Genomic DNA, 71,673 nt, shown 5'->3' on the forward strand with positions numbered 1-71,673 from the left:
TAATTAAAAGGTTACATACGAAATAAATTAAAACAATTTATGATAAAATTATTAAAATTATTTATATTTAATTTTATAATTATGATAATAACAATAATAATAATTTTATTTGTTTTTATCATCACCAAAAGAAATAAATATATGTGCATGTGTTTTCATCAATAATAATAATAACTATGATAATTAAAATAATTATAATTATAATATTAATATTAATAATTTTGAATAAATATGATTTCTTCAATCATTTTAGTACATTTCAATTTTAATTTTTGTATTTTATTGGGTTAATTTTATTTTACTAATTAGTGATGTGTGAAATAATATAGATTCAAATAAAGAAAAGGAGAAAATCTTCACAATTTTTTATTAAAAGAAAGTGGTTGTTAACTTATATATTATAATTTACCGTATATTAATAAATTAAATTGATATTTTAACTTTTTACTTACTCAAAAGTATTTTCAAATTTTTAACTGTACATTTATATTCATTCAAATAATATTTTTACAGTAAAGTTTATCGTCATACTTTTGAAAATTAAAAATGCATAACAAATTTTACATTTGACATGCTTTCTATTTAACTAAATTAAATTTATATAACTTTTTTCTAAATTAATAATTTTGTAGGTGATACACGTAATATACATAATGTAGAAATACTTGTTTTACATTTTTCTATTACATCTATATTTATTAATTCATAAATATACATATTTATAAGCAAGCTTTCCTTTTTCAGAATTATTAATGAAGGGATTGGACCTTCCAAAATGGAGATGATGAGAAACGACAGCGTTTGAACGGGAAGGGTGCCACACGTCACTGGCCTAGATGGGGCCACGTCCAGTCTAATTCTCACCCAGAAAACGACAAAACAGAGGAAGAAGAAGAAGCTTTGAAGATATTATTTATAGGGAACGATGATAGAACTGAACAGAAGAAAATATAGATATTTTGGGTTCTGCTGTTGTGTACGTTATTAAAACAAATCCATTTCTTTCTCTCTCTTTTCTATTCGCTCAAATGGCTGTCAACCTTGGAAACCTGGCGCTGTTACTGGACCTGGCTTCGCCGCGGGGCACGATTCTAGAGAGGAAGACTCGTCCCGTTGGATCCGACATCGTTTTGAGCTCGGCACCCTCCAAGAGGGACTCCCCCCCCTCCTGCTGCTATGCGCCCGAGGGAGACGCGCGGAACCGCCTGGTGATGGTGCGTGGAAAGTCCAACTCGGAGAAGAACGGCGTGGAGTTTGACAGCGACGAGGAGGAGGAGGAGGAAGGTGGGATGGAGGACTGGGAGACGGAAATGCGGCGGAGAGTGAGGGAGTTCGAGGCGAGGAGGGAGCTGGAGACGAAGGCGGAGGAGTTACAGAGCAGCGTTGATGAAGGCAGGGAAGAAACTGAGGAGGAGAAAAGGATGAGAGTCAGAAAAGAACTCGAAAAGGTTTTTTTTTTTTAATAATTCATACAACAACTTAGATTTGATTCTCGGTACTGAATTTTTTACATATGAGACCTAAATACCTAATTTATGCTGACCAAATTAAAACAGTATATTGGTTAATTTAATTAATGTTATAAATCTAAGAAGCTGTATGTTTATCGTGTTTAAGAAAATAATGCCCTTATTTGTTTTTTATTATGCATGACATGAATTATTTTCAAAGTCAATAAATTTAGTTCGCATGCAACGTCTAATTGGTTGTATTAAGTTTGGTAACTTGTGTTAATTTTTAGTACAATCTTTCATTGTGCATATTACTAATTGAAGCTCAAGTCTAGAAGACTAACATAAAAAATGGGTAATGAATTAGGTCCATGTTTTGTTCTTTTAGCTCTGGGTAACAATTTTTGTATGTAGTCTATATGTTGAATTAAGACCTTTTTCATAATTTGTTGTTTTATTGATTTGGTGGATCAATCAGGTGGCTAAGGAACAGGCAGAAAGGAGGGCCACTGCACAGCTGATGTTTGATTTGGGCCAGAAGGCTTATGGAAAGGGCTCCTATGGACGTGCCATTGAGTTTCTTGAAGCTGCACTCACTATCATACCAAGACCTACATTATTTGGTGGTGAGGTTGGTTCTTTCTTGCCTCACCTAAATAAGAATTTCTGTCTGATTGTTTTAAGTGGAGGTAAAAGTAATTATAAAAAATTGTGTTTTTCAGATTCAAATATGGCTGGCTATGGCCTATGAGGCCCATAACCGCCATAAAGATTGCATTGCTCTATACCGGCAATTAGAAAATACACACCCGAGTATCAGCATCCGACGCCAAGCCGCAGAGCTTCGGTATATTTTGCAAGCGCCAAAGCTCAAGATATCCCAGGAGGAGATGGTGACTATACCCTTGATTGGCTCTAGTTATGACAGGTGACTTCGTTGTTCATTTGCAAACTAGTCTCATTCAAGTCTTTGTTTATTATTAACCAACTTTACGTCAGGTATGATAATGCTGTTGTTGTTTGTGTTACTTACCAGTTTTAACTGACTGTGCATTATTCTCATTAAATTGGATTCTTCTAACTTGTGCTGAATAGATATCGATCTTTTCTGGTAAGGTTTGAATGTTTTGGATTATCAATAATTCATTTTCAACAATGAAGATATTATCTGTTATTTGAATGCTGCTCATCCTTGTTCATCAATCTAACTTTTGAATGCCCTTAATAAGAAGGCAAACATGTTGAAAGAGTATTTATGTTTGAACTAATTATTATGTTATTATCACTACTCATTTACTTTATCAATGTTGGGTAAAATTAAATGCGTTTAGTTGTATTTAATAGTGTTGGTAAAATCAATTGTTTTAGGAGATTGCAAAGGTTAGGAGTGCTTCTAGTAATGATTAAGGTATTAATATTATTGAGAAGATATAACACCAATAAGACTTGAGTCCAATCATATAAGGGATTAATATCATTCATAACTCAAAACCTTAAGGGAGTGAGTTAATGAGTCTTTACCCTTATATGATGCTTCATTTTCTCATTTCTATCTAATATGTGACTTAGACTCACATTTGGATTTTCAACAATATTCATTCTTCATAAAGTCACCAGAGTCAGATGTGTAGCGTGAAACACTATATGGTTCATTATTTAAATAGAATTGATTTTTTCCAAAAGTCGATGTCTGATCACTTGAATTTAGGAATTCAAGTAAAAGATTATGTAGAGAAGGCTGATGCATGCAATCCCAAGTATAAATATGACGGTTTTGCAATTGATGCCTTTTCCTGTTATCATTGTCAATCTGGAACAAATGTTGCGATGCTATATTCAAATTAGATGAATGTGCATTGTTGTGCTGTTGAATTGGATTAGCTTGACTCAAATATTGCTGGAAATGACTTTCAATGTTTTGTATTGCAAGTCCTGACACATTCCTTAGCTAGTTTCTTTTATCTAGATAAGCACTAGTTTCAGAAAATTCAAACCTCCCCTTTCGAAGAAACTTCATATGTGAATCATAAGTCCGACTAAGCCTTTTCCTACCCAACATTAATGATTCACTTTTCCCTTATTTCATGTTTATGTTCTCCAATTATGACACTTTGGAGAGTCTGTCCTTTAGTATTCATTAATGGCTGACATTTTCTATTATTGTTTACAATAATTTCTTGTGACTGAAGTCTCCCAAAACTTTCTACATTTGTAGTTACTACTCTTTCATTGTCTATCCTCCATAATGCGTATTTCCATAAATTGCTTAGATTCAAAATCTTAAGTAGCTTTTGAAAATACAGTTTATCCAAACAACTATATATGAGAGTGTTATTATTAGCCGTTATAACTTTATATCCCAAGGGTTTGAAGCATTTTTGACACAGCTACAAGGCATTACAAGTTGCTATCTAGAACCAAAACTTTCAAACCCAATACTGGATAATAGTATTTTCTCGAATCAACTAATTGGAACATATTTGAGTCCATTTTAGGGAATATAACAGAGAAAATATATCTCAATTAGTTGTAACAAACTGCCACTAAACTATGCTAAACTTGATAATTCTTGTTAGATACTCAAATCTTATGCTAGCAAAAGAGCTGATGTAGGGATCTTATAAAAAAGGTTATAATAAAGGCTTAGGGTTTGTAGCTTTACACTTACATTTAGTACCTACTTCCATAATAATTAACTTGAGAGATAGGAACCCAATAAAATTTAAGTGATCTTAATGAATTTAACCCAATGCATGAAGGTGTTGGCTAGCTTGATGGTTGATCATTCCTTATCTCTCAAGTTAAAAATTATGAAAACATATATTAAATGTAAGTGCAAAGATGCAAACCCTAAGCCTTCTTGATAAGATAAGATCCGCCATATCGATTCTTTGCTTGAACATAAGATTTGAGTACTTAGCAAAAATTATCAAGTTTAGTAGAGTTTAGTCGTAGTTTGTTATAACTAATTGAGATATACTTCCTATGTTATATTCTCTAAAATGAACTCAAACATGTTCCAATCAGTTGATTCGAAAAAATACTATTATCTAGTATTGGGTTTGAAAGTTTTGGTTCTAGATAACAAATTGCAATGCCTTGTAGCTATGTCAAAAATGCTTAAAATCCTTAGGATATATAGTTATAACTGCTAATAATGACACTTTCATACAATTGTTTAGATCTAAACTGTATTTTCAAAAGCCACTTAAGATTTCGAATCTAAGCAATTTGTGAAAATACGCATCATGGAGGATAGACGATGAAAGAGTAGTAACTACAAACGTAGAGGGTTTTGGGAGACTTCAGTCAAGGAAATTATTGTAAACAATAATTGGGAATGTTAGTCATTATTGAATATTGAAGGACAAACTCTTCAAAGTATCATAATTGGAGAACATAAACATGAAATAAGGGAAAAGTAAATCATTAATGTGGGGTAGGAAAAGACTTAGTTGGACTTATGATTTTCGTATGAAGTTCTTCGAAGGTGGAGGTGTTGAATTTTCCAAAACTAGTGCTTGTCTAGATCAAAGAAACTAGTTTAGGAATGTGTAAGACTTGCAATACAAAACATTGAAAGTCTTTTCCAGCAATATTTGAGTCAAACTAGTCCAATTCAACAATACAACAATGCACATTCATCTAATTTGAATATGACATTGCAACATCTGTTCCAAACTGACAATGATGTCAGAAAAATGCGTCAATTGCAAAACCGTCATATTCATATTTGTGATTGCATACATCAGTATTCTCTACGTAATCTTTTACTTGAATTTCTGAATTCAAATGATCAGATATCGACTTTTAGGAAAAATCATTTCTATTTACAAAATGAACCGTATGGTGTTTCACGCTACACATCTTACTCTCTTGTGAATTTATGAACAATGAAAATACTATTGTTGACAAAGTTTTCAGTGAGGATACATGCATGTAAAGTGAAATGAATATTTCTTCATTATCATTCAATGACACGTGTCACTAATTTCCACCACAACTTCTCGTTTCTTTTCTACTATCATATTGAAAAGAACATGGCATTTCTGAGGCCAAAGTAGATGAAATTCTTTATCCTCCAAATGGAACTCAGAAGTTTAAAGATGATGATTTAAATACCTGCTTATCAATGTATAATAATCCTGAGAACTGCTTGAGTATAGAAGAACAAGACTTACAAAATAACAAATAAAAAACTAAGTATGTTTAAGCATTCTCACAAATATTATACACTACCAGTTTCTTGAATAAATCCACCAAAAAATATGCTTTGTAACTCTACTAAAGCACCAACAAGTGGGACATCGATTTATCTTATTCTAGTTATCTAATATTTTAATCACAGTTTACTAACCAAGTTATGTGTCTCAAATTAAAATCCACCAAATGAAGGCAGAGGAAGCAAGAGGATCTTAATTAATTCTTAGTGGACTAAGGCAACAATAACTTTAACATTAATCACATTATATAAACAACATCACTAGCTAACCAAATTTGAATAAGCTACACAAGATGAATATCAAATCGAGTATCATATTAGCTTGGAATAATGCACATTCTGCTCGGTGATGTCATGTGTAGATTGTTGACAAACAAGTCTTTCTAGATAAAATACTCTTTGTTTTATAACATGTTTTTTACATTCAACAGTGTAAGAACTATTTATAAGCCTTTTGTCTTGACCCTTCAACTGCATGCTTTAAATTTTAACTACTACCAAAATCATAATTAATGAACTATATTACATGCCTTAATCATTACTAGAAACACTCCTAACCTTGTAATCTCTTAAAACACTTGATTTTACCAACACTATTAAATGCAACTACCCACATTTTGTATTATAAACCCAATTGATTTGGATTTTCTCCTTTTCTGGCTGCCTGTATAACGTTTATACCTTGTGTGATGCTTTCCTTAACGTGTTTATAATTATTTTCTTGTGTGTTTTACTGGTTTTATGGTGACCTCTGTTGTTAGTGGTCTAAAATACAAGTGAATTTTTAGTATTTCTATGCGTATCCTAAAGAGAAGATTAATTAGGTACTCCCTGATGGTGAACATTTAACAAATCGTCAAACAATATCAATGGTGCTATTGTTTAATAATTAACTCAGTAAGAATCAGTGATAAAGCTGGATTTTTTGGTAAAGCACACGGTAACTGAATTTTGTCACTGATAGATCAATAATGCAATCTGGATGCGCAATTCTTTCTCTTGATTTTCCATTTTCTTTTTCAATTTTTTCTGCTCTCTTTTAGTCTTAAAGGTTTAGGGTAACATGTAGGGCTGAATTAGCTGCAACTTGCTCAAGTTGTATCATCCTTTTCTATTCCTTTTGGTTTTTTAAATGCTTGAGTTTTCTAGTGAAAGGAACTCCCACTCATTAGTACTGAGAAGCCTTATAACTGCATATTCATTTTTCTTTTGTTATACTGTAATTGCATATTCAAAATTCTGGTTTATATCCTTCTTGCTACTTTTGTGATACAAAAAGTATGAATTATGATGTAATGGTAGCTATGCGGCAACATGGAGTGATAAGCACAAGGACAAGGATCGAAGAATGAGTGGATCAGTTACGAATCAGCTTCCATCATCCAAGGATTACCTTGCGGACTTTCTTGTATGGAAACCTCCCGTTGGGTTAGGGAAAAGTCGAGCATTCTGGGTTGGTTTAACGATATGGTTGGGATTGGTTGGAACCGCCCTTTTTATTCAAAGATAAAGTACACTTATATATAAAGTTCTCCAAGTGATGTATACATTCTAATTTGTAGCTATAGCTTTTCTTTTTTATATAATGTGAAGTCCATGTTGTAATATTAGAGAATGTATGGAATAGATTTGTAAAATTATTGTATGTATAAAATATATAAATATGCTATTTTGTTATATTTCCCTGGTGTGGTGTTCTTATGATGAAATTACAAGGATGGTCAGTAGTTGTACTAATGAAGAAAGCAGGTGTTTAGCAGAACTTCTCACTCTCTGCTTATGCCCTTTTTATTGTCTGCTATACGAAATGGTTAGTAAGCAGGTCTGTTGGAATTGGGAATGCAAGGTCTTATGATTCGTTATTTATTGGTATTGTTATAAGTATTTCATCTCTAATATGGATAAGGATGTTCTGCAGTGCTTTGTAACAGCAACTTTTTGGTGTAGACCAATTCTTAGGCATCATCAATTTTATCTACAATCAGTGATTTATGTCTCTGTGGCTTTATGCTGTCCAGCTCCAGCACTAATCAAGCAAGACCACAACTGAAATCGCACTTATGGAATAAGAAATTCTGCAGTTATACTTAGTTTTATGCCAAATATAAAAATTTAAGCTGTTAAATACCATCTGAAAAGGAGTAAAATATATTTAGATCCTTTTAGATTTGGGTAAAATCTAGTTTAGTTTCTACATTTTGTTAATAATGTTATTAGTTTTCGTATGTTTTAAGTGTGGTATGCTTCGCGTTTGAATCATATTGTTCTAATTTGAAATATGTTGTTATCATAATTTGGGTTTATGTTTTTGGATATGAAAGGGAAAATCATAGGATTTTGGATAATTTTGTCATTTGGTGTTCGGATTTTCGGGCGCCTCTAACAAGGAATACTATGAAGAAGCTTATTTCTTCCTAAATTTCCATATATATTCTCAACTTTTTGTATTTCGAAAGATACATTCTAAAAAATAATTTTTTATATTATATTATACATTTTGAAATACAACATAAAATTTATTTCAGATTATTTGATATATATATATATATATATATATATATATATTATATTTATATTTTGGATTATACATTTTAAAATATAAAATAGAAAATACATTTTTAATTATATATTCTAAAATACAAATTTACATAAAAAAAACTTCCAAAAAAGAATACATAAAAATATTTAACATTAATAATAAACAAAATCATATTTCAAAGGATATTTCCTTTACTCACTTGAAGGAAATGATATTTATAAATTTGTCAATTCGGCCTTCTTTCACAAGTTAAAAAAGTATGTAAAAAGTGCATATAAAAAGAGTCCATAAAAAACCTATGTACATTAAAATTGTAAATTTATTCCATTCTTTGGTTACTTACAATGTAATCTAAATTAAATTGTTAATTTTAACACTGTTAATTTTGACATTATGATTCAAGATAACTAGATTACAAGTCTCAATATCACAGAAAAAAAATACTTGTATACAAAAAGAGAATAAATTTAATTTTACTAACTCAAATTCACTTTAAACCTAACTTTAGTCCTAACTTTTAACAAATTATATTAGTGTTCATAGTGTGGGATATCACCGCAGAAGCATAAAGGTGGTGGTTTTAAAGATTATGTTAAGAAGGGTTCTCTAAGGAAGATGTTGTCGTTATACTTTCAAGGTTTAAACAATTATTCAAATGTAAATGTTAATCACATTAGATCACATACAAATAGACTTAAAAGAATATGAACATTTGAGATATATGATAGATGCTTTGTAATGAGAGAAAATTAATTACATGTTTCCAAATACTAACAATAATATAAAAGATATTAGACTTAGACTTGTTATAGATGAAATGAAAATATATGATAATTTAAATAGTAAACATAAGTCATAGTCTATTACAATTATTCGTTATTGTGAATAAAATACAACTATGTGATGCTATTTTTAATAATCTCGAATTCAAGACAACTAGAAAATAATATTGAATATCTCATATATGTTAAGAGAGTACATGTCATGATAAATTAAAATATTAAAATATGGAAGAAAATTCATGTATCTTGGACATAGATATTTCTTAAATTTAACCAGTTTTTCCATAAATTGATGAAATTACCATATATAAAGAAAGTAAAAAAAAACTCTAACTATCTTAAATAGATCACAAGTATACATGAAAAAGATACAAGTTGACAAAAAAAATCATAAGAAAAATTTTATATTCTATATCTCATGTTAAAAGACGTTTGATGCATGACCATTATAAACATCTTCTTGTATATAGAAAAACTTGTTTACCAAATTACTTTTGAATCATGTTTAACATTAAGCTTATATTAAAGTTTATTTATTTCATAAATAACCAAATAATTAATATAATGATGTTATATGGATACGAATGAACTTGTGGATTTGAATTGAAATCGCATCCAAACTTCAATATAATAATAAAAATCCAAACACGATTAGGGTTAATGTTAAAATTATATGTCATGAATAAAAGTGGATGACTGCGTCAATGCCAATCACAATTTCCTAGTACTAGTTTTCTATTTGATTATATGTATGAATTCAATATTTGTAACCATAAATGTCAATGAGGTAGGGTGGAGTGAGGGAGAGTTTTTTTATTTCATATTCATCTTCTAAGTAAAAATTCATCTTCACCTCTATTTCCATACTCAACGAGTATAATATTTTTATCCACATCACTATAACAAGTATACACTTGTACTCGTTCCTTTACTATTTCAATGTCAATTAATTATGTTTTATAAAAAATAAAAAATAACGACAAAGAAAACATGATATTATCAAATATTCAATATTAAAATAATGTATTCTTATTTTTTTAATAAAAAATATTTAGAAAAAAATTATAATTATATATATATATATATATATATATATATTTTAAATTAAAGTATCAAATAAAATTTTCTTAGAACCAAAATATTTATTAAGTTTGCAAAAGTTAAAAAGTTGATAAAATTAAAAAATATTATTTAAAAAATTATAAAAAATAAGTATCCAAGTTTGAAAATATTTTAATTGTCTATTTACTTATTTTCTCTAAATTCTAATTAATATTTTTTATACACTAATAAAATTATAATATATAAGTTAAATGAAATTATACAAAGATAAAGATAAAACTAATCATGATTAAAATTTGGCATAAATATTTTATCTTTTGAACTTCAATATATTTTGTAGAACTGTCAAAACGGGTAACCCGACCCGGCCCACCACGGGTTGGTCATTTAGTAAGCCAACCCAACCCGGCTCATTTATTAGCGAGTCAGAAAAATCTGAACCCGGCTCGACCCACCACGGGTTGATGGGTAAACGGGTTGGCTCACTAGCCCACTTAATTAAAATTTTTTTTAAATAAAAAATATTACAAACTTTCTATATTCAAATTTAAACAAATTTCACTCCCAAAAAATGATGTTAAACTGAAGACAATTCAAAATAATAATAAAAAGTACAATATAATCCAAATGTCATCCAAAAACAAACACAAAAAACATACAAATAAGTTTCTTATATTCATCATTTTTGTGTTATTTATCCATTTACAATATTAGAATCTTGAATAGATAAATCTACAATATTTTCTCTTGAATCATCTTCTTCTTTATCTCCATCTACAATTCAATAAAAAAAAGTTAACTAATAATATTGAAACATAAAATAGTAAATAATTAAATAAATTTCGTAGTACTAATAATAATTTTACCTGTTAATTCAAAATCCTGTAACCAATTTTGAGTTAAAATGAGTGCCTCAACATTCTCTGGAAGAATGGAAGAACGATATTTGGTTAGCACACGAGAACCAAGACTAAAGGCAGACTCACTAGCAACTGTTGTGATTAGAATGCTAAGAATGTCACAAGCCATCTTAGATAAGTTTGGATATTGATCTCGACGATCCCTCCAATAACTCAATACATCCAACTTATCAAAAAAAATTGGATCAAGATTCCCTTCATCTAAATAAAGGTCCAATTCAGACCTTCGAGTGTCATTAACATGTTGGCTCAAATAATCCACATATTCCTAAAACATCATGAAACATATTTAATAAGTCATTCATCATAAATAAGAAATAAAATAAAATAAGTTGAGAATTAAAAACTTACATCAAATGCATCCATCACCGGCTCATCATTAGTAAAAGAAGGTTGTGTTGGAAGGGAAACTTCAGAACATGAAGTGTTTAACTCAATTGAATTTAATTTGACATATTCTTCAAACAACTTATACATCTTATCCTTTAAAAAATTAATCTTTTCTGCACAAGTAGAATGATTAATCTTTCTATAACAAAATCGAATTGCTTCAAACTTCATCCGTGGATCAAGAATAGTCGCAATAGCAAGAATGTCACAATATTGATCCCAATACTTACTAAACTTGTTCATCATACTCAATGACATATCTTTAATCGTCAGATCATCACTTTTAACATTGTCCAGCAACAAACATTCAATTTTCCAAACTTGCATGAAGTAACGATTAGAAGTTGGATAAGAAGAACCTGAAATTAAATTAGTCATTACATAAAATGGCTTCCAGAACTCATATTTTTCCAGCCATTTTCCACTCATCATTTGAGAGACAATGAACATAGTTTCTATCACAGATAGACAAACTTCCAAAGGCATGTCGATATCTAATTGCACTCTCAAGCATAAGATAGGAAGAATTCCATCTAGTAGGAACATCCATTCTCAAACCTACTTTGGAATCAATACCCCTTACTTGCATAACACATTCTTTAAATGCAATTTTTCTTGCCTCTGATCCTCTTACATATTTTATACTCTCTCTAATCTTTTGCAAAGCATCAGAAGCCACCTTTAATCCCTCTTGCACAATAATATTCAAGACATGTGCACTACACCTTACATGAAAGTAATCACCATTACAAAGAAAACTATTTTGCAATTTCAATTGCTCACTCAAAATTTTATTCAACACCTGGCTTTCGGCCCTGACTTTGTATTTATAATTTACCTCATGGATCCTAAGCTGATATAAGCCCAATAAAATATAAACATATTACCTGAATATCCGGTTGGTTGTTTGTAACCACTCGGTTAATATTTTATACTATACACTATGCCCCCCAAGTCCGAGTTAAGCGTTTGGCTTTAGCCGTGGTTAACTGTAGGACTGATGAGTTTGAGGGAGGCTGCGTTTGCGGAATTTAAAGCGTTTTACCGCTCGACCTTCAACAATAACCGAGCGGGATTTACCGCTCGTCCTTCAATAGGAACCGAGAGGAATTTACCTCTCGGTCTTCGACATTTATCGAGAGGGTTTTACCTCTCGACCTTCGACATTAACCGAGCAGGATTTACCGCTCGTCCTTCAACAGGAGCCGAGAGGAATTTACCTCTCGGTCTTCAACATTTATCGAGAGGGTTTTACCGCTCGACCTTCGACATTAACCGAGCGGGATTTACCGCTCGTCCTTCAACAGGAACCGAGAGGAATTTACCTCTCGGTCTTCGACATTTATCGAGAGGGTTTTACCGCTCGACCTTCGACATTAACCGAGCGGGATTTACCGCTCGTCCTTCAACAGGAACCGAGAGGAATTTACCTCTCGGTCTTCGACATTTATCGAGAGGGTTTTACCGCTCGACCTTCGACATTAACCGAGCGGGATTTATCGCTCATCCTTCAATAGGAACCGAGAGGAATTTACCTCTCGGTCTTCGACATTTATCGAGAGGGTTTTACCTCTCGACCTTCGACATTAACCGAGCGGGATTTACCGCTCGTCCTTCAACAGGAACCGAGAGGAATTTACCTCTCGGTCTTCGACATTTATCGAGAGGGTTTTACCTCTGCTTTGAGCTAGGAGTGTTTCCTAGTGAACGAGATTTACCGTTCGTCGTTGAGAGGGCTTTACCTCTCTCCCGAGGGGGATTTACCGCTCGGTCTTCGACCTAGGAGTGCTTCCTAGGGAACGGGCTTTACCGTTCGCCTTTGAGAGGGTTTTACCTCTGCTTTGAACTAGGAGTGTTTCCTAGTGAACGTGATTTACCGTTTGTCGTTGAGAGGGCTTTACCTCTCTCCCGAGGGGGATTTACCGCTCGGTCTTCGACCTAGGAGTGCTTCCTAGGGAACGGGCTTTACCGTTCGGCTTTGAAATTCTTGATCGAAATTGGTAACCGATGATCGAGCGTGAATTGCTCGGTTTTATTCATTGCATAATGAAAGTTTAGTAAAATAACAAAAGTCTAAATCAAGAATTTAAACATGACATTAAATAGAGATTTGGATTCCTATCTTCAGTTTATAACTCCGCGAACCGATCGTTCACGATGGCGAGCTGGACTGCGACTATAGTCCCGCCTTCGTTCGTTCTTCCGATACGCTCGTTCGGGACTTCTTCTTGCTTCTTGTATGTACTTACGGAGGTGTCCTGCCCGAACAAGACGTTCTATTTCGTTTTTCAGCGTAATGCATTCTTCTGTAGTATGCTCCCGATTCTGATGGAAATGACAGCTCTTCCTTTCATCTGCGTATCTTGGAGATGGTTTCGTTTGGAGTGTGAGAAGTTCAGCGTTTAGAGCTTCTTCAAGAACTTTTGCCCTAGGTGTGTTGAGGGGTGTATAGTGATTAAATTTAAATGTTCGGGAAAACTCCCCGCTTTTACCATTATTGCCGAACGGTCGTTTACCGTCCTTTCTACCTCCACTTGCCTCAGCCTCTTGTTGTCGCTTTCTTTGTGAAATTCGCATGTCCTCCATGCGGATGAATTCGGCTATCCGTTCTTGGAGCTCCTCCATTGTTTTTGGCGGTCGTGCATACAATTTCTCAGCAAAATACCCTGGTTTTAGACAGGAAGGCAAATTGGTGATGATAAAAGATTGACTTACCTCTTTAACTCGTCGTGCAGTTTCCATATACCTTTTCATAAAGGCCTTCAAAGTTTCTCCCTTTTCCTGTTTAGTATTTACCAATTCCGCTGGCGTTACCTCCTGATTACGATTGGAGGCATATTGCCTTTTAAAAAGGTTTTCCACAGTGGCGAAGCAATCCACTGTGTTTGGGGGAAGAGTGTTATACCACTCTAATGCTTCATCCTTGAGTGATAAGGAGAAGGCTCTGCACATAATCGGATCACTGTCCGTGTAGAACACCATTGCATTGGTGAAAATCCTGAGATGATTGTCGGGATCCGTCGAGCCATCATACTTATCCAATACAGGAGGGTTCTTCTCTGGCATTGGAGTTTGCATGATGATCGCAGTGAAAGGGAGCAGAATGGAGGGCCGATCGGTTCGTAAGGGGGATGGTTCCCTTCTTCCCCGATCATTCGGGTCAGTATGCCGAGATGGCTGCTGATTACGACTTCCAGCGTTATCATTGTGTTGGTTGTTACCCCGATCGGCTGTGGACTCCGAGTGTTGAGCTGACCGCTCGGCACAACCTCGCTCTGCTCTCAACATTGTAATTTCTTCTGCGTGCTTTCGCTGCATCTCTTGTTGTGCGTGCGTCTGTGCTTGTATGGTTCTGGCTTGTGCCTGTATTTGCGCCTGTATCTGCGCTATCAAATCTCTGGTGTGTTGTTCTTCCTCCATGCTCCTCGTGGTCACCATTTGGGTTTGCCGCTCGACCCCACGGTGAGCGCCAAAATGTTTCGGTAGATATTTTTGGGGACCGAGAGACTAACCTGCTGACGCGTCTGGGCCGCTCGCTCGCCTCCAAACTCCTACTGTTGGTCGATCGGTGTTGGCGCAAGCCAATCGGTCTCCTTCTTGATGAGGGTGGATGTACCTGCAAAAGGTACTCCGACGCTCAAGTTAGGCGTGTGATTTGAAGAGCCTCAGCTTTTAGTTGAATATTTGGTGATTAATGCGTAAGTGGAACGTACCTGGCTTTCGGCCCTGGCTTTGTATTTATAATTTACCTCATGGATCCTAAGCTGATATAAGCCCAATAAAATATAAACAGAATAAGATATAAACATATTACCTGAATATCCGGTTGGTTGTTTGTAACCACTCGGTTAATATTTTATACTATACAACATTTGTGTTTGAACATTTGAAATTCACATAAAAATATTTTTATGTAAAAAAATGAATAAATTTGTTAAAAAAGAAGTAGAAATATTTAAATATTAAACATAATAATCAATTGTAATTAATAAAACATAATTTGAACATAATCATTCAAATGTAATTGTAAGAGAGAAATTACTTTTGAGATGTGAGTAAATTTCATGAATATAAAACAAGTTAAACAATTAGAAGAGAAAAGAAAAAGTGTAACAAAAGAAAAAGAATGATTATAAAACTAAATACTAAGAAAATAATATATATATATATATATACTTATAAATTATTTAAATTATCTAATAAATTGTGAGTATTTTAATAATTCAAAATACTATTATTTAGGACATGTATGAGAATGAAATATGACAAGAATTACTCATATTCATACCAAATTGAAAAAAAAATAAACATTACCCATATTTATACTCAATCAATATATAAATTTTATATGAAAATGGGGGCGTGTTTAAATAATACCAAAATAAACATGTTTATTTGTCATCACCATGTTTATTTGTCATCCACCATTGTTTGGGTTTACGGTTAATAACGTGATTTTCAATCATTCATTCATGCAATCATTATTTACATAGTCATCTTTACTATAAATAATAAAATAACTACTATCTTATTAATTTTATTTAATGTTACTATTATTATTATTAATTTGGTAATGACAATATTTAGTGATAAATATAAAAGTATAAAGTTTGTTCTTATTACTTTTTAATCAGATTAAAAAATTTAAATGACTCAACAATGATATGAGCTCAATAAGATGATGAAAATGAACTAAAACATGATAAGCACGAATTAATACACAAAGGAAAATCTATTTGTAGAAAAAGTTAAGCAAATAATCTCAACCAAAAGGGGTGGGGGTAGGGGTGAATTGGTTATCCCTTTAAAAAATTTGTTCTTTTAAAAGCTTTTTGAAATCTTTGAAGTTTTCTTGGAATGCAATCAAACAAGTATATGAACAATATTAAAAGAGAAGGAATCGAAAGATCTCCGCTCTCAAGAAAACAGAGAACTCCCCCTCTCAAATGCACTCTCCTTTCGCAACTCAATATTCCTTATAGGACAAGATGTGAATCACCTCACAATCTCAACCCAGAAACAAATCCCAACTTTATCTAACCTTAGAGCAACCCCAACTCTGAGAACTAGAACACATCGTTCTCTTCCTGACTCACAACAATAAGGAAACACAATCTTCTTGATTGTAGAAGAACACTGTAGAAAAAGATAGGCCAATACTCTCAACCAAGAGGGGGGTGAATTGGTTTGACTTTAAAAATTATGTTCTTTCAAAATTTTTTCGAAATCTTTGATATTTCTTGGAATTCATATGAAAAATATAATGAATCAACAAATAAAAGAGATAAGGAAGAGAAAGATTAACACATAGGTTTATACTGGTTCGGTCAAGCCTACATCCAGTCTCCTTCAATAACCTTATTTGAAGGGATTCCACTATATTGATAGAGTTCTTACAAGAAAGACATACAGAGAACAATCCTCTCAATGCAGTCTCCTTCCTAACTCAATACCAACTATAGCAACCCAGAAAGATCACCCACTTTCTGTCACCTTAGAGCAATCCCAACTCTAAGAATACCTTGAGAGCAATCCCAACTCTCAATGAGAACACCACAATTCTCTCCCCCTGGCACAACAACACAGGAACTCAATCTATTGATTAAAAAAGATAAACCTGATCTTCACAACAAGCACTCTAATAGTGCATATATGATCAACAACCTTTAAGCACTCTTCTTGATAGAATCTTGATGTATAAACCCAAAGTTGATCCTTGATTCTTCAAGATGGTTCTTGGACGCTCCTGTAATCAAAACTCAACCAAAATGTTAGTTATGAAATTGAATGTTCAAAGATTAGTTTGAAACAACATGCAAGACAACTATTTGTAGGATTTTCAAAATCTTGACCATTTTAATCGATTACGCTATTAATGTAATCAACTACGTTTTTCCTGCTAGTTTAGCAGTTTCTGACAGCATTTCGAAATACGACCTTTAACTGATTATATGGCGCATGCAATCGATTAAACAATTCTTAACAACCAAAAATAAATGCAATATGACTGTTATAACTGTATTGACTTGAAAGAAATTGAATTCATCATATGAAAATGACTTAACCGATTATACAACTTATGTAATCGGTTATATCCAACACTTAAGCAAAATTTCAATTTCAAACTTCTTAGATTTGAGTCTTTTCAAATCTGATTATACAACTTATGTAATCGGTTATGTCCAACACTTAAGCAAAATTTCAATTTCAAACTTCTTTTAAATCTGATTTTCACTCTTTTGAAAACAAGTAATTAGATTTTCACTGTTTTGAAAACATGTATTGGCTAACTTTCTTACTTAATCAGTTATACAGACTGTATACCAGCTTATGTTAGAACAATTTGCCTCCAATAAAACATACAAGAAATCTGAAACAATTTAACAGATTACATGAATTGCTAAACAGATTAAATTACACTGGAAATACATTTTCAATCTATTTAAACATGTAAACCTTTTTCCAATTATTAGTACATGTATCAAGCACACACATCAATAATATCAAATATTTGTTTTTCCATTTTGTGCAGGATAACTATAAAACAGATCCATAATGTCCATCAACAAAAATGTCCATTATACAATGTTCATCATCATGTACATCATAAAAAACAACATATTCAAAGATTCATTCTTAAACAATGAATATGCATATATAAATATAATCACAGATATAATCACAATGAATATGCATAACATATAGTTCAAGCACAAGCAAATATATAAACAACAATTTTGCTTAATGTGTGCAAGAAACTATAAAAACACATATGGAATATATGGGTTTAGCTTTCGCATAGCTCCCCCTACCAACAAACACTAATATTGATAGAGTACACCAGATTTGCAGATTTGATCAGCAATGTGTAAGCACAATGTTCTTGCAAGAATCTTTTTAATTTTCCTTCCAAATGAGTGAACTTGATTGTCAAAGAATTCTAGGATGCTCCTGCAATTAATTCTCAACACACAACTTAATTATGAAAGTGTAAGATCATCAAATCATTGTTGAGATAGAGAACAATGCGTGTATATATAGATTTTCAAACTCTGACGCTGTTTAATCGATTAAGCACATAATGTAATATGTTAAGCTTTTCCTTTTGCTTTAACAGTTTTACATATGTATCAGATTTAATAGATTAAAAACGCACGCAATCAATTATACAAATCATACAAGCACACAATATTCAAAATATGACCGTTGTTTACAGTTATGAGTTTTCAAGAAAATGATTTTCACAAGTAACACATTCTAACCGATTAGGAAAATAATGTAATCGGTTAAGTTTCATACTTAAGCAAATTTGAAAACATTTTCCATTCTAAAACACTTTAATGCAGTAAACAAACATGTACTGGCATAGAAACATGTTTTAATCGATTATACAATTAATGTAATCAGTTAAAACATAGTTGTTTTGCCCTTGTTATCCATATGCTGAAATATGATGAAATATAACAGATTATGTAAAAATGTAATCGATTATTTCATACAGATATGCAATGTGCAATGTGTTTCAATCAATGATTCATTTCCAATCAATGAATGCATAGAACAATCATTTCAAGCACAAACATAGACATAATCAAGCAATTGTTTTTCCATTTGTTGTGTAAGAAACTATAAAACATTTCTTTTGTTCATCATTAAAAACATGTATGTAAGATGGGTTCAACTATACACACGTCTCCTTATCAACACTATTAAACAGAGTCAGACCAATGAAACAATGCATAAATAAAAAGATCTAACAAAATTCATTGTGACAACACAAAATTATAAAGGATTAACTTAGCTCTCTGATGAACTTTGAACCTGAGCTTTGAATACCACATAATGACTCCAACAAGGGTGCTTGGAAAATCCAGCATAAGCAAAGAGCTCGAATGAAGGTAACTGAGCTTGAAAACAAGCTCATGATGTAGGAGGTTAGATGAAAGGTCTGTAATGAGTGGTGGAGAGAATCCAGCTCAGGCGGCCTTCCACTTGAGGAAGGAAGTTGGAGATGAAGGAGAATGAGAATTTAAAAGGTGATTCAAGAGCAAAGTAGGTGTTGGAATGATTTCTTCGGCATAACACTAATTGCATAAAAAATGCTTACATAAGTGTGGAGAAGGTGGATTTATAGGTACATTCCAACCTTCCCACGATGATAACAATGAAGGCTGATCATCAACAACTTATCATGGATCACCAGAAACATATACAACACGTGTATAAAGTGTAAAAGGTTCTGAAACTCAAGCTATTATGTGTTGCACTCGCTATTGGCATGAGGAGCATGACGCGCGCACTGAGTGTGGAAGATCTTGGCTGAGCGCAACTCAATCCGGAAGACAAATTACTCCTTGCTCCAAAGGAAGTAGTTCTTCAATGTTGCTTGCTTGGAAGTGGCTTCTAGGTCCTCTTGAAGTCTCCTAAGCATTCATTATTACAAAGTAGTCAAATCAAAGAAAACCTATAAGACATTATTATAGATATCTATATATGACTTATAATAGTAAAAGATACCCAAGATCCTGCATGACTATGAGATATTACACTAAACCAAGAGTGTAATAGGTTTTTACTAAAAGAAAAAACCGAACGCAAACGTCCTACTTTATGCCTCAACTCCAGGTTTTTCTAGCACCTGCTCACCAGAGACATTCTCCCTAAGCTCACACCATTAAGGTGATCATTGCAAAAGAGAAAACAAGCACACACAAATAGAAAAAGACAAAAGGGTAAACTAAAGTACCAAATGAGCATTCATATATTTTAAAACCATAATATCACAATTATCGTTTCAATCAAACAATACAGAAATAAGCATATGAACTCTCACATAAAGGAAAACCTAAATATATAAATACTCTCTAGACTTGACCATCCGGATACATGTATAAGTGTCGAACTCTTGGGGGACCTACGCATGTGTATTGAAAGAACATATGACCCAAACTGCCACACAAGGTTAATCTGTCAAACATTTATGGTCAAATTGACCCTAGGATAAGGATCTCCTACTACTCCTAACCATATAACCATCCCTCTCAATATAATGATTGGAGTGCTAGAAAATCCCCCTATTTTGGAGCTTCTACAAAAGTACATTCACAACAATAAGATTTTCCCCATCTAATTCCTTTTACCACATACTTAAACTGAATACACATTCACCATTACCATTCATAGGACATTCATAATTATCAAAAACTATACATAACATCCATTATCATATGTCATGAACATATTTATAAGCATAAACAAATATACATCATATCTGAATAATCAATCTACTCAAACAAGCAATTACACCATTATAACTCATATTGCATTCACAATGTATTACAAATTGTACATATCAACATAATAATCAACTATAAACCAAACAAGAAATTAAAGCCAAGAAAACAACATAAAAGGCTAGAAACAGGGCACCCAACAAGCTACACTACTGGCCTAGTGAAAAGATCTCCTGCCCAACAAATTAAGGCAAAAAGAGGTCCAAACTTGTAGTAGAAAAGTGATGCTCAACGCCCAATTCCACCGCTCAGTGCCCAAAAACAAGAAAGCTCTCTGGTTTCGCAGGGCTTAACACTCAAGAGGGTGCTCAGCAACCTATTTTCCTGATTTGGATGCACCTCAAACCTATCCAAACGACCAAATGACCAAATTGGTATCCAAATAACAACAACATGTTTGTGACTAAAATTGAGTACCAATTGCTTATTTGGTTAGAAACAAGGTACACTAGATCAAACCAACCACTCAAAGTCTCACCACTCAAATTCTACATGCTATAAACCGTATTTTAGTGATCTAAGTGGCTAAACAAGTTACAAATGACTTAAAAATAGACCCCAAAAATTAGTTTCTTCCCAAGCCAACTGTTTTAGATTTTCACCTATCAAAACCCACAAAATAGACAAAAATAGAAACTCTACCTATTGATTACACAAGATGAAATAGTAGATTCCAACCAATTATAACCTTAATACATAATCTCAAGTGATCAAAACAAGTAATAATTAACCATAATTCACAACAATACTCATTCAATACAAATAACACACATATAAATCAATTTCAAGCAATTATACTGCAGCACAACAAAATCTCAAACAAACTCAAATTATTAATCAAACTAAAGCATACAAACTTAGATAATCAAAGCACTAAAACAATAATGTATTTTAAAATGGTAAAATTCGTTATTAATAAGATAAATCCGTGATACTTTTAATTATATAATTCTTTTATTTGTAGGTAAAGAAACCGCGGTAATCTACATAAAACTTGACCACAAATAAAATATAGCTATAGTTAGGATTATCTCTCGGTAAACTTTTGGTTTTGGATAAAACTTTTATTAAACAATTTTTTTACAATTTTGCATTTTAATTAATTAAATCATTTTCTAATTATGCCTTGAATAAATACAGTTAAACAGAAACAAAGTACAATGATATGTAGAATTAAAAAAATAAATAAAAATACATGTTTTCTAATATATAAAGACCAAGAAGAAGCAAAATTAGAGAAAGTTGATTACGAAAAATTGTGGTAAATTTGTTTCGGCTATATTTACCCATCCATTTGATGAAATGTGAATTAGCATCATAAAATAACTTCCAAAAGTTGAGTCCATACATAGCATAATAGGTGGAGTGCCATTTTGACTTTTCGTTTATTTATAAATAATAAAAGATATATTAATTAAGAATATTTGGATATTCCAATCCTTTAAAAAAAAAGTTAAAAATGAAAGAGTAAAAACACTCCAAAAGCACACATATAGAGGCTTATAACTGAATTATTCTTGCGTCGTGCACATACAAAAGATAAACTAAGATAGAGAGTTTAAGAGAGAAACATGGACATGCCTCCAACCATGATTTGCATAAAAGTAGATTCAGTTAAGACCAAAGATATTCTAAAACACACATAAAATAAACAAGGTATATCAGGGTGTACATGCTTGGTGGCACCTCCTCTTGTAATAGTCTACTACGTAAAATAAACATATTCAGAATACATATACATATATGGTAGTGGCACCTCCTCTTTAGGTTTGGGGATGAAATCCTACTTCTAGACAAGTTTTTGTGTGAAAATAAAAAACGATGTGGGACTTTCATTTAGTAAACATTTCACCAACTAATTACCTTATCTTATCAGTTATTTCTTTGGGACTCATCACAAACATTCTTAATTTATAGAATTTTCCATTTCTTGTGCCCAAATCAGCATACATCAACACATGTAAATATTATACAGAAGTAGAAAAATTTGAGATCCTTAGTCTCAAGTTCGTTTGATAACAGTAAGTAAACTTCCGATTGTCCTTTTCTGATTTACACTTTCATAAAGGATTGAGTTTAGCATATAATCCATTAAGCTTCTTCCTCCCTTTTGGCACGTTACATTTCCATTTTAGTATATTATATTAAGAATTATCTTATGTAATAAAAAAATATTAATGTAATATAATTATAATAATAGCAATTTATAATTACATAATTTAACTATCTTTCGTGTTTTATTCCAAAGCAAACTATATTTAATTTTTTTGTTACATTTTTCTTTTATTTATAGGATAGTGATGTTATTAGACTTAGGGGCAAAAGTGAGAATACACTAGTCCAAATATCTTTGATGATAAGTGTAAGACACTCACGTGACAAGAGAGAGAAAGTGGAAACCGAGAGTTTGAGAGAGAGACGCTTTGCTAGGGTTTCCCTCTTCCACCAGCAACAGCCAGCGATGGCCACAGCCACCACACACCGGAGCACACAGAGAATGTGACAGAGAGCAAAAGAAGGCACTCAAGGTACTGAATAACTTCTCAAATTTTTTTATTAGCTATTAAAGTATGTGATTACAACATTATATACATGAAATGAATTGGATGTAACTGAAACTGAAATGTTTGTTGTTTATTCTAACACTCCTCCTAAACAAAAACATGATTTTCGAAGAAACCCCTTTTTTTCATCGATTGAATCGGCGAAAACTCCATCTCCTTTGATCCTGAGCTTTTTCCACCGATTAAAACCGGTGAAAACACTTCCTTTATGCTTAGAACAGTTTTTCACCGATTAAAATGGTGAAAACACCTTCCTCCAAGCTCATCTTCACTTGGTGATGAAAACCCTAGGTTTTTGAAATCCCTTCCAGTCGATCTTCACCAATCTCTACTCTTCGCACTCCGATCTGCTTTCTAAGAATTAGAAATCGTTCACCTTTAAGCGCCTTAGTGAGTATATCTGCAATTTGGTCTTCAGATTTGCAGTATATCACTTCGAGCTTTCCTTTGCTGACTTGTTCCCTGATGTAATGGAACTAGGTCTCAATGTGTTTACTTCTCCCCTGTGACGTTGGATGTTTAGCTAGGTCTATGGCTAACTTGTTGTCTACAAGCAGTCTGACCTTTCCCGCTAACTCTATATTCAACTCTTTCATCAAAGAACACAACCAAGCTGCCTGGCAAGTGGCTTCACAGGCAGCAATGTATTCTGCCTCACAGGATGAAAGAGCCACTACTGGTTCTTTTGTAGAGCTTCATGAGATTGGTGCTCCACCCAGAAAGAACATGTACCCAGTAGTACTCTTCCTATCACCCTTATCTCCACATCAATCTGAGTCTGAGTAGGCATTGATTCGTACCTCTCCTTCTGGTTCTCCTTGTGGCAACAATAATCCAAGGTTGTATGTACCTTTTAAGTATCTCAGGATTCGTTTAACAACATTCAAGTGCGAAATTCTTGGATTCTTCATAAACCTGCTAATCAAACCTACATTGCAGCTGATGTCTGGCCTAGTATTACATAGATACCTTAGGCTTCCAACCATCTTCCTGTATTCAGTAGGATCAACAACTTCTTCTTCAGGGTCTTTTTCAAGCTTCAAATTCATCTCTGCTGGAGTGTTTGCAGAGTTGCAATGAAGCATGTCAAACTTAGTTAACATGTCTAATGCATATCTGGACTGATGCATCAATATTCCACCATCAGTTTTGGTAAATTCTATTCCAAGGAAGTAACTTAATCGCCCCAAATCACTTATTTCAAATTCCTGTAACATTTGAACCTTGAGATCAATGATTTTCTCCTCACTACTTCTTGTGATTAGCAGATCATCCACATACAAACACACTATCAGCTTCTCTTCTCTCCCATTACGCTGACAGCCCTGAACATACACTCCATGTTCAGAAGCACACTTCTCAAACCCAATACTGCTCATAAACCCATCTATTCTCTGATTCCAGGCCTTTGGAGCCTGTTTGAGCCCATATAGAGCCTTCTTCAATCTGTACACTTTGTCTGGATGTCTCTTATCTTCAAATCCCTGAGGGTGAACAACATAAACTTCCTCTTCAAGGTTGTCATTCAAGAATGCATACTTTACATCTAATTAATGCAAAGTTCAGTTGAACTGTGTTGCCAAGGAGACCACCAATCTAATTGTCTCTATTCTGGCCACAGGTGCTGATAATGCTAATTCTTACCATTATCTAAGCATCATTTTAGTAGCAAAATCAACTCTTCTCTAGCTTATTACTTGCTTAAATCCTCTCTTTTATTTAGTTTTGAGCTACATTACGTAAATAATACTCTAATCCCTCTTTTTTCTTTATCTATTTCGATGTTAGGAAGATCCTCCATTACATTGAAGAGCCTCGGTGATCCAGGAAGTCATTGATTTAAATGTCATTTTCGCTTAAGCGAGAATAATTTAGCTTAAGCAAGAATAACTATCTTCTCCAATAAGTTTATTCTCGCTTAAGCGAGAATAATTTAGCTTAAGCGAGAATTTGGGCAGTATATATACTCACGAGGCAGAAAGAAAAAAGGGTATTTGGTTATTTGGAGGCGCGATTTCATGTCTGGAGCTCATGGTGGGCGCGAGGAGCTTGTGCGAACATCTCCTCCTCTTCCTTTGGGTCACCTTCTTCTTCTAACTTCCATGTTTGTAAGCTTTAGGGTTCTCCGATTCATCTTGTTAGGGTTAGATGTAGCCTATGAACTCTTGTGTAATGAATGATTGTTTTGTATTTATAAATTCCTTTTTTATCTATTACTAGTATTCTTGTTTCTGATCTTAAAGCTTGCATGTAATGGGGACATTCATGACTTGATTTTGGGGTTTCATTGAGCTAGGGATGGGATATGAAATCTTGAACTGAAACAAGAGTCCTTGTGGGTCATTGAGCCAGGGGTGGGATATGATTCACATGTTGTCTTAGATCCTAGTTCTTAATGCGGGTTTGCTTGTTAGATTGTCCAAGGGATTGGAGTTTGATAAGGAAAACCTAGGCTCTTTCACCTAAGGGATTAGGGCTAGAGTGTTTTAGTGGATTGACTTTAGTAAATTGATAGAGAGGAGATGAAATTGGTTATATATAAGAGTGCATTGGTGAAAACTAACCTTAACAATGTCCTTTCATACCATTTCTAGTCTTTTCCATTTCCAAGTGCCTTCAATACCAAAGTCCAACCTTGTAATTACTTGTGAATTTATCTTTTTGCACATATTATTAAATGATGAGTTGTTCTTGAGTCTAGATGAGTTGTTAATCGCACAATTTTCTAGTATTACGAGTCTCTTGGGAAAACGATACCTGGTCTTACCACGATTTATTACTTGAACAATTTGGTACACTTGCCAAAGAGATTAACAGGTGCAAACACCTCTCCATAGTCTATTCCAGCCTGCTGTAAGAACCCTTTAGCCACCAATCTGGCCTTGTATCTAATCACCACACCTTGTGGATTTATTTTAGACTTATAAATCCATTTAAGTGCTATTGGCTTCTTGTTGGGAGGTAACTCTGTCAATTCCCAGGTCTGATTCTTCACTATAGAATCTAGTTCTTCTTACATAGCCTTGTACCACCTTTTATCCCTTATTGCTTGATCAAACTCCACTGGTTCAACTTCTGCTATTAAGGCATAGTGAACAAAATTACCTTCTGATGAAATGGTTGCATCATAGGCTAGATCATAATCTCTCAGGTGTGTTGGCAGCTGAGTGATTCTAGATGATCTTCTAATTCTCTCCTCCCTCTTGCATGCATCTGCCTCCACTGTTGGATCCTCCAACACAATGGTTGGTCCTTCTTTTTCACTTGAATCCCACTACCACATTCCAGCTTCATCAACTACTACATCTCTGCTGATAGAAGCTTCCCAGGTTGTAGGAGCATACAACTTATATCCCCCTGTAGCATGATAGCCCACCAGAATCAATGAAACCCCTTTATCATCTAGTTTCTTCCTCAATTGATCAGGTACGTGTCTGTAGCATAGAGAACCAAAAATTTTCAGATATTTGACATCTGGTTTCACTCCTGTCCAGGCCTCCTTCGGTGTTATACCATCCAGTCTCTTTGTTGGAGATAGATTCAGGATGTAGGTGGCTATCAGCACAACCTCACCCCATAGAAAACTAGGCATCCCTTTACTCTTCAGCATGCGCCTAACCATATTCAATATGGTTCTATTCTTTCTCTCTGCTGCCCCATTGTGTTGTAGTGTGTAAGGAGGGGTGACTTCATGAACTATTCCCTCTCTTTCACAGTAGTATTTGAAATCAGTGGAGGTATACTCTCCTCCTCCATCTGTTCTCAAGACTTTCAGCTTCTTCTTTCTTTCCCTTTCAACAACATTTTTAAATTTCTGAAACATATGTAACACCTCCCCCTTTCTTTTTAACAAATATACCCAACATTTTCCAGTCCAATCATCAATGAACAATAAGAAATACCTGCTGCTTCCAAGTGTTTCAACTTGTATAGGACCACACACATCTGAATAGATCACCTCAAGCTTCCTTGCAGATTTCTGTCGTAGAAATTTTTGAAAAACACCCCTAGTCTGTTTGCATTGAACACACTCCTTGCACACTGTTTCTGGAATGTTCATCTTTGGTAAGCCAATTACCATACTCTTCTGGCTTAATTGGGAGAGATCTTTAAAGTTTTGGTGCCCAAATCTGAGGTGCCACAACCATTCTTCTTTACCCTATGTTGTAGTAAAACACTATTAAATGAATGGACTTAGTTTATGGATGTAATATAATGAAACAGAGCCTGTTTAAGGTTTCCTATGAAATGAGGAATGAAAGGGAGCTGCTGTGAAGCAATTTAGCGAGTTATGAAGGAAATTTCGAGTTCCTATTGTTCATGGGTTGAGAATGGAAATTGAACTCTATGACAATAAATTTCTCACTGTTTCTTAGTAGCTTAGTGGTAGACCGGTCCATTATCAACTGAATAGTGTAGGTTCGAATTCTACTTGGGTAGATTTAATTGATTCTGAAATTTGTAATTAGAAATGAAATGGTTTCCTTTGACCGTTAAGAAGAGTAGATAATTTCTTTCCCTTGTCTTTGTTTCTATTGTTTCTATTGATAACTGATGGAGGAACGAATTGGTTGATTCGGGCGGAGGAACAAATCAACTAAGCTTACCTCTTACTTGGACCATAGAAACACCCAGCAATGGAAGAGGTGCTTCGGCAATGCAGCAGAATGGGTTGAAGATGACTGGAGGAAACAGAAAAGTGTGGAAGCCACTCTGAAGAGGTGTTCGATGGCTAGATTGGAGAAGATGTAATGAGTCGGTGATGAAGATAAGGTTGAAGTAAAAGGAAAGTGGAATGAAACAGTGGTTCGGTGATGGAGAAACTGAAGCAAAATTTCAAACGGTGGTGTTCTGTGAATTGGGAAGTGAAATGGAGGCAGAGATTTGGGTGCTGAAATGTGATGCGGATGGGTGGAGATATGCTAGTAATGGAGCCTAGCTAGGGAGAGAGGCTAGAGGAAACTCTCAAGTTCTCTCTCGGTAACCTTCAATAAGAAGAAAGTTCTGGACAGCATCAACAGAAAACAATTCTTCATTCAAATCAAAGGTGAAGTTTACAAGCAATGGAGCAAGCTATTTAAAGGAGAAACAAAGCTCCTGGTTCACGCCTATTTAGCTAACGTTAACTATGATGCAATGAAGCAAGTGCTAGTTGTGCAAGGGTGAATAAACGTGAAGCTCCACGTGGACAATAAGCAATCAACTTGGTGATGAAACGTGAATGGCTACGTGGGCAACAAGCTAGGAGCATGTGGACAACAAGTTTGGTTCAGTTTCAGCCACTGAGCACAAACTCCATTCCACTGACACTAGGCTTCTTTCTTCTTCAACAAAGCTGCTAGAATATGGCTCACATTGGGCTTCCTAGAGTAGCTTGCTAGACAATTGTATAATACATCCAAGTGAAGAATAATCTTGATTCTCCATTCTTGATGTTTCCTTGCTTCTTGATTTATCAAGCTTCTTGGCTAGTTGATCCATGATCTCCTAGCTTTATTAGACCCTACAACACACATATAAAGATATTAAAGAGAATCGTACTAAGACTTAGAGAAAGAAAATTAAGAAAGAGTCTTTAACAGTCCTTCTTCACTTCCCTTTCTTAACCTTAGGTTAAGTTGATACTCCTTTGAATGGAATGCCCTAAATGGGTTTCCATCAATAACTCTCCAATTTTGCACTCTTTTATGTGTCTAGAAGTCTTTGTTAGTGCATTTTAGTTTCTTATTGTTTAGAATTAGGATAATTTTAGGTTTTTTCTTTAATTCTTTAGTTTTGTAGAATTTTAGTTAAAAAAAGGTTTTTAGGTGTATTTTTAGTATTTTAGTAAATAAGTAGGAAATTAAATATTTTTCTAAATTTCTTTTTTTAATAAAAGTATTTTTCTTTATTCTACTTTTCATTTTTCATTGTTAAATTGTCCTTTTTTCTTTAATTGTTGATTGACCCTTGTGCATAATTGAATTAAAAGTTCAGATTGAGCCTTTGTCCATTTGGTTGCTCCTGGTTTTTTGTATTGAGCTTATTGGGCTATATTTGAGGGCTGATGCTTAATTGGGCCAAATTGAAATAGGCTGCACCTAATCAGTAGAAGAGTGTTTCTCCCTACACCACCACATGTTTCTTCCTACACCATCACATTCCCCAAATACCCCTCAGTAAAAACTACCGTGGTTGAACGCCTCAACGAAAATGTGAGTTCTGTTGGGCTTTCAACGGATGTCCATATCCATCAACGGATATCGATATCCGTCGTAGGCCCAACGGATCCCCATTTTCGTTGACACCTTCAACCAATTTTTATTTTACTTTTTTAATAAATAATTTTTTTTAAAAAATATTAAATCAATTAAGTAAAAATATATTCTAAACATTATATAAGATAAATAAATCTAAGAAAAAAATTTAATAAACGGAAAAAAAATCAATACAGAAGGCCAACGGATATGGGGGATCTGTTTCCCATTTGATAGATACCCATATTCATCGACAGATATTCAATATCCATTCAAGGCCTTCAATAATCTCTTCTCCTATTTTCTTCACAAATAATTTTTTTTATAAATATATTCTAAATATAATATAAGATAAATAAATCTAAGAAAAAAACTAAAAAAAGAAAAAATAAATAAAAAAACTCAATACAGAAGGCCAACGAATATGGGAGATTCATTTCCCCTTCAACGAATACCCATATCCATCGACGGATATCCAATATCTGTTCATGGCCTTCAACAATCTCTTCTCCTATTTTCTTCACAGAACACGTCTAGATACAACAAACCAAACAAACAAAAATTTAATAACATGTTCGCACAACACCAATTAAATGCATGTAAAGTATTAAAGGAGAAGAAGAAACCAACCTGATCTCCAGCCATGAAACAGAGCATGAAAGCTTTAAATGACTACACCCCTTCGCAAATGAATAAGCCACATTCTCAATGAACACGTGTCTCACCTCTCAATGGATAGAAGCACCAAAAAGTAGAAAATAAATTACAAGAGAAGAGGAAAGGAACAAGGAAGGTAAAGAAAGAATGTGGTGTGGGGGTGGATGAGTGAAAGAGAGAATGTTGAATGTGGTGAGGGGGTGGAGGAGTGAAAGAGAGAATATTGATCTGTGGTGGAGTGGGGGTGCAGCTGAAGAGTAAAAGGGGGAAATTAAAAGAGAATTAGGGTTTACAAAAAAAAAACTTAAAAGTTTAATGGTAAAAGTAAAAATTATTTACCTAAGGGTATTTTTGGAAAATAAAAAAATTGGGGTGGTGCAAGGAGAAAAGTGTGGTGGTGCAGGGGGAAGCACTCTCAGTAGAAGCAATTCGAGTTGCACTGGATTTTAGGCTACTGCATGGGCCGAGCTTTATTGGAACGACATTGTTTTGGTAAGTGGTAGTTGCTGCCCTAGGAGTTGGCTCGAGCAAAAGAAAGAAGTTCTCCAAATGTAAATCACCCTCGACCGAGGGTTTGAAAGGGTTTCCAGAGAACGTGAGAGAAAGAGGCTCCACGACCCAAAGACTGTTGACCCAGAAGATTGAATATGTTGCTTTTATATTTCTTGTATTAATCTTGCTCATTTTCTTGCATTGTTACGAGTTGATGAAATGTTTAAGTGTTCATTTTGAATGAAAGTAGTTTAGGTTATGCTTTAAAATTTGGTTTCAATGGTTAGAATTAGGTACTACTTCTTGATTCTGTTTAATATGGTTTACCTTTTAAATTTAGAATTGTATTAGAGTTTTAGAATATGTCTAGTTTTATTGAGAATAGGTTTCTATTTTGTATCTTGGATAGAAACACTAATTTGAGTTGGATTCACTTTGGTTTGGAGAATTGAGTGGAGATCATTGATTTCAAGTTCTGAAAATGAACCTAAAAACCCCAAAATGGGCCTATTTTCTTAGGATGTCTTCCTGAAGTGTGATCAAACACTCTTTCCACTAATCCTTTATGAATTTGGTTCTAATTTCTATTTTAACCAATGATTCTTTTGTTGTTCCTATATTTTGATATTTCTATTGAATAGGTTAGGTTGTTTAGCTTAGATGATTATTTTTTCCTATTATTTCAAATGTGTTTTAAATCAACTCTTGTTTTTGTTTTACATTTTTGTTTTACATGTTCTTTAGCTATTTGATTAATCTAATTAATATTTATGTTTTTAGATTCTATCATGCATGTTTAGTGTCTTTATACATCATTAAATCTACTAGTTATAGTATTAGTTTCTTTTTCTATTTAAGTAGTTTAGATTTCTAATTTCTTTTCTTTTATTTCATTTTATTTTATTTCTTCTTTTAAACAAATTTTAGCTTATTTTCTTTTCCTTTTAAGGTTTCATTTCTTTCATTAAATGACTCCACCTTGTTTAGATAATAAGTAATAAATAAAATAAAGATCTACGCTTAATTCTTTAAACTTAATTTACCCAAGGATTGATACCTTGGTTGCCCCTATGCTACATTAGTGGAGACCAAGTTTGTTTTGTTTTAAGCAATTAAAAACATTTTAACATCTATCTTATCATATCACATTCTATTATGCAATATTTGACAATTACCGTCAATACCTCAGTGTAGGTTCGAGATACTCATTTGTTCGATAGTTCGAAACTATTTAAACCAACTAATTAAAAATTCTTATATATATTGGTACTAGTAGTAGAAAGGGAATCTTTGATGCATTCATCAATTTTTCTGAGAAGCAATTACCAGTAGCAAACATATTAATGATGAGGAACATTATTTTATGCTATGCTAATAATATTTTACTTGCTCTACTATTCCAAACCTGGTTGAGGCTGTTAAGATAAGATTGTCTAAAGAGACTAGATTATCTAGCAACTCAAAGTTTTGAAGTTTAATAAATATATTTAATGAAATATTCTTTAGAAAGAAAGAGCGTCTAAACATGTGATAACAGACAATATTGAATTGTCTAAGTACTTATGCTCAAAAGCGTCTAAAGCACAAACCTAAAAGTCTTATCACAAGAAATCTTGCAAACAACGTCTATCAAGCTACAATTTCAAAGATGATATCTAAGAAGAAAAAGATGAACTAAAAAACATAACGTGTTCTAGATAGAAATGTCTGATTAGTAGGAGAAGCCTACACAAACTTAGTAAGACACCATGCTTAAATTACCTACACACAAAGTGTCTGAATTACTCTTGTAGAATAGTAAGCATGAAAATCCCTTCTAAGGTAGAAACATGTTTTACAAAGATGATTCATGATAAACATCATTTGAACATGTGTAATACTTAAAGATAAGTTCTCAAGCACTAAAATGAACATGTCTATCATTGAGAAAGAAAAAACGCTAAAGCTTAACTCCTTATGTTCAATCAGTATTAATAGAAGAAGATATAAAGAAAATATATCAATAAGAAGTGGTCTCAAACATGTCATCAATGAAAATGTATTATGGAAGAAATAGTCTGATGAAAAACATGCCTAATATTATACCTCAAGATTACTTCTCATTAACAAACATCTAACACTCTATATTTGTCAATATTTGAACGTTGCACTAAACCAAATGCCCTTATTATTGACATGACATACGGTAAAATGTTTTGAACAAGAAATAATGCTTAACGTATATAAACGTTCAAAAACATTAAATGCTCATTAATGATTGCAAAGTGTTATTTTGCTTGTATACTTTGTCCTCGTTTAATTTGTCAAAACTACACAATGGGTTAATCAGAATCAAAGCACACGTTGGATAAAGGCCTTGAGAGAATTACAAAACATTCTAGGAATGTTTCTATTGAAGATTTCTGCTTTGACAAGTCATACAAGCTATGCATTAATGAAAACACTCCTTATTCACTTTTTTATTTTACAAATTTTTTCTTGAAATGTTTCTCATAAAACCTAGTGTTAGCACAAATTTTCTAAAAGATCTTCATAAATCATGTTCTAGATGCTGAATCACGAAACATATTCATGTGTGCTTACTACACTATTTTATTGAATATATATTATTCACAAGCTTTGTGAAACAAGAACGTATAAGTAAACCTATTGATCAAATTATTCATAATACTCATCAGACGCTACATTGTGATAACAATTTTAAAATACTATTCAATCCTCTTCTAATGTTTTCTTATGGTTTAGAAGCCACATAAAAAAATAGGGATTAAAAGGTCAAGGCATACTAAATTGATTTAATAAAACAGTTAGTCCATTCCATTTCTACAAACTAATTACAAGTTCCTTATTAGCTTTGGGTCTACTAGCCTGATCATGATTTTCCTACCCCCAGGAGGAAAAATCCTTCCTTTTTTTGGCTGGTTATGGGCGAGGAAGGATATGAATCCCCGACATCGAGGTGTCAAGCCTTTCTGTCGATGTTAGCTCTTTAGAAAGATCAACCTATTATCTTTAGAGTAACTTTTATCTGTTGTTCGATGACCCTCCCATTCGAAATGGGTGGTTTTACAGTTAAGCTCCCTACTGCCTATACACTTAAGGGCCGATCTTCGTCTAGCATGAGGAAACCTTTACACGTCTCTATTACATTTAGGGAGACCTATGGCCCATAGAAATTGTCTACTTGAGACTATATCCTGACCCATAAATTCTTACACAAGGTTAGAATTCTAATTCTAACTCTTTGAGAATAATATTTCATTGATGAATTTGGCTCTCCCAGAAAAGAAAACCTTCTTTATCCTCCATCTAAGCCGTACATAAAAAATTCAAAACCCATACAAGAAAATAGTAAAATTTTATGGAGTTTTCTGTCCAGGTGTTAATTACAGTTATATTGATATTGGTATATATTTTTATAAACAATTTGTTTTAATTTATAAAAATAGTAAATGACAATTAAAAAACAATAAAAAATAAATTAGAAAAAAAAACACCTTCGGTTCTAATATTTATCAAACAATATACATAAAATATCAAATACAATATATAAACACTAATATAATATACAAAATTATTAAAATATCCAGCTGTCTACTGTCTATAAACTAAAGAGACTATATACAGTTTAAAATAGTAATAAACAAGTATAATACAACTAAACGAATTTAATTGATAATCTAATAAAAATTTATAAAGAAAAAGAGTATCAGATAATTCTAACACTAATAAGTGAAATAAACTACCAAACTATATTATTAGACAAATTTAACACTAACACACAAATTTAATAAACAATCTTTCAACCTACTTTTAAGATCACAGATCTAATAAACAATCTTTCAAAACTCCTTTTAAGACAATATGATTTAGAATCATTGGATCTTTAGTCTTGTGTTTATCCATACTGTTACTGAAATCTTATCTTCTCTGAAATAATTTTCATCACATTAAAATAACAAAGTTTCCTATTACTAAGAAATTTCACAGTCTTTGGATCCACTCTCGGGAAGAGAGAATCACGGATCTGCATTTATGATATTGGGATTCGTGTCTGATCTGGATGCACCGAGATTCTGAGAAAGACTATTTTTTCTTACCGTTGAATTTCTTCAAACAAAATATCAGCTAAAAGGCGCCAAGAGGAAAGAGAAGCACATGTAATATATATCAGGTTTTGATTTCAAATAAGCATAATAAATATTTTAATGATAAAAAAATAGTAATAAGAAACAATGTTAATAAAATTAATAATTGATAATATCTATTTGTGGTAAATAATTTAACCTTTTCCATTTCGTTCACTTTAATTTCGTTACTAAAGATTTTTATTTTTATTTATTTTTCACCTTTTGTCATTTTTAGTAATATTAGGTAAATAATTGATATGGATGCAATTGGTTACACAATTTAGAAATGTGATATGTTGCACTGTTATTAAGTTAATCTTATAACTTTAAATAATTTTATTTATATAATGTGCAAATTCATGAAAAACAAAATATAATTATTCTTGACACGATTTTGATAAAATATTTATATATTTATTATAATAAAATAACTAAATTAATATACTTAAAAATAATAAATAAAATAAAATAATCTAAATTTTAATATATTTCAAGTATATCTTCTAATAATAATTTTTATTTTTATTTAAAATTCATTTAAATTTAATAGTTTTGTTTTTATTTATTATAATAAAATAAATATTTAAAATAATATAATAAAATCAAAATAAAAATTAAGAAATATTTTTCTTTCAATAACATCAATCATATTTATTACAGGCTTTTAAATTTATTCAATTTTCGTTGTCACAAAAGACTCTATCATTTTGACTAGATTAGAACCTCAAATTTATGGATGAGGAAAAAGGAGGCATAAGTGTCATCTTTTGCTTACACAAAAAAATGTCATCAATTAATTCAAAGAAACTACAATACTAACTAAACATGACTAAGAGTATACAAAAGCAAGATAGACAAATAACCTAAAAAATTCTTAAAGAAAGATCTACTCTGATACAAAAAATGTAACATCCTACAATATAATATAAATACTATATAATAGTTATTACAATTTTTAGTAAAATAGATCAGTCAAAAAGATAGGAAAGATAAAGTTATTATAGTCATCTAAACAACCATAACGAAACTTTATATACAAACTAGTTATACAAAACTATATACAAGATAGCTAACTTAAGATATTAAACAACCGCAACACCTCCATCTAATGTCTGCTACAAAGAAACCTCTTCACCATTTTCTCACACTCACCAGATGATCATAATTAACAAAGAAGCAAAGAAACATACAAACACAATCATAAACAAAAGGGTAACCTAGATACACAACAATTCATATTCAACTTAAAGCATCTTATACATTATTGATCAACAATTGAATTACTTAATGGAAACGTATTATGCCCCTCAAATAGCAACAGATCGTGACATCTTAGAAATGATTATTTGTAAGTCTTAATTTCCTATTAACACAAAAATTGAATTATACTTCACCTTCTCAAGCTTCATTGGACAAATATTTTGTCTTTTAAATCCAACTACCCTATCCACTTTCACAAACCCAAACCCTATCTCACATTCATCAGTCATACTTTATTTAAGAGGACCTCTCAAAATGGGATAACCATCATGATAAGTCCATTACGGTCTCAATTTACATCAGACAATCGTGTCACCATGTTAGTCTGTCACAAATATATTTTCAATGAGTTTTTAGAAAAAATAACCTAAAAAAATACATTATGGAAACTGGAAAAGAGCCACTGAATTTAACTACCTTAATCCAATGAGGTAGTAAATAATCATCCTTTGCATGATACGATTGAAATCGAATCTCAAATGATCAATAGTTGAAGAAAAATTCAACATATAGACCCATATGTCCTATGGAAAATATTGAATTGTCTATAAGAGATATACGCTAATTAACACTTAGCTGAAAAATATGAATATATCAAACATTTGATCTATATAGACGAAAAAGAGATATAAACAAATATTATAATTTATCTGTTTAATTTGACTTTTAATTATGTCAATTATGTTATATCTATTTATTTTCCAAGGATTATTATTATTTTTCATTTTCATTTTAAATATATTTTCATTTGTATAAATTATTTCATTACAAATTATTCTTTAACCATACAAATATACAATTCCACTTTCATTCAACTCAATGATATGAAATCAATTCAAATTAATAAATTATTTATTAAAAAAAATTAATCTATTATTTTCTCAATTAATAACCTATACAATGAATTTAATTTTCTAATTTTAAATAAAATGCTATTAACCATTCCTACTTTTTAAAGTTTGAACAATAAAATATTAATAAACTTAAATTATTTAACTAGTTCTACATTTTCTACTTTTATTATCTCGAAATTACAACAATTAAATGAGTAAATTACATTTTATACATGTTTCATTTTCTTAAATATTTTTTCCCATATAGCATTCTTTTAATAATTCAAAAACTAAAAAGATACACCTCAAAAATATTTTTTTTACAATCCAAACTTAAATATAAATATTATTTTATCTTATATAAATATATTTTTTCTAAATTTTTTATCCTCCTAATTTGTTATTAAATTTGAAAACATTGGTCAAGTCTATTGAGAGAAATTATTTTCAATTTAGTTCTGCAGGAAAAACTTATTTTCAAATCATAGAATTAATAAAAGAAATAAAAGAAACGTGCACACCTACCCAAAACTTTAACCAAACAAGAGTACATCAAGCAGTAGTGTGATGTACAGTTTTTGTCCTATCATTTGACCTGAAAAAAAGAATACAGGAAATAAAAAATTAATATTTTAATTTAAATAAATGAGAAAATATATAAAAAATAAATTAATTATAAAATAAAACCTAAATTTGTATTTATAAAAAAATAAAAATATCCATGTATATTCAATATATGAAAAAGTTTACATAATTAATTAAAAAAGTGATCATAAATCACTGAATGAGACAAGTCAACTAACATTTTGACAAAGAAAGACTTATATGTGTTTGAGGTGCAGATTTAAGTCAAACGTTTTACAACAATAACTCTGCTTTAATATCATGTAATTGATGTGCATGTAGGAAATATTGTGGTTGATGGTGAATAAGCCACCTCCATGTAGCAAGGCAGCGGGAGGGTATGGTCGAAGCCTCAGTGGATCATCTTCCCTCTAGTAATGAGATGACATTTCTCAGAAAGGTATGTCCTTCATTGTAAAAAAAATTTTAATTTTTTATTCATATGTTAAGTTCTAAATAACATGAAAAAATAAATAAATCGAGGTGAAGATAAAGTTATTTTAAAATACAAAAAGTAATAATAACATATAAATATGAAAAATGAAACCCTATTGGTGCGTGGATGGTCCTGACATGTTACCTTCCATGGATCAACATCTGTATGTACCTTCCATGCAGCTTTATCAGAATTATCATCTTCTAGTAACGATCACTTGCCTACAGATTCTTTTTCATCCTCTATAGACGACACACCAAACCCCACCCTTCCTTAACTGTTAGGTAGGTCTAAGAGTAATATTAATTTTAATAAATATATATTAAAAATTATTTTTTTAAAATATTATGGATTTTAACTCTTCCCAAACAACAACCTTTACTTTTATCATTTTTTTTTATCTTTTTCTGTTTTTTCTTTTCTTTTTTCTTCCCATCTCTATCCATCCTAGGAGATCATGGCGGAGTAATCTCCACATCCATCCGATCGATTTCTAGAATAGAGCAAGTTAGTTTTTGCTCCTTTTTTCCATTTCTTTCTTAGTTTGAGATCATGCATCGTGATCTTTGTCGCATGTATCTTCAGTTATCTTTTCCTAATTTCTTGTCCCTCTAAGGTTCTAAAGACTCGATTCGTTTCGATGTTTCGTATGTGTTTCTAGAAATTCCTTGTGTTTTAAGCAACTGGTGAGGCATCCTTAGAGGTTGATAGTATTTTTAAGTTAAGGGAAGCTAGATGTTCAATTTTTAATGATGTTTGTTATTTAGTTTTAGTACTTGCATGTATATCACAATGGTTGAACTATATGTTCAAATACTTATAATTCTAATATTTGGTTGTTTTAGTGTGATTGAGTAAAATTTTTGATTGTTTGATGGTTGAATTCTGATATGATACAGTGATGTGAATTTTGTGTTTTAAATGTATCTTGGATGTTTAGAATCTGCTGAAATATGTTTGGAGTAATGAGAAACCAACTTGTGAGTTTTACGGCTAAAAAAGTGAGTTGGTGAAATAAGTATTGGTGTAAGAAAACTTATATTCCAGGTAGGTCTGTAATGGGAGCAATTGAAAGTTATTAGACATATGTTTTAGGTGGAACCTTTTTGGAACTAAAGAGGGTGGTCCATGATTGGTGTTTGAGTGAATTTTAGTGCAATTGGGTGGTTTGGGTAGTGAAATTCTGAAGTAAGGAGTTGGGACAAATTTAGGAAGTTTGGGGCCTGTAATTGAGTCACTTAGAACTTGTCTAAACCTGCACTTTGTTGTTTTGGAGCATGGAGTGGTAGAATTGAGTTTAGGAGGTCTAGAATGGGTAGCTTTAGAGTGGTCACTTTGAGTTAGAGGTCTTAGTCTTAGGCACTTTCAATATGGTCTAAGGTGCGTTACAGACTAACCTTGTGAGTATGGCAGGGGAAATCCGTTTGCAATCGCTTTGCAAAGTAGTAGAGGCCACCACAAGTGCACAACCCGCAATAGCTCGACATTCATTCTAAATTCAAATAGTCAATGATTGAGGACGCACCCGAATCAAATTAATATGCAATAAAATGCAATATAGACTAGGAAGTGACTCCTAAGTTGTCTCTCAAGGACCAAATATTGGTTCAGTCATTAGAACAAACACTTGGTGGGGGGTTTTGTGTACAGTTTTGTCACTTAAAATCTACCAAACTAAAGCACAAATTCAAACACTAATGGAAAACGGTTAATCACCAGCTCGATTACATTGTTCCAATCATAGATTAACAACAATTACTCACTCCTCTAACTCCTATTCCAACACAAGCTAACCAACTAAGCGAAGACCAACCATGATTTCATAAAAGCGAATTAAGAAAACGCTATGCACACATTCAATCAATTCTGCACCATACAGTTCAATCGATTAAGCGAAGATTAAACACCAATTGGGCAATTAAGCATATACCCAATCGCAAGCGCAAATCAAAATTCAATAGTTATCCGAATCAGAGCAGCAAAAACACACTTCCAACTCAGAAATCTCATGGAAACAATGTAAATTCATTAATGACCAACCAAGAAAACTTAAGCTACCATTAAAACGAAACTACAACAGCAAAATGAAGTTCCAACCATCAAAACAAAGGCGAAACACAAGCCACAATGGAAGAACGAAAGTGGAATTCAAACAAGAACAATAATTGAAAAAGAACTAAAACCATAAAATGCAATTCAATGAGAAAATCAAAATTGGGAATTCAAATGGCAAAACAAAATTGAATTGAAAGGGCGAAAACAAAATTGCAATTGAAATGAAATCGGATTGAAAGCACAAAACGAAATTCGATTTTGGAAACGCACCAAGAGCCTAGGAAACGAGAATGAGGGAGGAAGGAAGAAAGAAATATGATTTTGGGGTTTATAGACCCTAAATTACAATTTTTCTCTTCTAATGGGCTTCTATAAAAGATGCCCAAAAATGGCCCAAAGCTAACCTAGAAACGAAATTAAAAAGAAATGTTGATGTGGAAAACAATAAATCATGTGGCAACTCTCTTTACGTCCCAATAATAACTCCAAAATTGTCTTGCAAATTATAATTGGAATAATTAGGCCCAAATAATTCAAATTAATTAAAATAAGAATTATTAGTCAAATTAAGCTCAAATAGTGAAAATGAGACAAAAATTAAGAATTAAAAACAATTCACTAATACAATTCGGTGCGGAAAACTAAGTGAATATTATAAAATAATGATTCATCAGTCAGTCTAGGTCTTTGTATATTAAGTTGATGCATGTTATATGTAATTCATGTATGCAGTTTTCTAAATGTTATATGACTTGTTTCGTATCTAGCTTACCCTTGTGTTGTGTACTGTTTGTATGTGCTTATTCTTAAATCGTGGCCATAATCATCTCACGGATGTGAGCAGCGGGTGATGAGGTGCTCATGGACCAGGTTCTTGATAGAGATGTCCCATATGCTTAGATAAATTAATAGTGTATCTGTATTACATTTGTCTTCTTTTGGTGGTTGAGACTATTACATTTGTGTATAGTTTTGACCCAACTATGTTGTATATAAAGTTTAATTTTTTGTTATTTTGAATGACGATGGATCGTACTTTATCATATTTTCTTTAATTGATCTATTATATTAAATTTGTGATGACTATTATATAGTTATATGTAAGATTTTGGGAGAGACATAATTTTTTTTTGATTAACTGCAATTGATAATATATCATTTAAACATTATCGTACAAATGTTATGATAATAAACAAAATTGTTCGGAGCTGAGAGTGAATTTCGTAGATATAGAAAAAGTGAAAACATTAGAAGAGTGGAAAAAAGTGTTAAACAAGAAAAAAAAATGAAAGGTTATAAAATTAAAGAACGAGAATATATATATATATATATATATATATATATATATATATATATATATATATAACTTTATAATAAGATAAGGGTATTTTAGTAATTTAGACGGTGATGAAGATGAAAATATTAACTAGAATTATGGAGAGTACGGAGATAGGAAAGATCAATATAGAAATTCTCTCACAAAATGAAACGAGTTCAGATAATATTTAGAGTGATGAATTTATTTGTCATAGGTAATTAAGACCAAATTTAAAGTTTTGTGACAAAAAACAATAAATAACATTTCAAAATATGATAAAAAAAAGTAATAAAATCATTTAACAAAGTAGTTAGAATTCTATCATATAACGCAAATAAGAAACACAAAGAAAAAAAATTCTTAAATCTCAAAAGTTGAAGTTATGATATTTTTATCATCAACAATCTTTTTATGGAGACGGGGAACATTTGAAAACTCACATGTTCTTCAACAATTTCTTTATGAAAGATATTTTAGTTTAAATTTAAATTGGATAGAAATTCAACCATAAAGGTCTTCCTTAATTGAGGATAAGCGATCAAATAAATTAGTTCGTTCATTTACAAATTTTAATGTTAAGATGTTTGTATTTTTTTTAATCGAATATATATTTGTAAAGATTCTAATAACATTCTAAACATTATCAATTTTCAATCTCTAAGATATTCATTCTCTTTTAAGTATTCATTCCTTTTTAGATGGATAGAAGTTATATATGCATGCATAAGATACTTTGACGCTCAAGTGAACAAACAATAAATATAGTAATTAATGAATGTAATTAACATATTTTATAAAATGTACTATTTATACTATTATTTATGAACCTTTATATTGATAGATTTAGTCTCATTGTCACAAATATATGTTAGCTTCTAAATTATCACGGTTAACCATAGACCATTGTAATTAGGGGACTTACATGATGTTGTGGTGAGTGAGTATAAATAGGTCGAGTGTACATGCCAACTTAATAATCTGAGATATATTCAACTCTTTCCCAACAAACAACCTTTACTTTTATCATTTTTTTTTATCTTTTTCTATTTTTCTTTTCTTTTTTCTTCCCATCTCTATCCAACTTAACAACTTTTAAGAGAAATCCTCTCTTATCAAATCTAAGCTAAGAACATATTAGTTTAACAAGCATGTTGGAATTTTGAAAGTATGTAACTATCACTAGTGTCAACACTCAATTTCGTCCGGGTTGATTAATAATTTTATTTTCATCATAAAGAAAAAAAATAAAAAAAAAATAAAAAAAATAAAATAAAAAAAAGGAAGAAGAGACGTTTGGCATTTCTCAGCCCCAAGCGCTCGACCTCCACTGATTGCGTTCGGTTCCTTCAACTGCATGAAACCGATCGTCCTCTACCATACGTCTCAATGACGCTCGCCCGCTTGTGCTCAACCGTTCGGTCAACTTATGTGAAAGTCGTTCGTTTATTCTCGGAGTGTGAACGGACGTTCGTTTTTTGTTTTGACCGAGCGACCATTTAGTAGTGGGGGCAGTGTTTTCAAAATGTTTTCCAGCGTTCGGTCATGTAATCTGAGCGTTCGTTCATCTTTGTGACGGTCGTTCGTTTTGGTAGCTGGCCCCCGTATTTGACCGTGCGTTCAAACGTTTTTATTGGTTTGACAGCGAAGATTCTCATCATCAACTGCCGAAAATGTCTGCCACGTGAAAGCTGCTGACGGTATGGGTTTCACAAATTAAAAAAGGAGAAACAGAGAATATTTCTGGCTGGACTTCCACCTGAGTTTGTCTTCCACGAGCGCCCGCCTGACACGTCTGGAGCGACTGCCCATCTTTGCAACTCTGTAAAGTTGCCTTTTACATCTTTTTTGTATTGGGGTTTTCTGATTGCCAGAGGAGGAGGGCACGTGAACCCACTATCTTCGGTCCTTAGTTTATTCGTTCATTCGGATTCCCTCAGGGGGTTATCATCTCCATCCATATTCACCCATTGTCACGGTCACCCAAAAACACCTCATAACTACACGACCATCACTCACTACACTGATCATCCTCACCAAACCAGACTCAACCTCCAGCATCATCACCTCTGATATTCATCTCGAAAACCACTACCAACACCTAAAGGCCACCAACCTCCCACTTCAATGAGTGCTCCACTCACCATTACCAACCTTCCCATAATATTCCACTATTCCCCACCGTATCAACCTCCACTCACCATCACCAACCTCCCACTTCAATGAGTGCTCCACTCACCATCACCAAGCCCCTCAGCCACCATTGCCGTCCTCAATATTACCGTCTAACTCCTTCATCACCATTGCACCACTGTAACTCCCCACCGTGACCAGTCCAACACCGTCATCATCTTCCTCGGAAGCTTTCCATCCAAACCGCCAAGTTGCTGCCACCATGCTTCAGCCGCCGCTGTCATCTTAGTCACCGCCGCACTATCACCTTGCCTCACTACTCCCAGCCAAACTTCTCCTCCTCTCAAACCGCACCCCCATCTTCATCATATTCCCATCTAACCCAACACTGCAGTGGCAGTCACCGCATGCCATCACCTTCTCAACCCTGCTACCACCGTGAAACTCCCTATCACTGTCTGCCTCCATCAACATCCCTATAGCACCTTCACAACCAATGTAACAGTCACCTTTTTCGACCTCCCCCTCCACCGTGATCACTTCGCCACCTCAGATCTCCAATAACCGTCCCCACGACATATACCCTTTTTCTTCATTCTCACGGACACCATCATTTCCAACAACTGAGAGACCGCTACAACACTCCATATTCAGAGGGTGGAGAGGATCTGGAGGAACAAGGGACATCACTCCAAGAGCTGGGGGAGGGGCACCTTATCGAAAAAGGAAAGCCAGCCACGAGGAGGAAGAAGACATCGGACGCATAAGACTAGCAAAGAGAAAACCAAGCTTCAAAAAAGGTAAGTAATGCCTTGCACTCCACGTTTTACTGAATTGGTTACTTGCCCTCATGTCTATGTTATGTTGTCCTGAACATATCTCTTTTACGTTGCCCTTAAACATATCTCTGTTACGTTGCCCTTGAACATGTCTATTTTGTGTTGTTGCTGCTAAGTTTGCATGTGTTAAGTTTGCATGTGGTGCTGTTAAATAGATGCATAGTGTTGTGAATATTTGTACATGTTTGTTGTTACCGAACAATCATCACACCCAACCATCTTGACACCCACGGCCACTGCTAACACGCACGGCCAAACACCCATATTCACCCACTCCAGCCCACCATCTTCATCCTTACCATTCGACCAACAACATCACTTTCATCCCAACTACCCTTCCATTTCACTCCCAACACCCTATTACCTCCAACCCGATTCACCAACCTCCAAGCCGTCCACCTTCATCTCCGATTCCTTCGAGTCATCAACACATATCATCATCATCCTCGGCCACAACCTATCCTCACCCGGTCATCATCTTCATCCAAATTCACCCACTGTAACTGCTACCCTTGAGCACCCACGGCCACTGCTAACATACACGGCCAACATCACTTGCTATTTCCTCCATCGCGTAGCCCTTCATTGCACCGAACCCCTCTGATCATCTCACCAATAACCCATATCTACTCTCCCACACACATAACCTCGAATAACCTTCACCATTTTTATTCATCTGTATTTATCATCCATCCGTAACCATCCCTACCATTTTTCTTCAATCATCTCCAACACCCGTGAACTCCCTTCCACCATCTCCATCCATTCTCCTCCACCCCTCGGCTCATTATTCCCAACCATGCTCCCCTCATACCATCACTCACGGCGAGGAGACGAGAAAGAGAGAAGGCAGTGACCCACTGTCGGCAGCGGTTGCAGTGGTGCCTGAGGTCAGCGGCGATGCTGATAACGGTCGAGGGAGGTTTGCAGTGGCCGGATGGACAGAGAGCGGCGGCACTGGCAGGGCAACGTCTTGGTTTGTAGCTGGCGACGGCCGGATGCGCGAGTGGAGGGAGGTCTCTCCTTTGGCTGGACTCTAGGATGAAGAAGGGAAGAATTCTGGAGTGTTCTAATGCAAACAAATAAAAAAAAAAGGAAGAAGAAGAAAGATATTTGGGCCTGACAAGTGTACACTCAATGCATCTCTAGTTTCATTTTTACACCCCTGGCAGGTACAAGGACAGAAAAGAGGGGTTTTGGCCCAAACTAAGGAGCTTAAATTTTACTCTGCATGTCACTCTTGGTTTTATCTCTGCACCCCTACTCTTGTTGGGCCGTTTCTCTTATTTTACTTTTACGCTTTAGTTTCTTAATTTTATTATTATTTGTTTGGTCATTAATTTTTATTGTGTAATCCCCTTGTAAGATAACCCACATCCCTCTGTACTGTATTTGTCTTGTTTATTTGTCAAACACTGCACACACTCAATTTTTTATAATGAACAAAAATCACAAAAAATATGTTTTAAAAGGTTTAGGCACATGTGTGATCGCACGCATCGTCCTTGTGCTAAAAACCTTTTCTCTTTCTTCAAAATTACAAAAAATATGTTTTAAAGGTTTAGGCGCATGTGTGATCGCACGCATCGTCCTTGTGCCAAAAACCTTTTCTCTTTCTTCAAAAATGCCAAAAAATACGTTTTAAAGGTTTAGACACATGTGTGATCGCACGCATCGTCCTTGTGCTAAAAACCTTTTCTCTTTCTTCAAAATTACAAAAAATATGTTTTGAATGTTTAGGTGCATGTGTGATCGCACGCATCGTCCTTTTGCCAAAAACCTTTTCTCTTTCTTCAAAAAAATTACAAAAATACGTTTTAAAGGTTTAGGCGCATGTGTGATCGCACGCATCGTCCTTGTGCCAAAAACCTTTTCTCTTTCTTCAAAAATGCCAAAAAATACGTTTTAAAGGTTTAGGCACATGTGTGATCGCACGCATCGTCATTGTGCCAAAAACCTTTTCTCTTTCTTCAAAAAATTACAAAAATACGTTTTAAAGGTTTAGGCGCATGTGTGATCGCACACATCGTCCTTGTGCCAAAAACCTTTTCTCTTTCTTCAAAAAATTACAAAAATACGTTTTAAAGGTTTAGGCACATGTGTGATCGCACGCATCGTCCTTGTGCCAAAAACCTTTTCTCCTTCTTCAAAAAATGCCAAAAATACGTTTTAAAGGTTTAGGCACATGTGTGATCTCACTCATCGTCCTTGTGCCAAAAACCTTTTCTCTTTTTTCAAAAAATACAAAAATATGTTTTAAAGGTTTAGGCACATGTGTGATCGCACGCATCGTCCTTGTGCTAAAAACCTTTTCTCTTTCTTAAATAAAAATAAAATATAAAATCATCAAAAACTAAAAACACTCACCTTTTCAAAACTACAAACCATACCGCCTTGCCAGAACTACGTGATCCTTGATTCTCCACCAAAAATGGAGATACGTAGGAGCAAGGCTAGACCTTGTCAGGCTCACTTTCCCAAAAATCCAAATTATCCATAACAAATTCTCAAACAATTTTTAAGACACAAATTTCCAAACTAATTTTCAAGCAGTTTTCTAAATGAACTACGGAACCCTGATTTCTCATTCTGAATGGGAATACGTAGGAGCAAGGTCAATCCTTGTCGGGCTCAAAAAACTAAAAAATATTGTTTGTTTCTTTAGAATTTTATTTTAAGGGAAAGTTAAACATTTTGAAAACCACATCATATTCGCGTATTTAGTTAAAGGTACTGCCTTAAGGCAGGCGTTGTAGGGTGCTAATACCTTCCCTACACGTAACCGACTCCCGAACCAAGAATCTGGTTCTAATAGACCATGCCTTATCATTTTATGGTTTTTCCGTAGTTTTCCAGAATAAACTATGGTGGCGACTCCAAATCTCTTTTTCCAAATAGTTTTATCTTTTATGGATCGTCGTCCCGTCGCGATTCCGGTTGCGACAGATGGCGACTCCACTGGGGACATTGCCAGAGAGTCAGGCCATTTAATTAGATGTGCGAATTCAATGTGGTTTTTCTTTGTGTTTTTCTTCCCTTTCTTTTTTCTTTATCTTTGTTTGATATTTGTCATAATTGTATGTGTGTTTGTTTTGATTATATTGAACCCTAGGATAGAAAACATGTTATATCTACCTGGGAATCTTCTGGTTGTTTTGCAGGTGAGGGTTTGGGGTGTACAATTGCATTCTCCCTTCACACACACACAATATGCATATCATGAGTGAGGCCCTATACTCGGGTCTGAGCGCAACTTAGAAATAGAGGGGTTGTGTAGCGGTGTCATTTGGGACATACTTCCTGTTTGGCTATCGTGAGAACCCCAGCCAGAGTCTGTTCTCTTCATTTGTGTCTCCACATCTAGTTGATTACTCTGATTGTTGTGGAGGAACAGTGAAAAGAGCCATAGCTCTGGTGGCCTGATTTAAGCATTAGGAAGCTATCCTTGTGAGTGCATATATTTGGCCTTAGAACTTTAGTCATTTAACCTTTGATAAGGCACAAAAGGGAGAAATGTGTATTCTTATAACCCTCATGTTCGCTTAATAAAAATCACGCACCTTGTACATATCATCATGTCTCTTTATACATTTTTTTTTCTTTATGCTTTTTCCTTCTTTCTTAGCTCATGTTTTTTTTACAGTCTTGTCACATTTTGTGGATTCTAGTCAAAAATTATAAAGTTGTGATTAAGGCCTTTAAGCTAAAGATGGGAATTAACATGGAATTTTGAATCAAGGGGTATTCGAGTTCATATATTTTGATGAAAAGATGCACGTCAAGCAAAGGAGGGTAATCTTGGTGGAGTACAAGAATTTGTTGAGCCTGCCAGAGTGGAGGAATTTGAGTAAATCTTAGATATACTTCTCGGATAGGAAAGGTGCATACAATTACCTCGGGTAATATACCCCTACTCATAACTAGCGAATCATGAAAATACCCCTATGAAGTTGGATGGTGAATTCATTCTTAAGGGTACAACGGGAAATCTTTCTCGAGGATACCTAGAGTAGTACCTGCATAATTACTACCACTTTGTGCAGAAAAAAGGAAAAGTTTAAAAGGCATGTTTTCTTGGCAGAGATCATGTATCATACGTCGTTGCAGGAGTTACCCTGATGTCTTCCTCATAGATATATGATATTGTGTATTGATTACATCCGTGTGTCGACAAAAAGAAAACATTTGGGTACCCTGTGATATGAGAGGATTGCCAAAAACCTGCATCTCTCGCCACATTGCAGATCATATGAGGAATGAATCTTCGCTGAAATGTTCCATCAAGTTAAAGACAATTGGGGAAATGTTGTTCGCTTCGAAGAAAGGCCCAAGATCATGGACTGTTAATGGAAGTTTCCTTAGCCAATGAATCGCAGAAAGGGTTAAGACAATCAAGTTGTAATTCACATTAATTTCCCCTACCCAAATTGTGAGAAGAAATTTCAAAATGATGAGCAGTGGATAGAAGCAGCAATGACAAAACTAGAAGGAATGTCGGCGTTTAGCTAAGAGGGAACATAAAAGATTGGTGAGTCAGATGAAGAAAGAATATGTCGTTGAATAAGGACAAGTTAAAAGAATTGGAAGAGAAGTCTCTCACAGCTAGCTTCCCTTGCCAATGAAGCCATTAAAGACGTCCCTAAGTTCTTAGCTGATGCTGAGTTTGTAATGTCAATCATCAACCCGCTTGAGGGGACTGAAACATTCCTCAATTACTGCAAGAAACTGATTAGATAATGTGATGACTAAAGCCTGCGATGGTTGACTAAGAATTCCTATGTCTCGCATTTTGGGAACTTCTGAATGATGGACCACCTTATTGACTCTGTTTCGTGTTAATTTCCAAATTATACCGGGGCAAATATTTTCACAGCTTTATAGTTTCTGACTAGAGAATTTGAACTATGTTGTCTTTTCTTTTCTTTTTTATTTTTATTTTCTTTTTCTTAATTTGTTTCACAAAAAAAATACAGCTAAACATCTAAGACACCCTAAAGGACACGAACTAGTGGCAAAATCATGGAGAACCAAGTAGAAGTTCAAGAGGGAATGAAAGCCGATATCCAACAGCTGAAGGAACAAATGAGACAAGTCCTAAAGACCCTGTATGCCTTACAAAGTCCTGGATGTTTATGCACGCAACGATCACAACAAGGAGTTCCAGAAGCACAAACTTTCCCTTCCTATGGTCTTCCCCCGAATTATACTCCACCCTCAAGAGTGGACTCGAGACATCTTGACACTCAAAAGGCCGAAGGTAATGCAGTTGAAGTAGAAGACGAGCCTGGGGCAACCACTTTCACAATTCCTGGGCAGACGATCCAACCAGGTATTGAGAGCACGATAATGAAAAAACAACCTGAGACGAAGTCTCCATCTTGTGTCATTACACCAGCAGATTTTAAGGATGATAAGAGCAGATTAGAAGTCCTTGAAAAGAGGTTGAGAGCCATAGAGGGTGAAGGAAGTTTTGAATTTGGAGATGCTAAAAAATTATGTTTAGTTCCCGATGTGGTGATACCTCCAAAGTTCAGGTTGCCAGAGTTTGAGAAATATCGGGAAAATACTTGCCCGAGGGGCCATATAAGCATGTACTGCAGGAAAATGGCAGCTTATGCCCACGATGAAAAACTTTTGATTCACTTCTTCCAAGAAAGTTTAACTGACAAGGCTCTAACTTGGTACATGCGCTTAGAAACTACTCACATCTACTCATGGAAAGATCTGGTTGAGGCATTCCTAAGGCAGTATGGATATAATAGAGATTTGACACCTGACAGAGCACAACTGCAGAACATGGTGAAGAAAGAATCTGAATCATTCAGAGAATATGCCCAAAGGTGGAGAGAGATTGCTGCTCAAGTAGAACCGCGTCTGAGCGACAAGGAGATGACTACCACGTTTTTGAGTACTCTACACCCATTATTTTATGAGCACATGTTAAGCATCTCAATCTCCTCAAGTTTTACTGACATAGTAGTAATTGGAGAGAGGGTTGAGAGTGGCATAAGAAATGGAAAAATTGCACTAGGCCCAGAGCTAGTAGCAAGTTTAAATGAGTATAATCCTAGACGTGAGAAAGATAAAAAACGAAGAGTTAATTCCCATTTTATTGCCTATCCTCAAATGTCGCATTCCTACGGGTCCAATCGAGCCATTGAGCGAAGAAATTACAATCGCGATAAGAAGGTCGCCAACTTCACTCCTATCCCCATGACCTATACAGAGCTACTACCAGATCTTCTCCGTAGAAACCTCATAAAGATTTGTCCAACTAGGCCTATACGACCTCCGTATCCAAGGAACTATGACATAAATGCCAGGTGTGATTACCATGGAGGAGCGTGTGGACATTCAATAAAGGCATGCAAGGCTCTAAAACGTAAAGTGCAATCTTTGATCGATTCAGGATGTTTAAAGTTTGAAGAAATGTAATCTAGCACTGCGGCAAGGCGTGAGTTCACCTCTACAAATGCCATGGACGAGTGAAGACGACTCTCGGATTATTTAGGAAAGCATAAGTTATTGTAAAAGTTGGAACTGATGTTGTTTTGCTCGAGCTTTAATTTGTCTTCCTATGAGGTTTATGCTCATTGATGTCACACTTTCATCCATGACTGTTAATGTAAACTTTCATTACTTGGTATCTCCGAGGTTTACTGGAAATCATGTCCTAATAGGGTGTCGCGAAACAAAAAAAAAATAAAAAAAAGAGAGGTTTGAAGAAAATCATGAGTCGCTTGTCTTTATTGCAAATTGCCAAACTCCTGTTTTTCGAAAATAGCAAGATTGATAATAAAAAACAAAGTTGCAGTGTTAGATTTGCCCGAATTTAATTGTTTTCTCGCGAGGCATGTTTTCCATCCATACAGTTGTGTCAGCGTGTATTTCATCATGTTTTCCATCAGAGGCTTATCTTGAGCCCATTTCTTCGTTGTTTCATGCAAATAATTTTGAGTTTTACTTCAGTTCTCATCTTTCGAAGTTAATTTTCCTTATCTTCCTTCATTGTAAATATTTTTTTAAGTCCTCTTCTTCATTGTTTCAAAGGATTATTTGATTGGAATTTTTGTTTAGACTGAAATCAGAGAAAAAAATCAAAAAAATCTAATTTTATTTCATCATCAGAGCAAGATTTACAGTAAGGTCGGAAAGATGATTTTGAACAAAGATACCAATTTGAATATACTGAAACGATCTTAACAGTTGATAAATAAAATAAAAATGCAAAAAAAAAAGATATAACAGAAAAATGTGCAAAGTTACAAATTCAAATAAACACAAAAAAAAGGAAAATAAAAAAACATAATAAAGATGTTCGGGAGTCGATCACTGCTGATCGTTAATATTACAGACCATAAAAATAAAAATAGAAAAAAAAATCAATGAAAAAATTCTCGAGCTGGTTGTGGTGGTCTAAGGGAGAGCTCCGTCGAGGGAGCTCTGGTTCGGAATGTGAGAAGCATGGGTGGAGGGATTTTTCGTTCATCTCTGTCGTCGTCGATGATAATCGGAACGGGGAACAAATCTAGCAGCCTCGGCGCCCTCATAATTACCCAGTCATATTCTTCCAACAAAAATTTGTGTCAATAATAGAAGAAGAGAGAAAAATTTCAATAAGGATAGAGATATGATCAGGGTTCTTACCATACATGTACCGCGACAGCAGAGAAAAGACGGTGCCAGTGGGGTCTATCTCCGCTTGTAGACGCCTGACCCGATTGCCGTGGTTGTTGAACCAGCAGTGCATGTTATATTCACTGGCTTCTCCAAAAGCCCTTAGTCGAGACGCAATCTCGACGACTTGAGCTCTGCTTGGATGTGTGACCCCATAATTATATATGTTGGTCATCATCTTGATTTGATCATCAGTAGGACGCCACCGCTGACTTGTATATCTCTCTATTTCCATCTCACTCATCCTTCCTCTCTAAGTATTCTAAAACATATAAAAAAAATAAAAATAAAAAGAACAAAAACATAACAAAAGGCATAACACAAAAATTTTTAGATTCTTAGTTCGGTGTTTTCTTTATTTGTTTTTGTTTCCTTTTAGGTTTTTTTGTCCGGTCTATCTTTGTTATTTCAGTGTTTGGTCTCAGATCTGTTTCACGGTCCTTGCAAAAGGGTCCTAAACGGATCTATGTCATGTTGTCCTTGTCCATGTTGTTCATGTAATTTAAGTTTCTGTGTTTATTTTAGTTTTAAGTGGGGTACGTGGCGTTGTTCTACCCGATTGTCTCTGCCATACCTTCAATCGAAGGGAGATTAACGTCTGGTTTCCAGCATATATACCCCTTAAGTTTTAAGACAGTTGTGTTTTTAAGTGTTTTAAGTTTTGAAAAATAAAAAAAAAAGAGGAAGAAAGAAGACTCAGAATGAAAAGCAGAGAAGGGCGAGACGGAAATAAAAGCAGACAAAGCATAAAGAAGAGGAAAGAGCTTGCAGGAAAGGAAAGCAGAAAAGAAAAACAGAAAGGGGAGAGGGGAAGGAAAGCAGAAACAGAAAGCTAAAGAGTAAAAGGGAAAGAGGAACAGAAAGCATAAAGAAAGGAAATAAAAAAGGGAACGGGAAGAAGGGAAAGCAGGAAAGAACAAAATGCAGGAAAACATTAAAGAAAAAAAAAAGAGGAAGAAAGAAGACTCAGAAAGAAAAGCAGAGAAAGGCGAGAGGGAAATAAAAGCAGGAAAGCATAAAAAGGAAGAATAGAAGAGCATGCAGGAAGGAGAAAAAGCAGAAAAGAAAAACAGAAAGCTAAAGAGTAAAGGGCAAGAACAGAAAGCGTGAAGGAAAGAAAAAAAACAACAGAGAAAGGTGAGAAGGAAAGAAAAGCAAAGAAAGCGTAAAAGGAAAGAATGAAAAGAAAAAACATGAAAGAAAGAGAGATTAAGAGATTGGAGCCCTTACCCGAAAGCAGAAGGGCTTACAGACAGAAGGTCGTTGCAGGAGTCGAACGCCTTCGAAGGCACACTAGGGCAGAAGCTCCTCGCAGAAATCCAGACGCTCAAAGAGGGAGAGAGGAAGAGAGAGGTAGAGAGAGAGAGTAAGATCGGGAAATGCCGCTCGGACGCCGAAGGGGTACCCGTTTTATAGCTGAGCAAATCCACTGTAGCTACAGTTTCGGTCGCTGCAACCGTCTGATGTCACAGTCCCGGTCTTTCTGAATTCAAAAAAAAAAATTGAAAATCTGAAAACGGTTAGGGTTTTGTGGGGTCAATCCGGGCCAATACAAGACTTCTTAGATGATCCGATTTCACCAAAAAAATAATAAAACAAAATATAAACAATATGATAAATAGAAAATTTTCAAAAAAAATAATAAATGGAGTGATGTAAAATTTGAAGTATTCAAAATTGTTTTTCATTTGCATGATAAAGGACATTTTTCAGGTTCATTGGGCCTCATTGTCATGTTAGCCTTCTTTGAACCCAATTCTTCTGAAATATAAATTTGAGTGAAGAATTATTTTGGCATGTTTGTAATTTTACATCACACCATTTTGTTTGATTTTATTCCTTCTTCTTCTACATTTTGAATAAATCTAAAAATAAAATAAAAATATTGAAAATATGGAACAGTGCTCGAGCCCATTAGGCCCAATGGCCTTCGTGGTTTTCTCTCAAGTCTACTTCTTTTGAAAATATGTCAAAAATATTTTGTTTTCACATTTTCGCTGTTGAATGATGTTTAGTACATTTGTTCAAATTGTCCTGTGTGATTTTCTTTGAATTTGTAGTTAAAAAAAAATCTAAGAATGAAAGATGAACAGTTTTTGAGCCCATTAGGCCCCGTTGTCATATGTGGTTTCTCTTGAACCAGTGCATCTGAATTTCTGAAAAATAAAAAATACATGTTTATGTAGATTTTGTGTTTTCAATTCATAATTTCCCTTTTCATTTGTGTGAACAAGTATTTGTGCAAAAAATAAAAAAATAAAGGAATTCAGACCCTTGTCTGAAGATTTTGTCATGGTTGTAAAAAGAATAGTATTGGGCCCATTGAGTCTAGTAGTGTTGCAAAATTTTCTCTAGTTCAATCTTCTGAAATCCTCTCATAACAAATTGAAAAAAATGAATTTCTTTTAGCTTGTTCCATAAACTATGAAAAATGAAAAAAATGTTTTCTTTGTCATCTTCTTGTGTCAAGTTCACCAGGCTCAGGTCATCTGATCCATTGGGTCAATGTGCCTGGTAAGTCCAACTTCCTTCTATGTTACTTCTCCTCAGGTCCGATCCGATCTGGATTTTCCCCTGTCGGAAAGTAAAAAAAAAAAAAAAATCGAATCAAAATAATTATTTTGAAAATGTTCAAACTTTTTAGCCCAACTCGGCCCATTACATGCATATTTCTCATTAATTTTTATTTCTAAAAGATAAAAACACAAAAACAATTTTCTAATATGTTTAATATTTTTCACATTGTGTAAATAAATAAAAAATGATTGAAAAAAAAACATTTTTATTTTTCAAACGTTTTTCTAAATCAAGTTTTCTCATATCAATTTTTGCATTGCTCACCAAGCCTAGTTTATGCACTGGTTCCCAAGCCCTTGTTTCCATTTTAGCTCTCAAATCCAGTTTCCCATACTGGCCTGCAAAGCTGAGTTTCAATGCTGGCCCGCAAGGCCCAGATTCCACATTGGCCGAAAAATCTCATTTTCCACTTTGGCCCATAAATGCTCATTTTCCATACCGACCTGCAAGGCCCAGATTCCACAAAGGCCAAAAAAAAATCTCAATTTCCACATTGGCCCAAAAAGTTCATTTTTCATAATGGCTTGCAAAGCCCAGTTTTCATGCTGGCTCACAAGGCCCAAATTCCACAATGGCCGAAAAATCTCAAATTCCACATTGGCCCAGAAAGCCCATTTCCCATACTGGCTTGCAAAGCCCAGTTTCCATGCTGGTTCGCAAGGCCCAGTTTCCACATTGGCCGAAGAATCTCAGATTCCACAAAAAAAAAATCTCAATTTCCACATTGGCCCAGAAAGTTCATTTTTCATACTGGCCTGCAAAGCTCAGTTTCCATGCTGGCTCACAAGGCCCAAATTCCACAATGGCCAAAAATCCCAATTTCCATAATAGCTCATAAAGCCTATTTCCCATACTGGCCTGCAAAGCTCAGTTTCCATACTGACCCGCAAGGCCCAGATCCCACAAAGGCCAAAAATCCCAATTTCCACAATAGCTCATAAAGCCCATTTCCCATACTGGCTTGCAAAGCCCAGCTTCCATGCTGACCCGCAAGGCCCAGATTCCACATTGGCTGAGAAATCCCAATTTCCACAATGGCTCACAAAGCTTATTTCCCATACCGGCCCGTAAGGTCCAGTTTCCAAGCTGGTCCGCAAAGCCCAATTTTCAAAAAAAAAAACAAAAAAAAACAAAACAAAAAAAAACAAAAAAATCTGTTTTTCAACTAGTATCATCATTTTCATTTCATATTACTTTTCTTCATGCATAAACCCAAAAAAATACGCAAAAGTTGAGTCAATTGTTTTCGATGCAAATCATCCATTTTATGAGATTTCAAAAAAATGTAATGGATGTCATAATCTCCTGTAGTCAAATGTTTAAATCACATATTCTTAAGAGATATCTGTGTGTGCATTGCTTGAAAACATCATCCTTCAACCTTCACCAAACCAAAGATTGACCAGATCATGTTCTTGAGCCCAAATAATAAACACTAAGTTTTACACTGGGGCAGATTTTCCGTTACCTCCACTGGCTTTCATTTGGGAGATCCTGGAATCCGTTAGGACAAAACAAAAAAAAAGGAGAAGAAAAAGGATGAAAAATGACTCTTGTTGAGATCATTTAGCCTTGTCTCCAGATTAATCTTTTGAAAATAAAGCAACCAAAATTTGAAATGATGTGTGGCCATCTTTCTTCATAAAAAAAAAACAAAAATATATCCTTTGATACCAAATTTGAGCCAATAAGAAATTTCTTTTCAAATTTACCCAAACAAGGGTTACCATCATAGTAGAAGTCAACTCAAATTGCAAAGGAACACACTTAGTGATCAAATGAAGAAAATTCCTCAAAAGTGAAGCAAAATTGGAAAGAATCACAAAGTGATGGCAAACAAAGAATGAAATTTGAGAAAGGGCAAAATAGTCAAAACAGATTTGACAAATAATTGATGCAAGGAGTAGATGGTAACTCTTGTTTCAAATAACCCAAAATTTTTATTTGAGCCTTTATATCCTTTCTTTCAACACCCTTTTAGCCAAAGCCACATTACAAGCCCAATAAAAGTCCATACGGATTGAATACTGGTTGCTTAATTGTTCATGAAGCTTAATTTTGAGACAAGACAAAAATGACTAACAATGCAAAAAAAAAATGATGAAAAAATAAATGTCCTCGGAAGAAGGGAACTCCCTAATGATCAAAGGAAAATCAAGCCAATTGGGGCAATCCTTTCAAGCCAATCATTTCCATATCCATCACAAATTCCTGAACACATTCAAATCCCATTCAAACTCTTCCCCTGATTCCCAAACTAGGGGGCAACTTAAAGCAACTTTGTGAGTTTCATATGTTTCGGCCCGGCCCATTCAGAATATTGAGCAACATCGTTAATCTCAATTTTTTTTTTCATCTGAATATTCAAAGCTCATACAAAGACCGGGGCATCCCTTGTTGGGCCTCGCATGATCTTGGTTCGCCCCGAACTTCAAAAATCTAAAACCACCAAAATTGGGGCAATTTGCAAATCCCACATGATATTCTCACTCCCTGATTGATGACTTATTCCCTCACAATTCACTGATACATTTGTCCATAGCTATCCTTTTACCATGCTCCAAACTGGAGCAGCTTCTGAGTATCTACTACCTCACATTGGCATTTGTAGCCGTTTTAAGGAGTAAGAGGCCCAAGTGGCCAACCCGATACTCTCCAAATCCTTCCAATCATCCTCCACATTTTTGTCCCAACCCTTGATACCAAGCATGTATGCACTAGTATCTCGTCAAAAAATGTGTAGCACACAAGCTTCATTTTGAACAGTTGACTTTAGAATTGGACATCCATTGAAAGGAAATTGGAAGTCTAGATCGTCATAAATTTGATGATTTCAAAGAAAGCAAATTGACTCTGTGAAAAAAAAAATGTCATAGTTTCATAATCTTCCAATACATCATGTACATATTTTCATCAACTTTGAATTTGCCTCCATGTATATTCATCAAATTTTCTTCCTTCAAAAAGACAAAAATGCATCAAAGTTTTCCTCTCTAATTTCAAAATTTCATCAAATTTTCCTCTTTGCAAAAGGACAAAAAAATCAACATGCATCAAAGTTTTCTTCTCTAAATTTCAAAATTTACATCAACCATGTTTCTCTTGCACATTGAGGTTTCAAAATCCATATACTTGTACAAAAATGCAACACCTTGTTTCTTAATTTCAACAAATTCAAAAATTTCAATTTTCAAAACAATCAAACAATTTTACTTTCTGCCATTGGTGTCTCGGCCCTCTGTAAGACAATGATCGAGCCCAATTTTACTTTCTGTCATTGATATCTCGGCCCTCTGTAAGACAATGGTCGAGCCCAATTTTACTTTTTGCCATTGGTGTCTCGGCCCTCTGTAAGACAATGGTCGAGCCCAATTTTAATTTCTGTCATTGGTATCTCGGCCCTCTGTAAGACAATGGTCGAACCCAATTTTACTTTTTGCCATTGGTGTCTCGGCCCTCTGTAAGACAATGGTCGAGCCCAATTTTACTTTCTGTCATTGGTATCTCGACCCTCTGTAAGACAATGGTCGAGCCCAATTTTACTTTCTGTCATTGGTATCTCGGCCCTCTGTAAGACAATGGTCGAGCCCAATTTTACTTTTTGCCATTGGTATCTCGGCCCTCTGTAAGACAATGGTCGAGCCCAATTTTACTTTTTACCATTGGTATCTCGGCCCTCTGTAAGACAATAGTCGAGCCCAATTTTACTTTCTGTCACTGGTGTCTCGGCCCTCTGTAAGACAATGGTCGAGCCCAATTTTACTTTCTGTCATTGGTATCTCGGCCCTCTGTAAGACAATGGTCGAGCCCAATTTTACTTTCTGTCATTGGTATATCGGCCCTCTGTAAGACAATGGTCGAGCCCATTTTTACTTTTTTCAAACGACCCTCTGCATGGCAATGGTCAGGTACAGATTTTTACTTTTTTAAACGACCCTCTGCATGGCAATGGTCAAGTCCAGATTTTAATTTTTTCAAACGACCCTCTGCATGGCAATGGTCAGGTACAAATTTTTACTTTTTCAAACGACCCTCTGCATGGCAATGGTCAGGTACAAATTTTTACTTTTTCAAACGACCCTCTGCATGGCAATGGTCAAGTCCAGATTTTAATTTTTTCAAACGACCCTCTGCATGGCAATGGTCAGGTACAGATTTTTACTTTTTCAAACGACCCTCTGCATGGCAATGGTCAAGTCAAGATTTTAATTTTTTCAAACGACCCTCTACATGGCAATGGTCAGGTCCAGATTTTAATTTTTTCAAACGACCCTCTGCATGGCAATGGTCAGGTCCAGATTTTATTTTTTTCAAACGACCCTCTGCATGGCAATGGTCAAGTCCAGATTTTAATTTTTTCAAACGACCCTCTGCATGGCAATGGTCAAGTCAAGATTTTAATTTTTTCAAACGACCCTCTGCATGGCAATGGTCAGGTCCAGATTTTAATTTTTTCAAACGACCCTCTGCATGGCAATGGTCAGGTCTAGATTTTAATTTTTTTCAAACGACCCTCTGCATGGCAATGGTCAAGTCCAGATTTTAATTTTTTCAAACGACCCTCTGCATGGCAATGGTCAAGTCCAGATTTTAATTTTTTCAAACGACCCTCTGCATGGCAATGGTCAGCTCCAGATTTAATTTTTTTTCAAACGACCCTCTGCATGGCACTGGTCAGGTCCAGATGTTAATTTTTTTCAAACGACCATCTGCATGGCAATGGTCAGGTCCAGATTTTAGTTTTTTTCAAACGACCCTCTGCATGGCAATGGTCGAACCCAATCAAATTCAAATTGCTCGTTCACTTAATCTTGTTCATTTTATTTTAAAAAAAAAAGAGAAAAAAGAACAAAAAAAAAAGAACAAAAAAAAACAAAAAAAAAAAACAAAAATTTGTTCCTGGTTCGCTTCATCCATAGCGTTGCTACACCCTCCGCGAGGTTGTCACACTTCATTTCTCTCAGCTTTGTTCATTTGTTTTACTCTTTGTTTGTTTCTTGTTTATCTTGGAACCCAGACGAAATTAGTATTTCTATCTTTACTTATCTTTTACTTTGATAATATGAAAACTTTGTTTGTCATATGATCTAGTAAAATCTAAGTAAAGAGGGGCAGCTGTCAACACTCAATTTCGTCCGGGTTGATTAATAATTTTATTTTCATCATAAAGAAAAAAAATAAAAAAAATAAAAAAAATAAAATAAAAAAAATAAAAAAAAGGAAGAAGAGACGTTCGGCCTTTGACTGTTGCTGTGACCGTTTGTCCTCAAACGTGAGCCTTTAGGACGTTCGGCATTTCTCAGCCCCAAGCGCTCGACCTGATCGTTCCAACTTTGAAACGTTCGTCCTCCACTGATTGCGTTCGGTTCCTTCAACTGCATGAAACCGATCGTCCTCTACCATACGTCTCAATGACGCTCGCCCGCTTGTGCTCAACCGTTCGGTCAACTTATGTGAAAGTCGTTCGTTTATTCTCGGAGTGTGAACGGACGTTCGTTTCTTGTTTTGACCGAGCGATCATTTAGTAGTGGGGGCAGTGTTTTCAAAATGTTTTCCAGCGTTCGGTCATGTAATATGAGCGTTCGTTCATCTTTGTGACGGTCGTTCGTTTTGGTAGCTGGCCCCCGTATTTGACCGTGCGTCCAAACGTTTTTATTGGTCTGACAGCGGAGATTCTCATCATCAACCGAAAATGTCTGCCACGTGAAAGCTGCTGACGGTATGGGTTTTACGAATTAAAAAAGGAGAAACAGAGAATATTTTTGGCTGGACTTCCACCTGAGTTTGTCTTCCACGAGCGCCCGCCTGACACGTCTGGAGCGGCTGCCCATCTTTGCAACTCTGTAAAGTTGCCTTTTACACCTTTTTTGTATTGGGGTTTTCTGATTGCCAGAGGAGGAGGGCACGTGAACCCACTATCTTCGGTCCTTAGTTTATTCGTTCATTCGGATTCCCTCAGGGGGTTATCATCTCCATCCATATTCACCCATTGTCACGGTCACCCAAAAACACCTCATAACTACACGACCATCACTCACTATACTGATCATCCTCACCAAACCAGACTCAACCTCCAGCATCATCACCTCTGATATTCATCTTGAAAACCACTACCAACACCTAAAGGCCACCAACCTCCCACTTCAATGAGTGCTCCACTCACCATTACCAACCTTCCCATAATATTCCACTATTCCCCACCGTATCAACCTCCACTCACCATCACCAACCTCCCACTTCAATGAGTGCTCCACTCACCATCACCAAGCCCCTCAGCCACCATTGCCGTCCTCAATATTACCGTCTAACTCCTTCATCACCATTGCACCACTGTAACTCCCCACCGTGACCAGTCCAACACCGTCATCATCTTCCTCGGAAGCTTTCCATCCAAACCGCCAAGTTGCTGCCACCATGCTTCATCCGCCGCTGTCATCTTAGTCACCGCCGCACTATCACCTTGCCTCACTACTCCCAGCCAAACTTCTCCTCCTCTCAAACCGCACCCCCATCTTCATCATATTCCCATCTAACCCAACACTGCAGTGGCAGTCACCGCATGCCATCACCTTCTCAACCCTGCTACCACCGTGAAACTCCCTATCACTGTCTGCCTCCATCAACATCCCTATAGCACCTTCACAACCAATGTAACAGTCACCTTTTTCGACCTCCCCCTCCACCGTGATCACTTCGCCACCTCAGATCTCCAATAACCGTCCCCACGACATATACCCTTTTTCTTCATTCTCACGGACACCATCATTTCCAACAACTGAGAGACCGCTACAACACTCCATATTCAGAGGGTGGAGAGGATCTGGAGGAACAAGGGACATCACTCCAAGAGCTGGGGGAGGGGCACCTTATCGAAAAAGGAAAGCCAGCCACGAGGAGGAAGAAGACATCGGACGCATAAGACTAGCAAAGAGAAAACCAAGCTTCAAAAAAGGTAAGTAATGCCTTGCACTCCACGTTTTACTGAATTGGTTACTTGCCCTCATGTCTATGTTATGTTGTCCTGAACATATCTCTTTTACGTTGCCCTTAAACATATCTCTGTTACGTTGCCCTTGAACATGTCTATTTTGTGTTGTTGCTGCTAAGTTTGCATGTGTTAAGTTTGCATGTGGTGCTGTTAAATAGATGCATAGTGTTGTGAATATTTGTACATGTTTGTTGTTACCGAACAATCATCACACCCAACCATCTTGACACCCACGGCCACTGCTAACACGCACGGCCAAACACCCATATTCACCCACTCCAGCCCACCATCTTCATCCTTACCATTCGACCAACAGCATCACTTTCATCCCAACTACCCTTCCATTTCACTCCCAACACCCTATTACCTCCAACCCGATTCACCAACCTCCAAGCCGTCCACCTTCATCTCCGATTCCTTCGAGTCATCAACACACATCATCATCATCCTCGGCCACAACCTATCCTCACCCGGTCATCATCTTCATCCAAATTCACCCACTGTAACTGCTACCCTTGAGCACCCACGGCCACTACTAACATACACGGCCAACATCACTTGCTATTTCCTCCATCGCGTAGCCCTTCATTGCACCGAACCCCTCTAATCATCTCACCAATAACCCATATCTACTCTCCCACACACATAACCTCGAATAACCTTCACCATTTTTATTCATCTGTATTTATCATCCATCCGTAACCATCCCTACCATTTTTCTTCAATCATCTCCAACACCCGTGAACTCCCTTCCACCATCTCCATCCATTCTCCTCCACCCCTCGGCTCATTATTCCCAACCATGCTCCCCTCATACCATCACTCACGGCGAGGAGACGAGAAAGAGAGAAGGCAGTGACCCACTGTCGGCAGCGGTTGCAGTGGTGCCTGAGGTCAGCGGCGATGCTGAGAACGGTCGAGGGAGGTTTGCAGTGGCCGGATGGACAGAGAGCGGCGGCGCTGGCAGGGCAACGTCTTGGTTTGTAGCTGGCGACGGCCGGATGCGCGAGTGGAGGGAGGTCTCTCCTTTGGCTGGACTCTAGGATGAAGAAGGGAAGAATTCTGGAGTGTTCTAATGCAAACAAATAAAAAAAAGGAAGAAGAAGAAAGATATTTGGGCCTGACAAGTGTACACTCAATGCATCTCTAGTTTCATTTTTACACCCCTGACAGGTACAAGGACAGAAAAGAGGGGTTTTGGCCCAAACTAAGGAGCTTAAATTTTACTCTGCATGTCACTCTTGGTTTTATCTATGCACCCCTACTCTTGTTGGGCCGTTTCTCTTATTTTACTTTTACGCTTTAGTTTCTTAATTTTATTATTATTTGTTTGGTCATTAATTTTTATTGTGTAATCCCCTTGTAAGATAACCCCCATCCCTCTGTACTGTATTTGTCTTGTTTATTTGTCAAACACTGCACACACTCACTTTTTTATAATGAACAAAAATCACAAAAAATACGTTTTAAAAGGTTTAGGCACATGTGTGATCGCACGCATCGTCCTTGTGCTAAAAACCTTTTCTCTTTCTTCAAAATTACAAAAAATACGTTTTAAATGTTTAGGTGCATGTGTGATCGCACGCATCGTCCTTTTGCCAAAAACCTTTTCTCTTTCTTCAAAAAAATTACAAAAATACGTTTTAAAGGTTTAGGCACATGTGTGATCGCACGCATCGTCCTTGTGCCAAAAACCTTTTCTCTTTCTTCAAAAATGCCAAAAAATATGTTTTAAAAGTTTAGGCACATGTGTGATCGCACGCATCGTCCTTGTGCCAAAAACCTTTTCTCTTTCTTCAAAAAATTACAAAAATACGTTTTAAAGGTTTAGGCGCATGTGTGATCGCACGCATCGTCCTTGTGCCAAAAACCTTTTCTCTTTCTTCAAAAAATTACAAAAATACGTTTTAAAGATTTAGGCACATGTGTGATCGCACGCATCGTCCTTGTGCCAAAAACCTTTTCTCCTTCTTCAAAAAATGCCAAAAATACGTTTTAAAGGTTTAGGCGCATGTGTGATCGCACGCATCGTCCTTGTGCCAAAAACCTTTTCTCTTTCTTCAAAAATTACAAAAATATGTTTTAAAGGTTTAGGCACATGTGTGATCGCACGCATCGTCCTTGTGCTAAAAACCTTTTCTCTTTCTTAAATAAAAATAAAATATAAAATCATCAAAAACTAAAAACACTCACCTTTTCAAAACTACAAACCATATCGCCTTGCCAGAACTACGTGATCCTTGATTCTCCACCAAAAGTGGAGATACGTAGGAGCAAGGCTAGACCTTGTCAGGCTCACTTTCCCAAAAATCCAAATTATCCATAACAAATTCTCAAACAATTTTTAAGACACAAATTTCCAAACTAATTTTCAAGCAGTTTTCTAAATGAACTACGGAACCCTGATTTCTCATTCTGAATGGGAATACGTAGGAGCAAGGTCAATCCTTGTCGGGCTCAAAAAACTAAAAAATATTGTTTGTTTCTTTAGAATTTTATTTTAAGGGAAAGTTAAACATTTTGAAAACCACATCATATTCGCGTATTTAGTTAAAGGTACTGCCTTAAGGCAGGCGTTGTAGGGTGCTAATACCTTCCCTACACGTAACCGACTCCCGAACCAAGAATCTGGTTCTAATAGACCATGCCTTATCATTTTATGGTTTTTCCGTAGTTTTCCAGAATAAACTATGGTGGCGACTCCAAATCTCTTTTTCCAAATAGTTTTATCTTTTATGGATCGTCGTCCCGTCGCGATTCCGGTTGCGACAACTAGTAAAAAAAAGGGATTTTAACTCGCGCATTTGACACCAATTTAGTTGTAACTAAAGTAAAAATTTGCGCGGTGGCATTTTTGTAATTATCGCAAATGTATATGCCTCAGTTCAAAAAAGAATTGATGCCTAAAACTGGCACGGTGGCATTTTTTTAATTGTCGCAAACGTATATGCCTCCGATACCTAAAACTGGCGCAGTGACATTTTTGAAATTATCACAAACGTATATGCCTCGGTTCAAAAAAGAACTGATGCTTAAAACTGCGACATAAAATAACTAGTTTTTTTTCTTTTTTTTGAGAGGTTTTAGGCAGCGATTCTTTATAAAACCGAGGCCATAGACCCTTATTGCCTCGGTTCAAAAAATAACCGAAGTAATAACATGTGTTTAGGGTTAAATTTCGCAAACAGAAGCATTTTCAGACAAAAGCTTTTCTGTTTGTGGTGTTGTGCCGTTGCTCTTTGTTCTTCCATTTTCGTAGTCATCCTCTTCAACTTTTATTGCACTTTTTCTTTCATTTTACGTTGATTAAGGGCTTAGGTATGATTTTCTTTCGTTTTGACTGATTGATTTTGTGCACAGGTGCTCTTCAACTTTTCCAATAGATGCTTTGGGATGTTCATTTTGTTTCGTTTCAGCCCCAAACTCACCTTCGAAGTTAATTTTATTTTAGGTTTTACATGTTTTTATTTGGTTGATTGTTCTTCATACACCATACACATCAAAACATAGGTATAGGTAAAACTGAGAATATACTCAAATGAACTCTAAATGAAATGAAAATTTGTATGAAGAACCAAAAAATCATGAAATCACCTCACAAAAATTTTCAGCTCAAATTTCAAAGTGTAACTATTTTAATTTTTTTTTTAAGTTTGAAAAAGAAAACAAAAAAAAAATCCAGATAAATAGAAAACAATGTTTTCTGCGTTTGTTTGTGTTTTTGGGATTTTGTCATATGGTTTATGTGATACATAAACAATAATTTTTTAAAATAATTAATTTTTAAAAGTTAAATTTTGATTCAAACTAGAACTGAGACAATAGACCCAATTTTTATTTTTTTATTCACTTTACTGCTTCGGGTTTTGTGAACCGAGGTAAAAAGTTTTGATTTTTTACATCGCCTGAATATACCTCGGTTGTAGAACCACTGTCATAAACCCAAAACAATTGAGGCAATATCCCTTCGTTACATCAATGTATTAGAAGTCGCATTATGGATTGAAATGTGGAATCCATTGCAGAAGTGAGTGTTCCCAATATGAAAGAGATGTTCTTATTAACATCATTTCAATTGTTACACTCACTTCAATTTAGGTCACATTTGACACAAAGGTTAAATTAAGTTTTAGTATTTTTTTAGTTAATGTTGTGTTTATTCCTTATCATGTCAAGTGTATTATATTTCTCTTTAACATACAAATATAGAACAATTTATATCTTAATAAGTCCGCAAAAGAAAATAATTTTTCTGGTAACTCTTTTATAATTTACAGCTTGTGTATACGGATGGCAACGGGTCGGGTCGGGCACGGATAGTGCCTACTCGCAACCCGACCCGACAAAAAAAAATCCACTCGCTACTCAATCTGCTACCCGCACGGATATCCGCTTAAAAAATATCCGCAGATATTTTAAAACCCGCAGATATCCGTGGATACCCGCAGATACCCGCAAATATTTAAAAAAATATATTTTTATAAAATATTATAATAAAACTTAAATAAAATTACAAAAATTATAAAATATAATATATATTAAATTAAATATAAATTAAAATTTAATTTTAATTATATTTAACCTTATAAAATATAAATTAATGGTAATTTTAATTAAATTTAACTTAATAAAATATAAATTAAATTTTTATTTTTATTTTTCACAGATAGCGAATATCCGCGAATACGGATAATATAATACCCGCATCCGACCCGTTTATAAGCGGATATTAAAAAATCCGCTATCCACAGCACGCAGATAGTAAATATATCTGCGAGTACCAACTATCTGTTGTGGATTTTATTCTCGAATAACGGCGAATGTGGATTTTTTTATCATCCTAGTTGTTTATATAAGTAATTGTTTTTAATATTCACAAACGACATCTAAACATCTTTTACTCGTTACAGTGATATATCATAGAATAAATATAAATGTGAAAGAAGGTAGAGTTGAAGAGGCCATATAAAGAAGTTCCACTAGGAACATCGGTCAATATAATCCAATTTACTACTTCCAAATGGTATTATTATATCTTCCTATGTCTGTCTTCCATGTACAATTCGTTTTCAATCATTTTCTTTCACTTCATCCACAGGGACCAATGATCATTTATGCCACTTTTATAAACATATGATGATAAGGTCCTCGAAATGTCATGTTAACTGGACGAGTTTATCCCTGTGCAATAAGATTCATATAAGGTTCACTATAACAATTTGAAAAAATAAATTGGGTTAATTTCTTTTCACTAATAAAAAACATAACAACTAATGTCGATAAAAAAATATGAATTTTGATATAAAATTAAAATTTGTTTCTGTATGAAATTTTAATATATTATGATTTTTAAAATTCAAATATAGTATTTAATTTTTTTAAATCAATTATAGTAAAAAAATTTAATATGTATAATATATTTTATATTACCTTGTATAATAAATATGAAGTAAAAAATATGTTTCACACGTAAAATATATAACGTAGTTAAATTAAAATAATTATTTTATTTTATTTTTTAAGTTTAAAAGTTAAAATATATCAAAAATTTATTTAAAAACATATTTTAATTTTGTGTCAAAATTAAAACATTAAAAATATGTTTAATCTTTTAAATAAATAATAAATCTAAGTTTCGAAGAACTAAAGGACGAGACGAAGACATTTTCATAAATTTTGTATTTTGTAACATGTTCGTTATTTATTCAATTAATTTTATTATGCAAACTGAGAAACTCGATTGTGAAAAGTGATTACTCAACGTTAGTTAGATTTGTAGTTCCTTTTGCTGCTCAGTTGAGAACAACAAGGTCTTTCACGAGTTATAAAAATTCAAATATTAACCTTAAACTAATGCCTATACTTTTAAATCCAGAAAAAAAACATTTTAAAAATATTGTGACAGTTTTGAAAACATTTTCCCATCTATAAGTTTCACTTATTTAAAGAACTGAAGGCGATACTTATGGGTATAGGGTTCAGTCATCCTTGAAGTACTGTCTATAGTTGTACTAATATTTTCAAAAATATCATTATGTCTTATAGGCTCTGATTCTTTAAAGAACTAAAGCTTATACTCATGCAGTAAAAGTATATAAGCTTCAATTATCCTTGAACTACTATCTATAGTTGGACAAATATTTTTAAAAATGTTAGTGTGTCATTACAGACTTCATTTTTCTTAAAAGTATAGCATATTAGGCGACGTAAATCCTATGTTTGCACTAGTGATGTATTCAAATCATTGATTTGTACTTTAATATGTAGAGTATGTTGTATGAACTAGAGTCTATAGAGCTTAATTAAGTAAAAAGCTCAAGTATAGGTAAGGAAAACTAGCTTTTTTTTTGTTCTTTTTTGAATTTTGCTAATTTTAGTTATCAAAAATAATTATGTGATGAGTAGGGATGATAATGCGGGTCGACTCGATCTATTGAGGCTCATCTGGTAGTTGGCCCGCAAAAAGTAGGTTGAAGTAACCCATCCCACATTGCTTTTGGCCCACTGGTTCACCTACTTTTTAGGAGAAAAATTAGTTTTAAAATCAAGGCTTAATAGCCTATTTTGTCCCCAGTTTTGCTCAAGTTTATCAATTACATCCAACCTTTGAAAAGAGAGTCAAATGCGTTCTCACTTTGTAAATTTTGCATTAACGAAGTCCCTTCCGTTAAATACAAACAAACGGAGTTAAGGGATTGATGATATGGCAGAAGACGTGTTATTTTGTAGGTATATTTATGTTGACGTGTTAGTGAATGAGTGCAGAGATGGAATTTAGGGGTGCACTTAGGGGTGAACTTAGTATTTTCTGGGCTCGGCCCAAACCCTTTTTTCTCTAGGGTTTCTTTTTTTCTTTTTTAGAAACAAAGGTCTCTTCTCCACCTTTATTAGCGGTAGCTTTTCCCTCCAACGTCATCGTGCCTCCCTTTTGCCGGCCAAAACTGTCGTCGGCGGCACCGATTGTCGCTAGAGACATCGCCAGCCACTATGGCGTTCCTCTCTCTAAGTGCTTGAGGTAAGCTCTAACACTGACTGACAAGGTTGTCGGTGCCGTCAACGATGCTCTCCTGCGCAAGCCACCGCTGAGGCCAAGCCATGGTCGTCGACATCTTTGCGATGCGAGAAGCCTTGTTTGATGGCCACGTTGTGGAGAAGAAGAGCGGGCTTGCATTTGCGGTATGGTGGCCTCCATTCTCAGGCGATTTCTCGGCAATAGGGCTTGTGATTGAAGGTTTCGATTTGGGGCTTTGCAAGAACTCTTCTTCTTTCCCAAAAATTTCTTCCGGTTTTGTGGTTTCGTTGTAGGGGAAGTATCATTGCCATTCAAAATGGCAACCTTGGGGTTTTGTCGAAATTGGGTTTCTGAATTTGGAAAATCTTGAGTCTTTGTTTCGATCTCAAGTTGGGATTATGTGCTTCTCTACAGGTTAGGGCTCGAATTGGAGCTCCTGTTTCTCGCGTTTCACATGGGTCGAGCCGTGAAGAGGATGACTTTGATGATTGCTATGTTTGGGGTTTTCCTATTCTTGTGATTTAATTTTGTAATTTGGGTGTTTAACAAGTGGTTTCTGATTTGAGGAATTTCTCGGTCAAGAGTTTTGTTCTTATGTTCTTGGTCATTTTAGGGTTTTTGATCTTGTTTTGTTTCTACGATTAGCGATTATGGAGTTTTGGTTTTCAATTTGGAGGTGGTTCTTTGTTCGGTGTTTCTCTATTTTGGATGGGTTTGAATGTGCAAGTGATAATTATATGAGGATGATGGAGATTTTCTAAGGTATGAGTAAAGGTGGTGATACTAGATGATGAATCTGAGTGTTACTAGGAGTGATGAATGAGGTCGATGAATCTGTTTGTGATGATGTTGCTGAGAGCAAGAATGAGTACTTTTTTTGGCATAGAATCAAGACCATGGTGCGTGAAGGGTGAATTACTTTCCACGTCAACCTCTAATTCACTAACACATCGGCACAAATACATCTACAAAATAACATGTTAACATTATTTTCTGCCACATCATCAATCCCTTAACTCTGTTTGTTTTTATTTAACGGAATGGACTTTGTTGATGCAAAATTTACGAAGTAAAGACGCATTTGAAACTTTTTCAAAGGATGGACATAATTGAAAAATTTAAGAAAAACTGTAGACAAAATAAGTCATTAAACCTAAAATCAATAACACACTTAGTTGTGAAACCAAAAATATACATTAAATGACTTTATCATACTTTATACGAATCCACTATTCATAAGATATAAATAAGATTCAACTTCAAACTTTGTACCTTAGATTTTCTCTTACTATCTGGATGAGTACATATTTATGCCAACATTTAATGTTTAATCTTATATTTTCAATTGAATTTTGTGCTTGAAAGATTAATTTAATTAGGATCTATGATAATTATGTTTATTGAATTTGTGAGATAAAAATGTCTTAAAATATGTTTTTTAATTGCATAAAATATTTTTGGATATTCTAATGTTTGTTCATGCAGCTGAATTTAAGATTAAACTCAATTAAAATGTGAAAATAAATTGTTTCAAGCTATAAAATAAGGTAAAAAAATAACCTCAAATAGAAAATGCCATGTGTCCACAAATTTGGCCATCTAGAACATCCCAACATACCTTTAAAAATAATCTAAATATAATACACAATAACAACAAATGCAAATTTCCATATATACAAGAAAGCTTCAAAAGATATATGAAAAAAACAAATATCAAATTACATGTGATTAATAATGTCACCATAACATTGTCTCGCATAAAAAAGAGTTATTTTTCTCTATTTATGTGATTTTCACCATTGATAAATTCGAAGAACACCAAACACAAACATATATAATAAATTCATAAAGAAAAGCCAAGATTTTACCTAAAGGATTAAAAGAGTCGTAAGCAAACTACACATATATAAAATTCACCTGAAAAGAAAGAAGATGTTAGGAGGCAATGCCACTGGTTAGTGAAGCGTCATGGGAGGGTTGCATCGCTGGCTGGAGACTGATGGTAGGAGGGTTGTGTCATTGTTGGTTGCAAGGGAGGGAGGGATCAGGCATTGTTGGCTAGTTAGGACTATAGTTCTTGTTAGGGTTCATTGTTAAGGACCACAACTTTATGAGCGTCATTGGCTGTGGACTATTGATCAGAGGGTCGTGGCATTAACTATGGCCCTCCTGTTGAGAAGAGCATCTCTACTACTTGGGTGAAGGGTATCCTCTTGACCATCGTCGAACTCCATTCTTTTATCCATTTGTTATTCTGATGCAACTTTTGAGAAAGAGAAAGAATATGTAAATGTGTTGTTGAAGTTGATTATTTTATTAAGGTGTGTGAAGAATGGGCCAATAGGTTGGTTTGTCCTTCCTCTCTTTGGACCCATTGATAGGGAATAACATGCTGAAGTAGACAAAAATTAAGCTAATTGACAAAAAAGAAAGGAATTGAAAGATTAAAATGGAAGAGAAAGGAATAAAAGACATAGGAATGGAGGAATTTCATGCCACTAGGAGGGAGCTTCCAAGATGAGTGGAAGATCGCCACTTGCTATAGCCAAAAAAGATAAGATCTGAAAATTTGGATTAAGTGATAGATGTTATCTCAAAGAAGATTGTAAATGAATGTTAATCTCTCAATTTCCTTGAATGATCAAAGGTTGTGTTACAAAAGGAGAGGTAGGTGTGCTTATGTAGCTTTGGGAGGAGAGGAATGATCAATGATCTAGGAGATGTGGGACTTAGATACATGGATATGCAGAACCACACATCCAAGTAAGTCACAAGTCTCAAATTATTCATTCCTACAACTTCCTAAAGGTATATAAACTACCTATCTCTTTAAAAGAATAAAACTAAAGTTAATCAAGAAGTTGCCTTGTGCTAGAAGCTATCTAAATGAGGAAGACTTATTTATTTTTCTTTCTTTTAAGCATCAACTATGTTATGTCTCACATTGCTTGCCCTTTGAAGAAGAGAAGAATATATAAGCTCATCTACAACCAAACTTAAATAAAAGAGACAAAAGCTAGAATAGGCAAAATACAAGTTTAAAAAAACCTACTACTCTATTGATTTCATCATGTTTTTCCCCAATCTATGATCATATCTTTCATGCAGGTTATGAGTTTGTAGACCAGTCTTCAGCAAGTCAAAAGACTTAAAATGTCAAATTACCCCACATTTTTACTAACTGGC

The 71,673-nt window shown here is 34.6% G+C and overlaps 5 protein-coding genes across 5 annotated transcripts; 2 read left to right on the plus strand and 3 right to left on the minus strand.

Annotated features, from left to right (window-relative positions):
- The first annotated feature begins 932 nt into the window (after nucleotides 1-932).
- LOC108322730 (uncharacterized) lies at nucleotides 933-7,352 on the plus strand. Its single transcript, XM_017554947.2, has 4 exons — nucleotides 933-1,448; nucleotides 1,930-2,082; nucleotides 2,174-2,379; nucleotides 6,976-7,352. The coding sequence occupies exons 1-4, from the start codon at nucleotides 1,029-1,031 to the stop codon at nucleotides 7,181-7,183; spliced, it is 987 nt and encodes a 328-aa protein (XP_017410436.1). The 5' UTR covers nucleotides 933-1,028; the 3' UTR covers nucleotides 7,184-7,352.
- Nucleotides 7,353-7,628: 276 nt separating this feature from the next.
- Nucleotides 7,629-12,209, minus strand: LOC108327575 (zinc finger BED domain-containing protein RICESLEEPER 3-like). Its single transcript, XM_017561268.1, has 5 exons — nucleotides 12,205-12,209; nucleotides 11,841-12,091; nucleotides 11,328-11,725; nucleotides 10,923-11,244; nucleotides 7,629-7,699 (listed from the first exon to the last, which is right to left on the minus strand). Exons 1-5 carry the CDS (start codon nucleotides 12,207-12,209, stop codon nucleotides 7,629-7,631), a joined length of 1,047 nt encoding a protein of 348 aa, XP_017416757.1.
- A 1,281-nt stretch (nucleotides 12,210-13,490) lies between these two features.
- Nucleotides 13,491-14,786, minus strand: LOC108327567 (uncharacterized). Its single transcript, XM_017561259.1, has one exon. It carries the CDS (start codon nucleotides 14,784-14,786, stop codon nucleotides 13,491-13,493), a length of 1,296 nt encoding a protein of 431 aa, XP_017416748.1.
- A 9,204-nt stretch (nucleotides 14,787-23,990) lies between these two features.
- On the minus strand, nucleotides 23,991-27,304 carry LOC128194777 (uncharacterized). The gene is made up of 4 exons (XM_052870885.1): nucleotides 26,600-27,304; nucleotides 26,241-26,497; nucleotides 26,026-26,111; nucleotides 23,991-24,769 (listed from the first exon to the last, which is right to left on the minus strand). The coding sequence occupies exons 1-4, from the start codon at nucleotides 27,302-27,304 to the stop codon at nucleotides 23,991-23,993; spliced, it is 1,827 nt and encodes a 608-aa protein (XP_052726845.1).
- A 21,948-nt stretch (nucleotides 27,305-49,252) lies between these two features.
- On the plus strand, nucleotides 49,253-50,668 carry LOC108327555 (uncharacterized). Its single transcript, XM_017561247.1, has one exon. It carries the CDS (start codon nucleotides 49,253-49,255, stop codon nucleotides 50,666-50,668), a length of 1,416 nt encoding a protein of 471 aa, XP_017416736.1.
- The last annotated feature ends 21,005 nt before the right edge of the window (nucleotides 50,669-71,673 follow it).

Source organism: Vigna angularis, chromosome 1, assembly GCF_016808095.1.
Source record: "Vigna angularis cultivar LongXiaoDou No.4 chromosome 1, ASM1680809v1, whole genome shotgun sequence".
NCBI lineage: Eukaryota > Viridiplantae > Streptophyta > Magnoliopsida > Fabales > Fabaceae > Vigna > Vigna angularis.

Bases quoted from the DNA above. Each gene is read 5' to 3' on its own strand.
- LOC108327575 (XM_017561268.1), bottom strand. The intron at 11,726-11,840 runs GTTTGTCTATCT...ATTTAATTTCAG, and splicing joins ATATCGACATGCCTTTGGAA to GTTCTTCTTATCCAACTTCT. The intron at 11,245-11,327 runs GTAAGTTTTTAA...ATGATGTTTTAG, and splicing joins CGGTGATGGATGCATTTGAT to GAATATGTGGATTATTTGAG.
- LOC128194777 (XM_052870885.1), bottom strand. From the start codon at position 27,304: ATGGTAATTGGCTTACCAAAGATGAACATTCCAGAAACAGTGTGCAAG. The intron at 26,498-26,599 runs GTGGGCTATCAT...GGAATGTGGTAG, and splicing joins AAGGGGTTTCATTGATTCTG to TGGGATTCAAGTGAAAAAGA. The intron at 26,112-26,240 runs GTAAGAAGAACT...TGTGGTGATTAG, and splicing joins AAAAGGTGGTACAAGGCTAT to ATACAAGGCCAGATTGGTGG.
- LOC108327555 (XM_017561247.1), top strand. From the start codon at position 49,253: ATGGAGAACCAAGTAGAAGTTCAAGAGGGAATGAAAGCCGATATCCAA.
- LOC108327567 (XM_017561259.1), bottom strand. From the start codon at position 14,786: ATGGAGGAAGAACAACACACCAGAGATTTGATAGCGCAGATACAGGCG.
- LOC108322730 (XM_017554947.2), top strand. From the start codon at position 1,029: ATGGCTGTCAACCTTGGAAACCTGGCGCTGTTACTGGACCTGGCTTCG. The intron at 1,449-1,929 runs GTTTTTTTTTTT...TGGATCAATCAG, and splicing joins TCAGAAAAGAACTCGAAAAG to GTGGCTAAGGAACAGGCAGA. The intron at 2,083-2,173 runs GTTGGTTCTTTC...TGTGTTTTTCAG, and splicing joins CTACATTATTTGGTGGTGAG to ATTCAAATATGGCTGGCTAT.